Source organism: Zootoca vivipara, chromosome 9, assembly GCF_963506605.1.
Source record: "Zootoca vivipara chromosome 9, rZooViv1.1, whole genome shotgun sequence".
NCBI classification, from domain to species: Eukaryota; Metazoa; Chordata; class Lepidosauria; order Squamata; family Lacertidae; genus Zootoca; species Zootoca vivipara.
Genome location: NC_083284.1, coordinates 60184797 through 60256600, shown reverse-complemented (window position 1 = coordinate 60256600; position 71804 = coordinate 60184797). Strand labels below are relative to the sequence as shown.

The 71804-nt window shown below is 45.1% G+C and overlaps 1 protein-coding gene and 1 long non-coding RNA gene across 4 annotated transcripts; both read left to right on the top strand.

Annotated features, from left to right (window-relative positions):
- The first annotated feature begins 34446 nt into the window (after positions 1-34446).
- LOC132592684 (uncharacterized) lies at positions 34447-34982 on the top strand. Its single transcript, XR_009558218.1, has 3 exons — positions 34447-34470; positions 34559-34700; positions 34779-34982. It is a non-coding gene; the product is annotated as an uncharacterized LOC132592684 (long non-coding RNA).
- Positions 34983-38644: 3662 nt separating this feature from the next.
- Positions 38645-41832, top strand: LOC118081268 (general transcription factor II-I repeat domain-containing protein 2-like). Of its 3 annotated transcripts, none has more exons than XM_060278871.1 (3): positions 38645-38861; positions 39156-39259; positions 39571-41832. In XM_060278871.1, exon 3 carries the CDS (start codon positions 39577-39579, stop codon positions 41380-41382), a length of 1806 nt encoding a protein of 601 aa, XP_060134854.1. In that variant the 5' UTR covers positions 38645-38861; positions 39156-39259; positions 39571-39576; the 3' UTR covers positions 41383-41832. The 3 variants fall into 3 exon arrangements, with proteins under 3 accessions (XP_060134854.1, XP_060134855.1, XP_060134853.1); XM_060278872.1 differs by having other exon boundaries at positions 38645-38867; XM_060278870.1 differs by having other exon boundaries at positions 38645-39259.
- Positions 41833-71804: the final 29972 nt, after the last annotated feature.

Genomic DNA, 71804 nt, shown 5'->3' with positions numbered 1-71804 from the left:
AGACCTCCAAGAACGTGCCATGACTCTCGCTGTCACTGCAGCAGCAGGTGAGACATTCCCTAGAGGCCGGTAGATCCTGCCGTCCAAGACAGTCACTTCCCCTTGCCTCATGGGTAGGTCAGCTCTGATCATCCCATTGCTACAGGCAAGATGTGCATGGATCTAGTTCTCAGATAACAAAGTTTGGTTGACTCAAATCTATCTTTGAACACCTGTAGAAGCCACCATGTAAATGAAATAAACTACCTGGTGAGCAACACATCGGCTTGCCGAGAAAATTAAGGGCTTGCCAATAGCGTAGTCCAGGATTGTTTTGAAAGCACTGATTGGAGTGTGTTTGAACATCAAGATCTGCATAGATACACTGACGCTATACTTTCCTATATTCAAGTGTGCGCCGATAATGTAACATCGAAGAGATGCATTAGAGTCTATGGGAACTGTAAACCCTGCATGACTGCTGAGTTGAGAACACTCCTGAAAACCTGGGATTCTGCCTTTAAGACAGGGAATATAGACATATACAGAGAGGAGAGAACAAATCTCAAAAAAGGCATTAAGGCAGCAAAACAACAATATAAGCTTAAGGCGGAAAATTATTTAGCCGATAACATGGAACAAGTGCGGCAAGGACTGCAGCACCTAACCCACTACAAAGGCAATACGAGGAACATGGTTAAGGCTGATGATTCATTGGCAGAAGAGCTGAACACCTTCTTTGCTTGCTACGAGGTGAAAAGATTGAACACTTTAGCTCCTGCCTGCCAGACTTCCAACTCTTAGCCCCTCATTCTATATGATCATCAAGTGAAAGCTACATTGAAGGCAGTGAATCCCAGTAAAGCGGGCTGGGCCCAGATGGGGTGCTTGGGATAGTGGTCAAAAATTGTGCTGATCAACTAGCAGGGGTCCTGACAAAAACTTTTAGCATCTCCCTGCTCTTCATCCCCCCCCCAAGACCTAATTAGGGTGAGAAGAGGCTGTTTCATGTGTTCCTCTGTTATGTACTGAGCTGAATCATAGAACAATAGGATCCAGAATCAGCAGTCTGATTGGTCCGCAGGAGCCACCCAATCCAACTCCAGGTGGAAGTGAATCCGCAACCTGATTGGCCTGCAGGAGCAGCCAATCAGGCTGATGGCAGAAGCCAATCCACAAACTGATTGGCCCACAGCATGGGCGTACCCAGGATCAAAACTAGGGGGGGGCAAGGGGAGGGGCCAAGGCACGGAAGGGGAGGGGCCACAAAGTGGGCGGGAACGGCGGACTCGCGCTCCGGCGGGCTGTGCCCCTCCCTAGAAGCAGGGCTGGTGGGCGGAGGCGGAGCCCAGCCCAGCGGAGCGCGAGTTCAGCGTTCCCGCCCGCCGCGCTCTCTGGTTCCCCGCCGCGCTTGGCCTTGCCAGAGGGCGCGATGGGGAGCTGGAGGGAGGGCGCAGCGCGGCGGGCGGGAACGGCGAACTCGCGCTCCGCCGGGCTGTGCCCCTCCCTAGAAGCAGGGCTGGTGGGCGGAGGCGGAGCCCAGCCCAGCGGAGCACGAGTTCGGCGTTCCCGCCCACTGCACCGCGCTCCCTGGTTCCCCGCCGCGCTTGGCCTTGCCTGAGGGCGCGCCGGGGAGCTGGAGGGAGGGTGCGGCGCGGCTGGCGAACTCGCGCTCCGCCGGGCTGTGCTCCGCCTCTGCCCACCAGCCCTGCTTCTAGAGTAGGGCAGCTGCCCTAACTTGCCCCGTGGTGGGTACGCCCTTGGCCCACAGTTGTAGCCCTGAAGTAGCCAATCATGCAAAGCCCATTGTGTAAATAATGTATATAAGCAGATGGTTTTGGGGAAAAGGGCATTCTTCTTCTTTGATGACTACGAGCTGAATAAAGAGCATGAAATTCACTCTCGACTCAGAGTATATTTCATCCTCATAAATAGATAAGATTGCATCACCGTCATAAAAAGGTTTACAAGTTTGACGGACTATTCAGTACGTCAGATGCATTCCCACCCCTTTTTTTTCTCCGACTACTTTTAAAAAGAACAATTCGGTATCACTGGTTAACACGATGTGAATTATGGGTTCCAAAAATTCCATTTGTGGCTATCTGTAAATAATGAGAACCATTTGGATTGATTGATATGGAAACTGAAACTAATTGATCCTGCCATTGCAGCGCCTTTTATAAAATGAGACTAGACAAGATAGTATTAAGCATTCTAAAGTTAATCAAAACTTGTGTGTCAAATTAAATCAGTGGTAGTTTATTGAAATAACCTATGGGTTGGGACCTGCATACCTGAGGGACCGCCCCTCCCAATATTGATCTGCAGGGTATAAGGCAATCAAAGCCTTGATTTTTGAACATTTAGTCATTTAGTAGTAGCAGAGCATTTAAAAATGATTACTGTATTGTTGCATTGTTTTAGTGCGTTGTTTTGAACACTGGGAAAGCAGCTCATCAGTATTTTAAAATCAGAAACATTCTATAAGCAGCCTTCCCAAACCTCCAGATGTTTATTGGACTGTAAACACCCCCACCCCCACCAACCCAAGTCTGCATGGCCAAGGACAATGGGAGTTCATGGGGGGACGGGACCAGGTCGATCTTCTCAGCTTAAGGAGTTTCCTTGCAAAAATCAAATGGGTGTCGTCGTTTGCCTTGATCTCAAGATTATGGTACTGTATTTCAAAATGGGAAACAGCCCTAAGGCCAATGGAGGCTGTGGGAAGAGAATGACCTCTGCTTCTAGGTCTGTTTTGATTACTGTATTTTGTATTTTCTAAGATGCTGAGCCTGTGCTGGACAGCCTAAGACATTGCATGAATATTTTGATTGTATCTAGTTACAGGTAGGTAGCCGTGTTGGTCTGAGTCGAAGCAAAATAAAAAAATTCCTTCAGTAGCACCTTAAAGACCAACTAAGTTTATATTTTGGTATGAGCTTTAGAAGTGTCCATGCACACGAAAGCTCATACCAAAATATAAACTTAGTTGGTCTTTAAGGTGCTACTGAAGGAATTTTTTTATTTTGATTGTATCTGTTATGTATTAAGTTAACTGCAGTACTCATTCTGGCCACCGTGGCTGCAGTTCTCACTCAGGTCCACAACATGCAAATGAAGGATTGAGAGTGCTGTTCACGGATTGGGTAGCTAGGGGGAGTTTGTTACTGTTGCAAGTTACTGAGTACTATATAAGCCAGTCGGCTAACCTACTGTTCAGTCCAGGACTCAGAGCTGAAATAAAGAGCTGGTTGTTTTAAGAGCTGTGTCTTCACCCGTCTTTCTCACTATTCAACAGTATCTCTGATGCTTTATGTTTTGTTTTGTTTTTAAAGAGTGCTGGCAGTAAAAGTCTGAATAATATTTTTATGGTCTTGGAGAATGATTTATTCCAAAAGGAGCCAGTTATTATGCTTCCAGTCGCTTCAAACTGAGCAATATTAATATCTGCAATACTCTGGAAGTTCTTTGCTCATATCAATAAATCCTTGTCCTGTTGGCTAATTTGAGATGCTCGGATATGAAGAAAAAAACACACCACTTATTTTACCTGTAAATAATAGGGCTATGTGAGCCCTTCCACTCTGGGAGCCACCAGCACATCATATTTGCTTCAGATCACTTTGAGAGACCCTCACCTTGGATCCCCAATCTGAAGTGGTATATGGAAAATACACTTGGTCCACCCAATGATTTGCACTGGAAAACCAAAATGTTCATAATTTTTTTTTGGGGGGAGGGGGCGTCCATGCAGGTTCATGGAATCTGTAGCCACGGTAGCCCCCACCCCCTGGAGATTTATCCTGCAAAATTTCAGACAAGTAGATACAGTTTCTGTGCTAGCTACCCGGGCTTGCTTTGTTCAAACTGCTTTAAGAAGTAAAATGGCCATACCTTTTTGGTTTTTCTCACTACAACACCATGTAAATGTTTAGTACAACTTAAAAGTGCTGGTGAATTTCCAGCAGGGTCACAAACAGAAATATTTGTTTCTTTAAAGGTTCTACTTGGGCAGAGATCATTTAACTTTTATTGTAGCAGCTTAAAATGTTTATTGATTAAACTATCAACACTTGGCAAGAAAATCTTCCAAATTAATATTTACTGGACACTTTCCTCCATGGGCGTAGGCAAGGGGGGGCAGGAGGGGGCAGTTGCCCCCCCCTAGAAGCAAAAAATTAATGTATTTTACAGACCATAACCAGCACTTTTCCCCTCCAAAAACTGAAGTGGAAAGGGCTTTGCTTTAGCAAGAGCAGCTAAGTCTCCGCTTGCTGGGGGGGGGGACACACACAGCTGTAACAAAAACACATCAAATAAATAAAGCAAAGTGGCTACCAGTAGTTAAGCAGTTAAGACAATGGAGCATATATCCCCAGGCAAGATTCGATAGCTGACCATTTCACCCTATTGTTCTTAAGTGGGAGTTGTTAATGAGCATTCAGGAGCATTAAGAGTTCAATTGGCGATTTAATGAGGGTGCAGACTCAGAGGATTCAATTTGACTAAGGTGGCTCTGCAAGGCTAAAAGGAAGTGAATAAGAAAGGGGGGAGGCTGTAGCTTTGACAGACACAGTGATGTTTATAAAAAGCATTGGTGTTCCAGTCTGCCCCTCCTCCTGCATCTACTGTAAATCAGGGGTGGCCACCTCCCAAGAGACTCTGATCTACTCACAGAGTTTAAAACTGGGGGTGACCTACCCCCTTTTGGGGGGTTCAGGTCAAAGCTGTTGAGTTTTTTTAAGGAAGGGAAGCCCTTTTTTGGGGGGGTTTAGGTCAAACTTGTTGAGCTTCTTTTAGGAGGGAGGGAGGCCCATTTTTGTTTAGGGCTTCAGGTCATAGTTCAACTTTTTTTAGGGAGGAGGAAAATTTTGGGTGAGCTTTTTTTAGGGGTGCCAGTGACCTACCAGTGATCTACCACAGACATCCAGTGATCTACTGGTAGATCACAATCTACCTGTTGGACGTGCCTGCTGTAAATCAAGCAGAGAGAAAGCTGCTTACAAGGCTCCTGTACATGCAGAGTTCCAGCATCACAGTGTCACCCAGAGGCACCCACAAATATGAGTTATCCCTCTCTCTATTTCTTCCTTCCTTCCCTCCCTCTTCCATCCTTAATAAAATACGGGGGGGGGGCAGATAAGCCCCACATAGAAAGCCCATCAACATGGGGGAATGACTCTTTCAAATACGGTATTTACCAGTAATTGGGGGGGGGGGGAGAGGCACCTAGGCCTCTAGGAGTTGGCTGCTATGTCTAGGAGTAGGACAATTCAAGAAAGCAGAATGATGCATATGCTATGGTAATATATCAATAGAATCATAGAATTGTAGTTGGAAGGGACCACAAGGGTCATCTAGTCCAACCCCCTGCAATGCAGGAATTTTTTCCTAAGGTGGGGCTTGAACCATGGTTGAAATATTATGCTGATATGCAGCAACCCCTCGGAGCCGTTGTGGCTGCGGCCATGCCTTGCCTCGCCCTCGCCCGCCCTGCCACCCCCTCTTGCCTGCCCGACCCTCCCGTCCTCTCCAGCCAAGCAGGGTAGCCGCCAACGCTGCCAGCCCCAGAAGCACAAGGTGGCCGCTGCCGCCGCCGCCGCCGCCACAATGTCATCGGGCCCGTTGGCCCTGTAGCCCCGCCCACATTCCCACTTCGTGGCCCCTCCCCTCCCGTGCCTTGGCCCCGCCCCTGAACGACCATGGCTTGCCCCCCCCCCTAGTTTTGATCCTGGCTACGCCCCTGCTTTCCTCATAAAGATTATGTGGTCTTGACACAGTTCTACGGCGATATAAGCTTTGTTTGTTTGTTCAGCTTATGCAGAATTGCCACTTTCTGACCTGTATAACCATTTTTGCAAATCACAACCTGATGCAGGCAGAGTTCAACTGAGCATCTCTGAGCATGACACAACACTTTTTGCAGAAAACAGTCCAGCACTTCTGTAGCACTCAACTGATCAAGTTTGCAGAGCATGACTTAGGCCTTCCCGATTCAGAATTGTTTGATATGACTCAGCAGTGCACATAATAGGCAGGCCACTGAGCAACTCTCAATACTTTAGCACAGGCATGTCAAACATGCGTCCCTCCAGATGTTTTGGCCTACAACCCCCATGATCCCTAGCTAGCAGGACCAGTGGTTGGGGAAGATGGGAATTGTAGTCCAAAGAATCTGGAGGGCCGCGCCTGCTTTAGCATGAGTTAGCTCTCCCTGGGAACGGCAGCTTGTTACAGATTAACATTCTGTAAACTGCTTAGAAGTCTTCTACATGAATTTTGTCGTTTTGGCAACACTCAAACACCACCATTTGGCGCTAGCTAATCATTATCTGGCCCTTCTGTAAACCATGCTGCCGTACTTTCTGGACAAGACAAGGCTTTTCCATCACATTTCTAGAGAATGCCTTGGGAATTGCTGGTTCAGAACCTGACAAGAGTATAATATGCCGAGAAGGCTGAGAATGACTCAGCATTTTATGACAATGACTCAACATTTCCGTAGTAGGCCAAAGGGAATCATTATTACGCAACTATTCCCCTAGCTCAAAAGAGGTTGGAAGTTTCCCATTTTTGCATTGTGAGTGTATGACATAACTGAGAATAGGATGTAGTTTGAAGAAACACTGCAGTAGAACCACATTTTACCAAATAGCTGTGCATTATTTAAAGAACCGGGCAATACACAATGGTCTAATCCCAGCTGATCACCCAGTCCCATTTGGGTAGTGCCATCGGAATTTCGAAAATATGCTCCCAAATTATGGAAGACAAGCTGTGGCTTTCTGGAGCCTAAGTGAATTCCGGATAACACCAATATACAGAATACTCCTTTTTTTACTATATGCATGTAGCTGCCATGAATCAATTGAGGCCACAATCCTATTCATCCTTGCTGTGGCCATGAACACACTATGTGTACTAAGAATTCCGGACACTGTACTTCGTTCAGGGTTGGTGGGAACTATAAATCCCACTGAATTCAGTATTGAGTATTATTACGAAGTGGGAGCAAGCATCCCTGTTCCTGGGGTGACCCTGAAAGCCAATCACTGCCAGGGGCAAAAAAGCAGGAGAGTTTATTTCAAAGTTGCAGCAAAAAAGGCACAGAAGGTTAACATAAAATGTCTGCGTACCATTCAAAGGCACGAAGCTCATTTTTATGTTATTTCTCTACAAAGCATCACGTTAACCCAACATATTAGGAATATGCATTTGCTGTTCTAGGTGTGATTAGCTCACACAGGTACCTTTTCATTGGTTGCAAAAACATGTTCCTATCTGCATTAGGAGTATCATGGCAATGGGTAATTGCTAAGCAAAGTTGCACTTTAAATTTGGCCTACTGTCCCCTATCAGCTAGGTGTGACCTTCTGTTTTTAATTCACTACTGTCTAGAAGAGTTTGCCTTTTAAATGTTTCTTTTCTCTCCAGACTCCTGCTTCTGCAGGCTGCCAATTCTTGCCTGTTGCTTTGCCAGTTATTAGATGACCACTCCGAGCGGCCCTAGGAGGGAAGGCTGGGCAGGGAGAAGAGAAAATGCAGTTTATTCATTTAGAGGGAGGGGTGCAGAGCACGAAAGGGGGAAATGTTGTTTAGCAGAAGATAAGGAAGTTTATTCACGATGCCCCCTTATTATTACCTATTAAATTTGTGTACTACTCTTCATCCATAGATCTCAGGGCAGTTTACAACGTTACAGTACAAAAAACATAAAACACGTAATAAAATTAAGAACCCAAGCATGGAGAGTGCTGGTCCTTGAGGTATTGCAGTCCTGACATGAATAGCATCCTGCACACTCAGCAAAGTCTTGTTTTTCCTTCCAGTTGGTTTCCAGGGGAAGATACATTTGAAGAGCTTTCTCTCAGTTAAAAGATCACAGGTTGTCCACACAATGACCATTACCTTCTCCTCCTCGTCTTTTTTCTGAAGATACCTCTGCTCCCCATAGCAATGAAGGCTTTAAAAAAAAAAAAAGGTTGCCCATAGGCTTGCAAACGTTGTACAGGTATTTACATTAGCTCCAAGTTAATTAAGACTACCGTTTGTATTGCTCCTGATAATTTACCTTTGCACTGCCTGGCTAAGCTCAGTGCCAGTGGTGTTCTGAACTGCCGATTAAGAAATACAGACTTGTTAGGATCTTTCCAAAATGCAACATGCTATGATTAGATGGATTTCCTAGTTAATATATTGTTCCATTATATTTTGGGCCACAAATTATTGTGGTTGACCTGCTAACGCACTTAATGTATTAGCCTTGGAAAGGTTTCACAGAATCCACTGATTTGGTTTGATTTAATTAGAATACTTGATTGGCTTGGAGTAATTTCACTTTGCCTACCAACTGGACTTATTATCCAGTGAGCAGATGTTGCATTTGATTTGTAGCTTGCATGGGTGGGCCCACCCTGTTTCACCCCGAGGCAAAAATAGAAATTGCCACCTCCTGCCCACCCCCCTGCTGCCGTGCCCCAGCTCTCGCTGAACTTGGTGGGAGCTGGCTGGGATGCTCCTCAAAGCTTTTCCTCCTGGGGGCAGGAGGTTGGTGGTTTTTTAAGCACCTATAGGCAGCCGTGCACAATTGCAGCGGGTTGGACTAGATGACCCCCAGGGTCCCTTCCAACTATGACTCTTGTCAGCAAGGGCCTTGGGATTAAAAGGATCCCTCACCCTATGCTCTAGGTGTAACGCTTTTCATGCAGAGGAATGAAAAGCACTCCTTTAGAGGGGGCAAGGGAAAATGGCTTTCAACTCTCAGAAGTTTGGGAAGTGCTGACCTAACAAAAGCAGAGAGAGGCATTTTCACCTGGCTTTTCAAAGAGCGAAGCATTGGCGTTTCTGTCCCTCCTGAGCAATTGATGCTGTCAGGAGAGCACCACACCTTGATAAATTCCTCCATCCTCAATGATTACTCCCTTACAGTTCACAGACAGGAGGAAATTAATTCTTGGCTGCAGTGACAGAGTGATGCTGCCAGGCAGTTCCATTGCGTCCTCCCCCCACTGCTTTCATCTGAACAGCCCTTTGAAAAATCTTCCTCCCCTCCCCCTTACACGGAATATCACTAAGATTATAAACCATTGAGCTCCAGTCAAATAAGCTTTAATCGTTCCCCAGAATCTGGCTGCCAAGCCTATCGGGCTGGGAATTTGCAGCTCCAAAAAAACGGGAGGAAATTTCCATGGAGAAACCTCCTCTGTGCGTAACACAAATCTGCAAAGGCTGCCGATTTACAAAGCAGCACTATACCTATCAAGGGGGAAAACGCAACAGAATTTGCTTTCTGCCCGCCCCCTTTGCAGGCTTTCTGGATTGCAGCAAGCAGATGAAATGTATTGCTCCAAGTGTACATCTAAGCAGACTTTGCAGGATCAGAGTTGGAAGGGACCCCAGCAGTCATGAAGTCCAACCCTGTGATGCAGGACTCTCAGTTAAAAGCATCCATGACAGATGGCCATCCAATCTCTGCTTAAAAACCTCAAAGAAAGAAGCCAACCTAACATCTCACCTATGTATTATTATTATATTATTATTACGGGATATATGGGGTGTTAGGGGAGGGGTAGTACCTGGCGGGGGACACATCATGCTCCTTCTGCAAGGGGGTTTGTCCACCTTTGGTCCCTACCTGGCGCTAGGCTCTCACCTGTGGCTCCGAGAAGCTGTCAGCGTTTGACTGGCCTGCTAAACCAGGTGAGGGTAGCCAATGGGTCTGAAACCTTTGGCGCGTTAGGGGACTTCTCCTGCATGCAAAGACAGACTCTGACGGATGGAGCGGACGAGACCAAGAGTGGGTCCAACAGTCAAGAAGGTGGTTTCTGCACATGCAGTAGAGGGAAGCGAGGGGCAGATGGGCCTCGTCAAGCTGGGAAGGGAGCCCATCTAGGAGATGGAAAGCTGGGTGGTCCTAAACCTCCGCTGCCTTGCAGGATGTCTTCAGGAGAAGAAAAAGCTAAGGAGTAAACCCTACGCAAATCTGGATTGGAGTTCCTAAAATGGTTGGGTGATATTTTGTACACCTGCTTCCAGCGACTCCTGCAGCCCCAACAGGTGCCAAAGGTATAGCTCTGCCTTCCTTTCGACCACATCCATGAGGCTGGGCAGCCCAGGACCTCCAGACACACTATCCAGGCTTGCACTTCAGTGATGCTGATGCACCCCCAGAGGTGCACTCTATTGTCTCTTTGAGATAGACAGGTGCCAACATCAATTACAAGTAGCTCCTAGGTCAGGGGTCCCCAGACTTACCGTGCAGTGGGCCGGTGCCCACCGCGCTGACCGCGTGGCGGGCCGGAGGGCTGGGGAGTGCGCGCCCATGCGCATGCGCACACGCGCCCGTGCGGGGAAAAAATTGCCGAAAATCGCTTGTGTGCATGCGTATGGGCCTCCCCCGACCCGGAAGTGCATCGGAAATGACCTCTTCTGGGTCGGGAGAGGCCCATACGCATGCGCACAAAGGATTTTCGGCGATTTTTTGCTGATTTTTCAGTTCGTCGCCGCGCGCTGTAAGAGCGGGCGGCGGGGATCGTCGCGGGCCGGATTGGGAGGCCGATTGGGCCGCATCCGGCCCGGGGGCCGTAGTTTGGGGGCCCTGTCCTAGGTCTTGTGGGTGGCCCAAGGTCACTGGGTGAGCCTCATGAGATTTCAACTCTGGTATCCCTAGTCCAACACTATAACCACTATACGATCTTGGCTTTCAAAAGGCTGGCTGTCATTTCATATAAAAGCTTCTTCTTCTTTTTGCCACTATTACAGGTGGGACCTGCAACAAAATGTTGCAGCACCTGTTCAGCCATGCCTTTTTCTTAACTATACAGTGGTACCTCAGGTTACAGGATGCTTCAGGTTACAGACTCTACTAACCCAGAAATAGTACCTCGAGTTAAGAAATTGTGTGGCGGCAGCGGGAGGCCCCATTATCTAAAGTGGTGCCTCAGGTTAAGAACAGTTTCAGGTTAAGAACGGACCTCCAGACCGAATTAAGTTCTTAACCCGAGGTATCACTGTACTTCATTACACACACACACACACACACACACACACACACACACACACACACCAAGAGTGAGTTTTTTCAATCACTACCCCTAGCAGACACTCAGCATACTGCATCCCCAATCATATTCAGTCTTCAAAGGGCTTTTGAGGGGCATTTGTCCCATTTGGGGGTTCCCCCCCCCAGTGTCAAAAGATTTTCCCCATTTTCCATTTTGAATACATAGATCAGACATCCCCAAACTGTGGCCCTCCAGATGTTTTGGCCTACAACTCCCATGATCCCTAGCTAACAGGACCAGTGGTCAGGGAAGATGGGAATTATAGTCCAAAACATCTGGAGGGCCGAAGTTTGGGGATGCCTGACATAGATGAACCAGCATCAGACATCTCCGTTGGTTAGAGTGTAGTGCTGATAACGCTAAGGTTGCAGGTTCGATCCCCACATGGGACAGCTGCATATTCCTGCACTACAGGGGGTTGGACTAGATCAGGCACCCCCAAACTGCGGCCCTCCAGATGTTTTGACCTACAACTCCCATGATCCCTAGCTAACAGGACCAGTGGTCGGGAAAGATGGGAATTGTAGTCCAAAACATCTGGAGGGCCGAAGTTTGGGGATGCCTGGACTAGATGATCCTCAGGGTCCCCTCCAACTCTACAATTCTATGAACCTGAATTTGCAATTAGTGTATGATGATATTGTTGCATTTATTTATTATCCATGATTTGCTCCGACACTGTTGCTTGCTGCCTTTCTTTAAATGAAAGCTACAAGAAAGGCTTTTTCCCAACTCCCTTTCCCCCAGGTATAGACACAATACTGTACTTGGCATGGCTGGCAAGAGGAGAGGGAAAAAATAATTCTGGAATCCTTTGTACAAACAGGCTCCCCGACCCTCTTTCTCAGAGCGCTGGATGGATCTCGCCTGCCCTCCGCTGGCTGTAACAGAACTTTTGATTGTCAGAGGATAGAAGAGTTCATGCAGCAAAGGGAGGCGGGGGGGGGAATAGTGAGCAATATGTCATGTTATATAAGCTACTTTTTCTCCCTTTTTAAGCAGAGTTCCTGCTCCGTGCGACGCAGGAGGGATTCTCTCCCCCACCCACCCCCAACGATTCTGCAAGAAGCAAAACCGAGGAAAGAGATCAGGGCTGGTGGCGTGACAAACCTGAGATATCCAGATCTTTTCTTAAGAAACAAAACAAAGCTGTAGAAACAACAACAGCAGCACGTGATCAAGAAAAAGCCCTTTAAAAATGCATCCATCCCTGCCTAGGCTATTTTTATAGCACGCAGATACTTCCACCAGGGAAAAATAAAATGTGGAGGAAGAGAACGGCAGAGACAGAATCAGAAAGCATTAAAGGCAGGCAAATCGCTGTGATGTCAGAAACACTGCAAATGTATACATTTGGGCGACAGGGAAGCGCGAGCAGTCTCCCCAACTTCTACCTGCAGGTGTTTCTGATCACACTGCATTGGGGGAGCCGTGGAAAGACCCAGTTGTGACCCCGTAGCAAAAAGCAATCTCCTCCTCCACAGATTCAGCTGCCTCCCACTGACCAGGCAGCCTCCAATTCTTTGAAGCAAGCACGAAGGATCACAATGCAATAGACTCGGTACTTCGGAACTCACTTATTTACACGATTTACTCATATGGGGCGTTCGGTGTCGGTAGAGCTTTGCACAATAACACGGGAAGTTGTTTTATGACCTCTGGTGAAGCTACCTTAATACTGGCATCACTGACTCATGTTGGTAGAGCACTGATCTCAGGGTCGTGGATTCGAGCCCCACATTGGGCAAAAGATTACTGCGTTTGCAGGGGGTTGGACTAGATGACCCACAAGGTCCCTTCCAACTTTACAGTTCTATGATCTATGGTCGGCAGCAGCTCTGCAGAGTTTCATTCAGACGGGGGTCTCTCCCAGACCTGCTTGGAGATGTGGGGGATTGAACCTGGAACCCTTGGCATGCCAAGCGTGTGCTCTGCCCACGAACATCTGGAAGTCTACAGCTTCCTCTTGCCTGGCTCAGAACAGAACAGTATCTCTAAGTTATTTCAGATCCATTGCAAATAAAAGAAAGGAGGTCAGCATGGTTCAGAATCAAAGAATCATAGTTGGAAGAGACCACAAGGGCCATCCAGTCCAACCCCCTGCCAAGCAGGAAACACCATCAAAGCATTCCTGACAGATGGGTGTCAAGCCTCTGCTTAAAGACCTCCAAAGAAGGACACTCCACCACACTCCTTGGCAGCAAATTCCACTGTCGAACAGCTCTTACTGTCAGGATGTTCTTCCTAATGTTTAGGTGGAATCTTCTTTTTTGTAGTTTGAATCCATTGCTCCATGTCTGTTTCTCTGGAGCGGCAAAGGAATAATTTTTAGAAAGTTCCAAGTTGGTAACAATAGGACAAATTCCAGCAGCAATCCAGTCCCTCAAAAAATCCAGGACAAGGCCTCGCCCCGGTCCACCCCCCACCAGCTAGAATGACAAAGAGTCCCACACTAAAAATGTGTCCTAGAGCACTACATTACATTTTGTCTTCTTTACATATACAATTATATACAGGAAAATTCCAACAGACAGCTTTTCAAGCCTTCATTTGGGGTGGAGGTAAAATGAAAACCTTAAAAAAATTGTTTGTTTGTTTTTTTTAAAAAAATTCACCCTTCCTTTTTAAACTAATAAATAACAACAACAACAACAACAACAACCCCCCACAGAGACACAAGGCTCTTTCCACTGCCTCCTTCACCGATGCACTTTTGAAGACCCAGTAAGGTAAATAATAACCCTCCTGAACATTTAAGAAATCTGACTCTCAGTAGTCTCCATTGTTATGAGGAGAGAATATTTTGGGGGAAAATTTGGGTAGGGATTTTGGTCCACATCAGGGATGGGAGGTGGAGGCCAAGGGATGATGTCTTGCCCAGGGCCTTCTAATGTGTTCATAGCAAAGGTAAACTGGGGATTTACTGGTGGCTCAAATAGAAAATACAGAAATAGGATCTATAAACTTGCTAGATTTAGAGGTACTCACTCTCATCACCAGCTAAAAAGCAAAATTAAAATTGCTGGATGCAAGGAAGAAAAATGTGCTTGGAACATCCAGTTCCTTGTCTGCTTCCCACCAGCCAAGATGTCCCCATCTTCCTTGGAAATTAATTTCCTTTTATTAATCACAGCTAATGTTTTGCAAAGCGTTCCAAAGATGAAAACATCCAGAAGTGTGTATGCCTAATTTGGTATTACCTTGGTGACTTGAAGGCTGCTTGAGACCCAGTTTGCTTTCTAGAATCCCACCCAGTAGCCAAGATAGGGGGTTAACAGTGGCCAAAACCAGTTGTCCTCAAACAGCAGCCACATCAAGCAGAATTTATTGGCGTGAAGGGGAAAGTCTCAAGAAGGTATGGGCAAGGCAGAATATTGGCTGAAACTTTGGTTTTGGCAGGCAAGAGGGAAACAAATGAATACATTCAGAATGGGGCTCCCAGTACGTTTCCAAGCACAGTTCAAAGTGTTGGTGCTGACCTTTAAAGCCCTAAATGGCCTCGGTCCAGTATACCTGAAGGAGCGTCTCCACCCCCATCATTCTGCCCGGATACTAAGGTACAGTACCGAGGGCCTTCTGGCGGTTCCCTCGTTGCGAGAAGCCAAGTTGCAGGGAACCAGGCAGAGGGCCTTCTCGGTAGTGGCGCCCGCCCTGTGGAACGCCCTCCCATCAGATGTCAAAGAGAAAAACAGCTACCAGATTTTTAGAAGACATCTGAAGGCAGCCCTGTTTAGGGAGGCTTTTAATGTTTAATAGATTATTTTATTTCATTTTTCTGTTGGAAGCCGCCCAGAGTGGCTGGGGAAACTCAGCCAGATGGGTGGGGTATAAATAATAAATTAGAAGAAGCAGTGATAGTGCCTTTCCTCAACAGTGGTCATGGGAATCACGCTACCTTGCATTGCTTACGCTTGGTGAATAATTTATTTTTTCACATACAACAGGTAAAAGGAGCTAGGTTGCAGGTACTGAGCTACAACTGAGCAGTCCAGCTCCGCCCTACTGGTGTTAAGGATAATGGTTTAATTTCCTGGAATGGAAATGTTTGCTTATGTTGAATTGCTGTGTTTTTCCTTTGGCAGTAGCTCTCTCGTGTGATTGGCTGTGAGTCACAAGAGAGAGGCATTCCATTGTTTTATGACCATTACTCAAGCAACTGTCATTCTAAACTGTTTTCTGTGCCCCCCCCCTCTCTCTCTCGTGTGTGTGTGTGTGTGTGTGTGTGTGTGTGAGAGAGAGAGAGAGAGAGAGAGAGAGAGAGAGAGAGAGAGAAGCCCACTCACCCCTCTTGGTATGGCGTTGCGGAATGAAAGAGGCTTCACTAGGGCCCCAACGTAGGAACTAGAACTGCTGTGCCCTTCCTAATAGGTGGTGGGGGAAGAAGCATCCAGCATCCAGCGGCGATAGTGATTGTAGCATCCACGCTCAATCGTGCCAGCCGAGAGCCTTTGAGCTGCCCACTGGCCAGGAGCAGCAGTTTTTCCTCTCCTTTACAGGCTTTTTCGGAGTAGGGAGATTGGGGGAGGACTCCGCAGAGGCGCCCGGTTTCCGCGCCACCCACCTGGCGGCCAAGAACAGCACGGCTTCCTTCCTCCGGCAGGCGTTACGGCAAGAGGAGCAGGCGTGGGGGATTTGCCAGCTTTCCCCGTGTTTCCATATTTCCCACGGCTTTGTCATCGCAAGGGTGGTTGGAAACATGAGTTTTTTGCGTGGGTGAGTAGTTCCTTAATTACCAAGAGCCGAGGATTCTGGGAAACTTTGGCGAGTTTTCGTGGCCTTTGATGCTTACTGTGGGGGGGTGGAAAAAAAATTCTGGTCGCTAAAAAGCACAGGTTTTCTTGAGGCCGGTTTTGTTTGTTGCTTACATAACGTGGTTTTCAGTAATCGAAAAATTCAGGAATTGGATACTAGCACTATTGGGGCCTTCCTTGATTGTTGGTGCATTTTAAAATCAAAGCCATGTGGTGCCAGGGCGCAGACCCTGGTTGTAGTGTTCTTTTCCTTTGTTGTAAGAGCTGAGCCGCGCCATGTTGTCGTGGAATCTGGGCCTTCCAGGTGGGCGCGCAATAGAACTAGAGTGACCAGTGCTACCACTTTAAACAATAAAAGGTAATTAAAGGAATAAATAAGTAAGATCATTGTTGAGTTATAAATTAACAAAGAGGGCAATTCGGATTACGGCTTTTGTTTTAAGTTTAGCTCTGAGATTTGCTAGTGCATGTTGCTTTTAACTTTGGACTGTTTAGTTTACATTGGACGTACGCTTGGTGTGGGTGCAGTTGTTTGGGAGCCATATGTGAAATCTTGAACATATTTAATTTTGGGGAGTTCATTTAGCTTGCATTTATTTTCCTGTACTTTTGGTCGCGTGTTTTTCTTGATGCTTATTTTGGCGAGGTTCCTTTCTAGCATTGAGGGTGGTGTGCTTGGTTTTTGGGGAGTGTGGCTGGTGTATATGTGGGAATCTCACTTGCTGCCTTAGGTATTGTTTTAAGAAAAAGCCTGCTCCTTTTCCCTTGTGGGGTATCCAACAACCCGTATAGAGACCTTAAGTGGGTTCCCTATCGGTAGGAGAAAACAACAGAGGCCAACCTGAGAATATTGAGAAGCAAAGCAGCTAGCAAGCCTGATCTTTATTAAACTGTTGAAACAGGGTTCCTCACTCACCACACGCAGGTGGGAGGAGAACCCTGAACAATGGTGCGCAAGCCCTTATATAGACTTTTGAAATTTCCCACCCTGTAGCTCAAGACCACCCCCCAAAACATCATACATACATCACAGAAGGAGGCAGGTCTTCAGCAGAAATACATCACAGGAGAAGCTTTATGGTCACTGATTGCTTTACCTGGGCAACCTGACCACTCTTTTGTGATGGCCAATACTTTTAGTTCCTGAATCCAGGTCACAGGCTCACCCTATTCATGCACAAATGCACCCTTAAGACAGGTGCTGTAATGATGCTGGTTGTGAGGAGAGAAGGGGGATAAAGGTACAGTGGAGTTAAGAGCGGAACAAAACCATATCTCCAAGCGAAGGGGAAGCTAAAGACCGGAGAGGGAGAGATAATTGAGAGATTGTAAGAAAAGGCACGTTGGGAACCCGTGAGAGATAACGCAGAGGAGGGTGATGAGAAAATGGAGGACTCATTTTAAGCTGACTCAAGTAGAGACACTTGCTTCCGTAGTCTTCACGGAAGTGGGGATAAAGAGAACAATTAGTGGTGTAGCAGGTGGGTGATATCTAGTGGTAGATCTTTCAAGACCGGTGCTATGTGGTCTCGGCGACCGCTCCCAGTCACCAATCTAGCTGCCGCATTCTGGGTGGCTCTGATTTGATATCTAGTGGACAAACTAACAACATGAACCGAGACCAGGACTCTCTGCTTCGAGACAGACGCTATATTTTGCTTCTGATTCTTATCAGGTATTCGAATCTGTTTTGATGTCACGATAGACACATAACAAAGGGAACTCCCGGATTAAGGGGGAAAGGGCTTATTGTAAAAGTGAATTTCAGCATTCGTTTGGCGACTTGGACTTGAATTAATATATTTGGAACAAGATAGGAACCAGAAGAGCGCAATCCATAATAGCAAAAAGACAATTGATATCAAATGATAATGACACCCTGGCCAATATTAAAGAATTAATAACAGAAATGAATAAATCTTTGAATGATAAATTAGATTCGGTGGAGGCCAAATTGGAAAATAATTCGAAAACAATTTTGGAAATGACGGGACAGATAAAGGATTTATATGGCAAGAATAAGGAAATGGAGAAATCAATGAAGGATCTGAGCGCTAAAGTTAAGCAGACAGCTGAAAGTAAGGAATTAAAGAAAATACAAGAAAATGAAGAAAAGAAAAGACAAGATATAAAGAAAATGCAGGAAGAGTTAGCTGACCAACTTGCTCTGGTGGAGATGAGGCAAAAGGCATTGACGTTAAGATTGAGAGGTGTCACAGAAATGGCCAATGAGCGAATTGAGGAGAAAATAATTAAAGAGCTAGCGGAACGGCTGAGGGTCAATGAAGATGAGTTGATATTGGATGTGGATAAGAGCTACAGAATAAGCGGAGAAATGTAGCGAGTAGGCATAGGTCATAGTTACGAGAAGTGGGCCTATGCTTTCCTGGTATATAACTGCAGGGAATGAGCCATTTTGCCTTTTTGGTATAAGTCATTTTGTCTTTCTAAAAATCATATGTTCGTCTTTCTAAAAATCATATGTTCTGACTCCCTTTGCCTTACTAAGATGCTGTTTCTATGACCGTCAGCACTGCCTATGTTTACATAAAGCCACCTGGTTAGGGAATGTTCTTGTCTGGCTGGCAGAATTCCTGGAACATTAGATAAGGATGGATGTTTCAAGAAGTGGGCTATGGGTTATGGCTGACTGTCTTTCCATGCTGTATTGCTAATTGTTGTACTCGCATTGATGAAGTGTCTTTTATGTATTATATTGCTTTCTAATATTTACCAAAGTTTAATTGTAATTGTATCCATGATGGAAATGCACCTATGTTGGAAAGCACCTAGATTCTGTCTGTGTTATAGCTGGACGCTGGATGTGAGCACACACAGACAGGAACCTTGGAGACTTGGAAGGGGTTATACCTAAAATGTGGCAGGAAGCTTATGTAATTTTAATACCAAGAGGGAAAGAGGGAATCGAGGAAGTAGGAAATTTTAGACCAATTTCTCGCCTGAATATAGATTATAAAATATTTGCAGAAATTTTGGCCAATAGAATAAAAGGGGTATTAAATAGGGTCATTGGGCAAGAACAACAGGGTTTTTTTTACCAAAGATGTTTAACAATATGATAATCTTTTTGAATTTATTGGAATATATTGATTGGAACCCTAGTAAAAGGGCAGCATTCATCTTTCTAGATGTGGAGAAGGCGTTTGACAATCTAGCCTGGGGGGGTTATGAAGAAAGTTTTGGGGGAAATGGGGGTAATGGGCAGATTTTTGGAAGGAGTAAAGGCAATTTATAATAAGCAAATGGCTATATTGATTATAAATGGGGTAATCTCAGAAGAATTTGAGATATCTAAAGGCACTCGCCAAGGATGCCTACTGTCTCCATTATTGTTTATTCTGTCACTGGAATTTCTGATACAAGACATTAAAAAGGATGAGGATCTCAAGGGAATCTCAGTGGGGAGGAGTAATTATAAAATAAGGGCCTTTGCAGATGATATCATAATAATGATGGAGGAACCAGTAGAAACAATAAATAATCTGAAAAAGAAATTATTAAAGTATGGAGAAGAAGCAGGATTTAAAGTTAATGGAAATAAAACTAAAATAATTGTTAAAAATATGAGAAAAGAGGAAGTAAGCAAATTAAAAGCAGCTATAGAGTAGGAGATAGTGAATAAAGTGAAATATTTAGGAATAATAGTAAACTCAAATAATGTTAATTTATATAACAATTATGCCAAAATACAGAAAAACATTAAGGATTTAGAGATGGAAAGGGTTAAATTTGACATTTTCGGGAAGAATAGCGGTTTAAGTAAATTTATTTGGCACGGAAAAGGGCTAGAATACAGTTTAGATTATTAACAGATATAAAAGAAAGGGGAGGCTGGGAGGTTCCAAATTTGAAATTATACCACGCAGTGGCATATTTGTGCTGGATGAAAGATTGGTTTCTGCTCAAAGACCGAGAATTATTAGAACTGGAAGGCTTCAGAAACGTAGGCGGCTGGCATGCATATCTATTAAAGAAAAGGAAATTATACAGTGTTTCCCCCCTTTTTAATATATAGTCATAAAGTAAGCCATGGCAGGGTTTTTCTAAAAGTAAGAGAAGTAAGACATACCCCGAACGTGAGCCACCATTGTTCCTGTCGCCTCCTCAGCCCCTCCTGCATGCTCAGGGAGCCAGGGGGAAAAAATGCGCCTCTCAGCTGATTTCCCCACAGCCTGCTCAGCTTGCAGAGAGAGGGGGGGGGGGGGAGACGGCCTCTTCCTGTCCCACCTGTTGCTGACGCACTGGGAGCCAGCAAACCAGCAAGAGAGCAGGGGGGGAGGGGGAAGGGCGCCTCTCAGCTGAGTTCTCCACACCAGCTCAGCACGCAGGGAGAGAGGTGGGGTCGGGAAGCCTCTTCCTGCCCCCCTGGGAGCCAGCAAACCAGAGAGGCACGGGGAAAACCGTGTCTCTGAGTGCAAGAGACGCCGACTCAGCAGAGACTGAGGGACCAAGAAGCAAGGGGGTACTGGTACCAGTAAAGACCAGTAAGAAAGAACCCCTTTATTACTCCCCCCTTTTAAATAATTTTTATTCCCAAAAGTAAAAAAAAAAAAACCTCTTTGGGGACCCACATTTTGGGGTGGGGGGTGGGGGACTGAAGCCACTGTTCTCACCAGAGAAATTGCTCTGTAAATGGAAGTGGGTTGCTGAAAGAACAAAAGAGCCCTGAAAAGCCACTTTGATGCAGCAAGTTGGGGTGTTGATAAAGACCAGTAAGAAAGAACCCCGTTATTACTCCCCCTTTTTAAAATATTTTTTTTATTCCCAAAAGTTAAAAAAACCCCTCTTTGGGGGCCCACATTTAATTGAATAAATGTTGATTGCTGTATGCTCCAGCAGAAGATGACTTAATTTTAATTGAAGAAATGTAGATTGCTGTACTGTACCGTACCATACTGACGCAATAAAATTAAGACATCCCACCGAAAATAAGCAACCCTGTGTTTTTTTAAGGAAAAAAAGTTACAAGATGGTGTCTTAAAAAGGGGGAAACACGGTAAATCGTTTTCAGATCATATGATTAAAAAATCATTATATAATATTTGGGAAGAATAAAAGAATTCACTCAAACCAAAGGTACCATGGTGGGCTTCACCGCTGGAGATGACAGAGATGAATAGCAAACCTAAAGGGGGGAAATGGTTAACTTACAAAGACCTATTAGTGAAAGAAAGTGATCAATTTGTGTTAAAACTATACCAACAGATTGAAAAATATTGCATGAGCTGGTTACATTATTATCAAATACAAAGCGTATTTAATAAACATAAATTAGTGGGATTTTCTGAAAATAGATCCAAATAACAAGAATTGTTGATTGAGAATTCTATCAAACCATTGGCAAAAATATACAAATTCTTATTAGAATGATATATGAAGGATGAGGAAGTCAAAAATGTGATGATAAGATGGGCACAAGATCTTGGTAGAACAATTTATAGGAGTCAATGGGATAAATTGTGGAGGGTGGACATGAAATTCACGGCCTGTATGGGGATTAGGGAAAACATGATGAAATAGATGGCATCTGACGCCGGAAAAATTAGCAAAAAAAAAAAATAGGAACAATTCGGATAAATGTTGCGAAATGTAAAGAAAAAATAGGTAATTACATTCACTGTTGGTGGAATTGCAGTAAGGTCTTTAAATTTTGGTCAGATATCTATGAAAAATGAAAGATAATGCTAAAGAGGACGTTCGAGAAAAAGCCAGAGATTTTTCCATTAAGGTATTAAGCATAATACCTGATAGCATCCCGAGTGACAGGAAAAATATTCTCTTGTATGCATGTGCAGCAGCCAGAATGTTGTTGGCTCAAAATTGGAAGGGGGATAAAATACCATCAATCCCGGAGTGGCATATTAAGTTGGTAGAATTCATGAATTTAGCAAGATTGACGGAGGTAATCAGGGAGGGATGTCCCAAAACAAAAATTGAAAGAGGAATGGAGATATGTGGAAGAATATTTGTGCAAAGAGGGTTTAAGTACGAAATTGGTGATTTGCTTAGGCTAAGATTCACAAGAAAATACAAGGATATAAAATGTAAGAAAAATATGATTATGTTTTATTTTATTTTTCAAAACTCAATGAAGAAGAAGCATGGTAATTGAACATAGGAAGAAAGGGAAATGATATTAAAATGATTGGAAGTTGATTTTTATTCCTTATTTCTCTGGTTTTTCTTTTTCCTTTTCTCGTTTTCCTTTACTTCTTTTTTCTTTCTATATCTGGATGGATGTTATGATTTGATACGATTTGTTATAATTTGTTTTTTGTATGGGTGTGTTTGTTTGTTATGATTTGTTGATGTTTTAATAAGAAATAAAGCTTATTTAAAAAATTAAAGAAAAGAAACATGAAACACACAGGGGGGAAATGACATACACAGGTTAAATTGCCATGTTGGCACTTTGCAATCAATAAGTGTGTTTTGGGTTGTGCAGTTTGGAAACTTGGGTCTCTAAAAGGTTCTCATTAGGGGCCAAGTGCTGCCAAGATCATGCCACATTCCAATGCACGGTTGGGCATTGCGGCAATCCTTTGTTTTGGATGGAGGGGAGACTGTAGTCTCCGCCTGCCCCTCCAAACGCTGGGGTATCCCATTAAAGGGATCTGGGAGGAGCGGCCATGTCCAGGGCCGAAGGCACTCCCTCGAACAGCGATCCCTGTGGGGGCCACGCTATTTGATGTCTTAGGAACCCTGCCTGGTCTGACCACACATATTTAGATTTCCCCATGCCCAAGCCGAGCCTCTTTCATCTGTATTCAATCAAGTTGTGGCCTCTTTTGACCCCAAACCAGTCTTATTGGTCTCTTTATTTATATGGGTTGGGATATGGGGACCCCAACACCTGGTCCCGCAGTGCCCTGCCAAGAGGTTTCTCTGGCTGATGCTGAGCGTGTTGCACATTAGTGTGAATAATCATGACAAAATGGCTATAAAGAAATGAGGACAAAATAAACAGGAAGGAAGGAACACAAATTAGTTCAGAGCTGCAGGGCTCTGCCCTCTCCCCACCCACCCCACGCTGAAAAGTCTGCATTAGGTAAGGGAAGGCATAGGGAAAGTGCAAGCTCCTGCAAAAAGACACATGATTGGTGGCTAGATGCAGGCAGATGTTTCTGAATGGAAAGTCAGGCCGGGAATGTTGTCCGATCTGGGTCAGTGGACATAATGAAGGCCAGTTGGCCTCCTTGCTTGCAAGCAACCACCTTGTGTTCTCCATAATTTCTCTTTCACTGAATCCATCCCCTGAAGAGCTGGGATGTCCCAGGTTGGGCATTTGCTCAGTCATACATGGCTTCCGGCTTCAACCTGGAAACGAGAAATAAACCAAACAGCTGATCCCTACATGGACTTGGGGAATAAATACACTGCCACCAACAGCAGAACTATTGCTATGCTCCTTTGACCGCTGCTCATTTGCTGCTCAGAGACATGTCGTTATCATCATGTGCTCCCTCCATCTGTTAGTGTTTTCATCTCTCTCTCTTTTTTTGGGGGGGGGGGAGAAAGATAGCAAATAGCATTTCATACTGGTGACGCACTTACGGGTCTCAAACCATATAGGTACAAAGGGGAAAATGATTCCCAGTTATTTCAGTGGCACACAGTAATGCAATACTACCCACGATTGTATAAACTTTTGTTTTTAAAGAATGGTGCCCTGTTAAGAATAATATCAAGTTTTAAGAATCTTTTGAGCTTGTCCTTCAGGAGCTTGCAGAAGCAATAGCTGTAAATAGCACACAAATGGAGGGCATACTTTGTGATGACTTCTTTTTGTACTTTTTATGTAAACATGAGATAAAAGGCACAGCAAACAAGCACCAGCTGTCCAACAGAAAACGTACAATGCATTCCTATGCGTGTCTATCCAGAAGCAAGACCTAGCATGTCTGCAAAGAAATTGGGGTTCCCAAATCTTGGGAACCAGGCGCTTGTTGGCTTAGCAGCAGGGTTGCTACCCATGGTGGCCCTTGGCCACCATGGAGGCTCGTAGGTTCCCACAAATGAGCCAATCCATGGAGATTGGGGGGCGTGGCCTGGTGAGTGGGCCTGAGGGTTGCAGGCTTCACTAAGGTCCACCTGCCAGCTATTTATCCCAGCCAACCCTGCACAGCCGTTCAGTCAGCTGGGAGCATCAAGGAGGATGGACAAAGAAAGAAGATCCAAAGATCCAAAGGCAGCAAGGGACTTGGAGCACTGACCGTCCATCCAAAGACCACTGTGCTTTCTCACCCGGCCATAGGAGCTGCGCTGCAGCGTACTGTGCAATAAAGGAGGCGCTGCTATGATGGACAAGAGTCGGCCGACTGCAGGCTTCGTTGGGTGACGAACGCAGACATCATCAGGAGGATTGCCAGGATCATGGGTGAGCCCCACAAAAAGAGCTGAAGGCGCTGGGCTTGTTAGCTGCCCAGGTGCCAGGCACATTTCTTAGCTCAGGTGCCTTAGGGCAGGGGTGGCCAACTTCCAGAAGACTGCGATCTACTCGCAGAGTTATAAACTGGAGGTGACCTACCCCCGTTTTAGTGGGGTTCAGATCGAAGTTGTTGAGCTTTTTTTAGAGAGGGGAAATGACCCGTTTCATAACCCATTTCCCTCTCTAACCCTTTCTGAAGTTCTGAAGCCATGGCTCGAAGCAACATGGGCCTGCCGCAGAAACTAGCGGCACCCGCCTTCCCCACCTACTTACAGCTGCTACAGTGCCACATGGTTGGCACCATTTTGCCTACACGTGGTCTGTGCTTCACTGACCCTGTGGGAGGCAGGTAGGGGAGGGGGTCACATGGGGAGGCAGGCACCCAAGAAAAAGGGGATTTCCATGAGGTTTTACATGACGTTTTCTGCACGTTGGGGGTAGGGCATGAAGCTTTGGTGCTGCACCTATTAGGTCTTCCCAAGGTGTCCGTAGCTGCACAGTTAAGAACAGAACTGGGCCTCCCCTCCCCTCCATTGTAGCGAGAGCTCGTATTAGGATCATTAGTTTTTATAATAAATTAGTAGATGCTATTTTCTATTAGCCAAGCAGGCTTTTTTAACCTGCTCTCGCAGTTTCACATGGTCCAAGGGCATGGAGACCACCCTCACACGTTACTCTCTTCTGGAATTTGCCGCGCTGTCATCTTGGGATCAAGACAAAATCTGGGACTGGATCCTAGCTAAAGACGAAGCTATGGACCTGGCACAGTCCAAGACAGCTCGCCTTTCCATGTGGTTCCCTAGAGTGAAGGTCGTAAGATCTCTAAAAAGTGCAAGGTATTTTATGGGGAGTCCCATAAGAGGGAAACATCAATCTGAAGATTGGGGAGGGGGAGGCTTTAGTAGCGCCCCCCTCCCCCAACATTGTAGGAAATCTCCGGTGGTTTGTGAGTTTTATTAATGCAATGCTGCTAACAAGTTGTATTTTCTCACACATGGCTTATTTTTAAATGAACTGCTAAAGCGTAACTGGCATATTATTTAGATTCCTACCTAGCTGCCTTCCCTGGACCAAATTGCCTGCTAGTCAGTCAGTCTCTGCCTTCAGAAATTCCTTTAATCAGCTCATTAGTGTAGTCTAAGGCTACCTTGTCCTGCTTGGATGATTTAGCAGTAAGACTCGGCTGCCTCTTTTATAAGTCGACTCAATCTACAAATCCTGGCTACAGTCATGAAAATGCAAAAGCTCATGTCCAAAATCTTCAGCTAAGTGAAGCAGGTGGCACTAAGGGTCCCTTCACAACCTGCTGTCTAATTTTGGAAGCCTCACTCAGGATTCATAGATACTGTAGGCAGTAGGCATGTTTCTCCTCAGAAATGTGTAGTTGAACTTGGGAGGTCATGAGCCCAGAGGAAGTTTCATTTGTACAACAAACAGGATCTTCTCTGATCTGATGCGCCACACGAGCTACTCAAAACTTATTTTCACCATGCATGTCAGGATGTAACTAGAGAGATGTAGCTGAGACATCATGACACACCTGAAGGCAGGCCACAATTTTAAGATTCAACATGGATGTCCCCGAGTTCTGATGCTATGGGAGAGAGGAAAAAAGCTTTTCTCTATGCATATTCTCCACACTACACGTAATTCAACACAACTCTATTGTGTCCCTTTCCTTTCATATTCAGCCACTCCTTACTGTACACAAATAACGGCTGCTAATTTTGCTAAGATAAAAGGCTACCAAACTGAAAGGCAACTTCATCTACTCACCAGAGATCTAACAGCCACCCCATTTTTATATCCCTTCTGCATAGGCTACAAGCCAGGTAAGAAGTTGGCTGGCTTGAGGTGTGTGTTGCAAGGCATTGATTGCACAAACATCCTCCAAGCTCTCAGACTCAAATCTTTCCTTTTGACTTAGGGTGAGGTTGGCCTGCATTGCCTTGCAAATCATGCTGTGGGCTTGATTGTTTCAGCTCTATTTGAGGGGATAAATATAAAGGAAAACTGTTCTCAACAAAAGGACTCTCATGTTCATGACTCAGTGAGAGCAGGTATCCATTGCAAAGAGACAAAACACGTTAAAGGATTCCAAAGGACACAAATGCAGTTGTGTTCATGAGCACACATACAGGCAGGCAGGCATGTGTGTAGCACAGTAGTTTTCTTCAATTAAAGTTATAACAAGAATGCTGAGCTGTCTGAGCACCTGAAATACATTTCCATTTTGATGTCAGTCAACATTTTTCTCCATGGATTTCCTCATTTATTTATGAGGATGTTGGCCAGTATCTAGCTAAATCAAAATCACACGCAAAATTAGGATCACTTACCTCCCCATAAATTTGTGCTGTCTGGGTTTTCATAAGCCTAGCAATTGTAATCATATGTTGTCTAGTCTATTGGAAAGTCTTACAAATTATGGTAAACTAAGACACACTCTGTCTCATTGGAGTACAGTAATTGAAATGGGCATAAGTAACTTGAGTTCGTTGGCTTCAATGGATCTACAAGGTGTGTGTTGTAAAGATGTGTGTAGTAATATTGGATATTGCTCATTACTTCTGTCAACTCCAGGAGCATAAACCTCCTCAGTTATGAGCCACTTCTGCTGTGAATTCTTAACATCCCTCCATACTTGGATCTTAAAACATAATTGGTTTTTACTGCAGAAGAATATCCTGCTGCTGTGTCATTTATTGGTATAATCTCAAGTACATGGTTGGTGTGTTCTGAACATGCCAACTGGAGGCTAAAGATTTCTAATGGCATGAACTCATGTGAATAAAAACACAATTATTCTATCTTGGGCTTCTCTTTCCTTTCCAGAGCTGAGTAGTCAGCAGCCAGGGCATTTTTAGGTAATTTAAATGACCTGTTACTTTGTGTGATCGGGGACCACTTAAAAACAAGCTTTGTGCAAGTTATCTTAAAATCTGATGGTTGGAGATACGGATACTGTAATTCAAAAAAAAAAATCATCCCAGAACTTCCTACTTTTTTGGGCTTGGATCTCTAAAGCTGCATTTAATGTTCTCTCATTGAGGTTGTACAAACCATATTGTTAGGAAGTCATTGTTTGTCGTATGGGACAAATATAGAAGACTGCTTGAACCTAAAATTCCCCGATGGATTATTCCAATAGAGGCCTGCACAGTCAAGAGGAAAAACACCCAAGGAATGTGGCCTTCATATAAAGCGGGCTCTCCATTCATGGAGAGCACGGGTTGTGGAAGGGTTAACAAGACGGGTTAGACTAGATGGCCACAGGGTGATTGAGCATTTTTGTTGCTGGGGGGGGGGGAAGTATGTTGCAAGTTAATGATGGCAGACTTCTAGCTCACCTTGGGTATCGGCACTATTATGGGCCTTTGTGCTGCAGTGTTTGCGTTTTAACAGTGTTTTCGGCTCACTTTATTACCAGAGCATCTCTGGAACCTTGGCAATAATAGTTTGGCTGGGAGTAGCAGAATCTATTTCCCCTTCTACTCATAGGTCCTATATAAAAGCTTTGACAGATTTCCTAATTTCCCCCATCAGTCCTTAGCTGCTGAGGTAGGGTTGCGTCCTTCTATTTCACAGGTGCTGCAGTATCTTGTGCACCTTTTCAATTGGGGTGCGCTGCTAAAACCCTTAGAACCAGTCGTCCACCATTTAATTTTTCCGCAAATATAAGATCCCTGAGCTAGGTTTGTCGTACACAAGGCTTTGGAGGGTTGGGGTAGGCTCTGTCCCATTCGAACTCCACTTAGGAGGCCCGTAATGGTTGATTAGTTGACCATTATGTGCTTAAAATTACAAGTCTTCTGTTGGTCTAAGTTTGAGTCTAGGTTCTTTCGGCAGCCTTTTCCATTGCATTTTTGGTGCCCTAAGAGTAGGTGAGGTACTCCTGGAAATTTTAAAGGGGGTTCCAGGAGTTTATTGCTACAGGATGAAAGCTTGTCCCGGTCAGAATTGACCCTTACCATTAGGAGTTCTAAAACCGATCAGCGGAGTAGAGGCATTGTGTTTCACTTGCTTGCTACAGGCCAGACGGGCCCATGTCCCGTCAAGGATGTGTCTAGATATTTGGCCCTTAGACCTCCCGGAGATGGCCCATTGCTAAAGCATTAAAATGGGCTCCCATTGGCAAGACGTGAGTTTTCCAGGGTGATGCGTAAGGTAATAGCAGCCTGTGACTTTTCGGCCACTGATTACGCTCCTCACTCTTTTCATATAGGGGCTGCCACGACAGCCGCCCGCTGGGGTTTGTCAATAGGATTAAGAATTTGGGCCGATGGAACTCTGATGCTTAAAAAAGCTACGTGAGGATGCGGTGTTAATTCTGGTTTTTGTTTGCTTGTTTGATTCTTCAGGTTTAGCGGTGGTTCGCATCTGCATTGTGGGGCACAGCATTGTCCAATGGGCTGGCAACAGAGTGAGGGAGTCTGGACTCGGCTTTGTTCTCAGCCTTCCTCAACATGTGAAGGGACACTCCATGGCGGTGGTGCAGCTAGGGGGAAATGATTTGCCACCCTCACTTTACATTCCACAATCCAGAAAGATTTAGGTGAGTTAAGTGTCCTTGTCATAGCTGCCAAGTCTCCCGATTTTGCCGGGAAAACCCCGTTTTAAAATCCGTTTCCTGCCCCTGTCCCGTACAGCAAAATATCCCGTAATTCTCCCGTATTTAAGGCAGCAGCTCCTGCTTCTGCTGGCCGGCCGCCCAGGAGGCTCCTCAGCTGCGTTGCAATGCTCTGTGAGGACTCGGAGTATCAGATGCTAAAGGGTTAATAGGAGTCTGACTCAGAACGACTGGGGTGGGGGCAGAGCTTGCATGCCTTTGTGCCTTGCCTGGGGACCCGCCTGTCCTTTCCTTAAGCGTTTCGCTGCACTGTGGGAGCTTGAGGGAGGCTTTTCTTGTTGGCTGGGCTTTGCCTTTCTGCCTTTCGGAATCGGAAGGGCTCGAAAAGAAACTACCAGGCTGTGTGCTTGAAGAATCGATCGGATGGAGGATACTACTAAGTCCGATGGCCCCTTGCAAGGGAAAAGGTATGTCTGGGCCTGGCCCTTTTCAGCCTTCCCACCCTTCGGCAGCGGTGTGGGGGAAGTGTGGATCCCCTTAAAAAAAAAAAGCGAGCATGGGCTCGCAGCTAGCTTGCGGCCCTGGTGAGGAGCGGACAACGGCGGGAGGCCTTTTTCGGCCTTCCCGCCCTCCAGCAGCAGCGTGGGGGGGGGGAGTGGATCCCTTCCCCTTTTTAAAAAAAAGGCTGGGCGGCGGCGAGAGGGGGAGGCCTCACCGTGTCTCGCAGCTTGGGGCCTTTGAGGTTTTATTGCCCTACTGAGTGTTTTATGGCTCAGCAGGGCATCTTCCAGCCCGGCACACTCCCAGAAGCTGCGCGCTCTCGGCTGTAAAATGCAGAGTTCCATCGTCTCCTTTCTTGCAGCACTGTGGGGGCAAGGAGCAAGCGGTGCAGCTGCGAGACCAGTGTTTTGAGAAAGTTGCTGATAGCATCGAGAGTTCTGCTGCCTTAGCAACGGTCAGAAACAAAGGACTAGACAGTTTTACTTTCATTGTCGACTCAGGCGCTTCGCACCACATGATGCCGCCAAGTGGACAGATCCGAGATTGCAGGCCACTTGAAGAGGAGAAAAGCCTTAGTTTGGCTGAAGGTTCTTGATCTTGATGTTTATGTTTTACCAGGCATGAAAAACTGTCTTTTAAGTGTGTCTTCTTTAGTGTGTGATGGTTTTGAAGTGGGTTTTGCTAATGACGTGTGTACCATTTCCAGAGATGGGGTTAAGCTGGTCAGTGTTACTGTTGGGTCAGATGGTCTGTTTGTCCTGGATGGGAGGGGGCAAGCAGGTGGAAGTAACACTGGTGAAGCCCAAGCTAAGTGCGCCACAGTTGCCAGAAGGTAAGAAAGCAGTGAGCAGTCGGTGGGTCTACAGGTTGAAACCCACAGCGACTGGTGAACCTCAGTACAAGGCCAGGTTAGTGGCAAGAGGTTTCACGCAGTGGAAAGGACTTCACTTCTCAGAAGTGTTTAGCCCCACTGCTAGATTGGAATAGTTTAGGATGCTTCTAGCGACAGCAGTGCAGAGAGGTCTAGTGGTCAACCACTTCGACGTGGACACCGCCTATTTGAACTCTGACCTTGAGGAGGAACTGTACATGTTGCCTCCACCAGGGTTTGAGGGCGACGTGCCAGGTCAGGTGTGGAAGCTGCACAAGTCGATCTACGGTTTGAAGCAATCTGCGAGAAACTGGAATTCATGTCTTGATTCTGTTTTGGAGAGCCTAGGTTTCAGGAAGAGTCTAGCTGACAGTTGTCTGTATCTCAGAGGTGAAGGAGAACAGCAAGAACTGTTGCTGGTCTATGTAGATGACTTGATTGGGGAGAAAGTTGATGGAGAAATCTGCTGCCCCCCTTCCTTCTCTTGTAATAAAGTCCTGGAACCTGGGGTCACCCAATGAAGAAGAATGTGGGAAGTTTCAGGGCAAGCAAAAAGGTAAAGACTTTTGCAAAAAGCCAGTAGTTCATTTTACATTTATTTACTTGTTTATTTACTTGCTGCATTTATATGCCACCATCATTTTTCTCCAAGGAGTTCAAGGTGGCCTGCATGGCTCTTTCGCCACCTCATTTAATCCCCACAACAACCCTTTGAGGTAGGGCAGGAACTGCTACAGGAGAGCAATTTCTTTTCAAACTGCATGTTTGGCCAGGGGCGTAGCCAGGATGAAAATTAGCGGGGGCAAGGGGCGGGACCAAGGGGCCACAGCGGGGCAAGGAAAGCTCCCTTCTCCCTTGCCAGCTTTCCCTACACCCGCCCCGGCGATCGCGGAGGGGGAGGAGGGGATTGGAGCAGCACGATTTCCTAGCTAAGGGCCAGATGCAAGTGCAGAAGTTTGCAAAAGAGCTAGGTAAGCGGTTCAAGCTCAAGAACCTAGGTGCAGTGAAAGTTTATCTAGGTGTGAAGATATATAGGTCTGAGGATGGAAGTTTTTTGCTTAGTCAGAAAGGCAAGATTGAACAGTTGCTTGAGAAGTTCAGAATGTCTGACTGTAAAGGAGTCAGAACACCCATGGAGACAAGCTTTGTGAAAGACTCACAGGTAAAGGACAGAGTAGCGTTTGAGAGTCCTGAAGTGTTTCAGTCTGCTCTAGGAAGTCTGTTGTATTTGTCACAGTGGAGTAGACCAGATATTGCTTTTGCAGTAAATTTGCTTAGCAGAGAGGCTTCAAAGCCTAGTGTGCATGCCTGGAATGGCATTAAGAGAGTGCTGAGGTATTTGCAGGAGACCAAAGAGTTCTGTTTGGAGATGTCGGCACAAGGAGAGCCACAACTCACTTGTTTTGCAGATGCGGATTGGGCCAATCAAGAGGACAGGAAGTCAGTGACTGGTTTGGTAGTGAGGTTTGGAAATTCTCTGATTGGTTGGCGTTCACGCAAGCAAAGCCTAATAGCTATGTCATCGACGGAAGCTGAATTCTGTGCGTTGTCTGCGACATGCACTGAGTTGGAGTACTACAGATGTTTGGTCCAGGAGATATAGTGATTGTAGCCAGCCCATCACTGTTTGGGGCGACAATCAGCCATCTTTGAAACTGGCACAGTCTGGACAGTTCAAGGCCAGAACCAAACACCTGGACATTCGCTTCCGGAACGTATGTCAAAGCGTACAGGCAGGCTTGGTAAAGCTGAAGTACTGTCCAAGCCATGAGAACCTAGCAGATGGGTTCACAAAGCCCTTGAGTTTCCAACGTCATGGGGAATTCTGTGAAGGGTTGTTTTTGGGGTGAGTCTAGATACCCACTGTTCCCCAGTGTCCAGGTGAGAGGGGGTGTGGAGTTTTTCAGGCTGGCAAGGGTTAAAAGCCTGAAGCTGTGAGAAGGAGGGAGGAGTTTACCCTACATACGGGAAAGTTCCTTTTGTTCTCTGTATGCTGTTTTTAGTTTCGTTTCTGGTTGCGATGAAGACACAACCATGCCAGATTTGTCACCAGGTTTGTTATTTTCACTGTAAATAAAGTTCAGTAGCATTAGCAGAAGCTGGACTTCGTGGTTTTATTCATGAGCTACTTCTGAAAGCTCCACAAGCTTCCGTTTGTGCAAGAAAGGAGACGACGGAACTCTGCATTTTACAGCCGAGAGCGCACAGCTTCTGGGAGTGTGCCGGGCTGGGAGATGCCCTGCTGAGCAATAAAACACTCAGTAGGGCAATAAAACCTCAAAGGGCCTTCCCCAGGGCCAGGCGGGCCTGCCTGGCGAGGAGCGGGCGACGGTGGGAGGCCTTTTCGGCCTTTGAGCATGTGCAGAGTATTAACATGTTGCAGTCGTGTGATTTGATATGCACTTGGAATGGGAGGGGATGCCCTCTTGGAGTGAGGGATGTTGCTGGCTGGAAAAGGTTGAGAAAATGGGGGCACCACAAATGATCCAGGGACTGGAGCAACTCCCCTGTGAGGAAAATTCACAACTTCTGAGGCTTTTTAGGGCAGAGAAAAGGTGACTCGGGGCGGGGAAGGGGGAAGAGACATCAGATTGGGATATAAAATCATAGAATCATACAAGTTGGAAGGGATCCTGAGGGTCATCTAGCCCAACCCCTTGAGCTGCAGGAATATGCAGCTTTGTGAACCTGCAGCCTTGGTCTTATCAGCACAAAGCTCTAACCAACAGAGCTGGGGAGAAAGTTGATGGAGAAATCTGCTGCCCCCCTTCCTTCTCTTGTAATAAAGTCCTGGAACCTGGGGTCACCCAACGAAGAAGAATGTGGGAAGTTTCAGGGCAAGCAAAAAGGTAAAGACTTTTGCGTAGCCAGGATGAAAATTAGCGGGGGCAAGGGGCGGGACCAAGGGGCCACAGCGGGGCAAGGAAAGCTCCCTTCTCCCTTGCCAGCTTTCCCTACACCCGCCCCGGCGATCGCGGAGGGGGAGGAGGGGATTGGAGCAGCACGATTTCGGGCTGCTCCGACCCCCTCCTCCCCCTCCTCGAACGGCAGGGGCGAGGGGGCGCCAGGATCAGCCCGAAATCGGGCTGCTCCGATCCCCTCCTACCCCTCTGCGATCGCCGGGGCGGGCGGAGGGAAAGCCCCAGAGCCGCGCAAAGCGTTTGGCTGGCTTTCCCTCCGCCCGCCCCACAGCCAGCCGGCTAGAAGGGACGTCTCCCTTCTCCCTTGCTGTCTGTGGGGCGGGCGGAGGCAAAGCCAGCCAAACACTTTGTGTGGCTCTGGGGCTTTCCCTCCGCCCGCCCCACAGCCAGCCAGGGAGACGGCACCGGGCAGGCAGCGGGGCAGGCTGGCCAGCGGCCCTGCTTCTGGGGGGGAATTGCCCCCTCCTGCCCCCTGCCTACGCCCATGTGTGTGGCTACTCTGAATGTGTTGCTTTTCTTCTTTTTCAAACAAGGAAAGAGATGGATGGAGGTGGAGAAGACATTCCTTCGAAAAAAGCAAAGAATGGCGCAGAAACATGCCCCGACAATGTCCACATTTGTGACTAGGAATACCAAAGAGGCTGACCAGGACATAAATGCAGAGGTTAAAATGGCCATGCTGTGTGCCAAAAACGTTTCTTTCACCTTCTGCGACGACTACAACAAGTGTGTAGCTGACATGTTCTCGGACTCTGCCATTGCACAAAAATATTCTGCGGCGAGAACCAAAACTGCGCAAATAATAAAAGGTAAGTTGATACAGGTGCCATAGCAGCAGAGCTAGATGACGAATTGGCCAAAGCATGCCGATCTCAGCCCTTTTCATTGAAGTGTGACGAATCGAACAACAGAAAAGCAGACAAAGAATTTGTGATCATGAGGCCACTCTGCAGGTTGCTACCAGATTTTTAGAGATGCCCATATGCAACATTGGGAATGCAGAAAATCTTTATGAAAAGCTGAGTGAAGCATTCAGGTAGGGAAGCCGCACTGTGTTGACGTTTGCAGTAGTTTGCTCTTAACTATAACCTTACATTTTGTCTGATGTTTTGTTGCATTTTTTTTTCCTATAGAAAAAGAGGCATTCCATGGGAGAACCTGATAGCCTTCAACTCTGATAATGCGAGTGTCATGAAAGGCAAACATAACTGTTATCAGCAGACTAAAGACCAGACAGCCCCACATTCAGGATCTTGGCTGCATCTGCCACCTAGTACAGCTGGCCACTGGCTATGCCATCAGAGCAGCACAGGAATCTGTTGAAGACATCCTGGTCAGAAAATACAACCACTTTGATAAAAGGTGAATTCATGTACATTATTATTAGATGGGCTTTGCAAACATACACATACGTATCCAGCCACTAACAAAATTATTTTCTATGTTACAGTGCAAAAAGATGTGAAATCTACAAGGATTTTGTAGATTTTACTGATTCAGAGCACCGGAAGCTGCTCAGGTACTGCAGCAACAGATGGCTGAGTCTGTTAACCTGCATCCAGAGAGTGTTGAACCAATGGGCCGCACTAACGGTAAGGATGGTAAGTGCAGTAGATATATACATGCTTTACTATGCTTTGTTTTCATTTTAATTATGTTCTAATCTGCAGGCCTACTTTAACAGCCTTGAGGAAGTGGAGAAGAATGCTAAACTACATGATCTAGTGGCCATCCGGCTGATCCGGTCGTGAAGATCTACTTCTTGTTCTGGCTGCTGCCCTGAAGCCTTTTTCTGAATTTAATATTGCGTTCCAGGTGTGTATGGGTACCGATGACATTGTATGTATGTGTGAATAATAGTTGTAAATAAATAGGAATGTCACATTCCTAATTCTCTTTTTTTAATATTTTCTGCAGTCAGGGGCGTACCCACCACGGGGCAGAGGGGGGCAGCTGCCCCCCAGAAGCTAAAAAGAAAGAAAAAATGGCAATGCCTATTTAAAAAAGCGGGGCGCGCACTGTTTTTCCCACACTGTAAAAAGAAAAAAGAGCAGAGGCCGGTGGGGAGGAGTTGCGTGACCGCCGCCTCCCCTTGTGGGGGTGTGGGGGTGGACATTGACCACACCCCCTGGGGATCCCGGTCACGTCATCACCAGCCAGCCAATCGGGTGGCTGGGGGCATGGCCGGGGGCCCGGCTCGTTTAAACCAGTGCGCGAGCTGAGAGGCACTTTCTCAGCCGGCACTGTTGCTCATTCAAGCAACTCCGAGAAGGAAAAATTGACAGATTCTGGGGCCTGCTAGGGAAGGATGTGAGGTTCAGGGAGCTGCCAAGACTAATGAAGGTGTTACTCTGCATTCCCCACAGCAATGCCAGTTCAGAAAGGGTGTTTAGTATGGCAAGAAAGATAGTCATAGAGAATAGGATGGCATTGGACAATAGCACTGTTTCTGCTTTGCTTGCCTGTAAAACGAACCACTCTGGCCCAGCCCACAAATACACTCCTTCCAAAAGAGTGTTAGAGGCTGCAAAGCCTGCAACACATTTGTATAATCAGTCATTAGTGGATGCCAGAGAAGAGCCCCCATGAAGAATTGAACATTTTTGTATTGTATTGAAGATTTTCTTGATTTACAGAGGTGTGCACAATGTCTCTCATATTTTGAGAGAGCTCGGGTTGTGGAAGGTTAAGACATCCCTAGGTTTGTTGGGCGGGATAGCCACAGGTGTGATGATTGGGGGTTTGCTGTTGTTGGGGAAATTGGTATGTTGTAAGTTATTTGATTGACAGCCATAGCCTTTTATATTCATAGCAAGCAGCTTGAAGTTTCACTTTTGCTGCTTGCAATGGATCTCCTGCCCGTCCTCCCTATTTTCAGGGGTTGCTCTTGACATTGCTATGCCTGTCATGGGGTCGACTGTTTTGGATCAGGGGCCTGGTAGGAATTTTGTCCATTTGGCTGATGCCATGTGGTTTTTGCCTAATGCATAGCAAATCAACACAACTTGTAAGGTTGCGGTTAGGCATTGGTTCAAATTGGATGGTGGAGGGGTAAGGATCTGGGCCTGCCCCTCAAAATTGCTGCTGCCAGGTATTCCGTTAAAGGAATCCTGGGGCTCCACATGTTTGTCCGTACCCCCAGTAGGGGCTCAGACCACGCATGAGCCTCGGGGAGCATCCAAGGGAGAGGTGAAGAGTTTGGCTCCCAGCTCCGTCCTCTCTTGAGTGTGCACTGCTCACCTATACTGGCTTCCCTAGTACGCTAGCGGGAGTCAGTTCTGTCTTGGGCGGGGGACAGATGGCTGGAACCAATGCCTAAACAATCACTCACATTTGTTGTATTTAAATAAAGTTGTGGCCAAATTAATGCCAAAAACCTTAAAGTCTGTGTGAAGTGTGAGTTATTGGGGGGGGGAATGTCTGGGTACCTCGACACACTCCCTGAGAATCGTAGACTGTTCCCGGGACAGGTGAGGGTGCTGATCCCTTATTTTGAAATCCGAAACTTGGCAGCTATGGTCCTTGTTGCCTGAAGTAAAGATTTTCTGGTCCCAATTATTGCAAAGGTGTGTGTGGCGTGGCAGTCTCTGCCCGACTGCCACGGGAAAGGCCAGAAAGCGCACTAACAGTGCGGCAGCTAAGAAAGTATTAGCGTTGGGTGGGTCCTTAATTCAGCACCGAGATTACTTTTAAAAGCGACTGCCCTTTACCGGGATGATGGGGTGTGTTGTGTATTGAGTCAAAGGATTTTATATCTGTATTATTATTGTCTGTATTTGCATTAGGATAAAGCAGGGGTCCCCAGACTACGGCCCGCGGGCCGGATGCGGCCCAATTGGCCTTCCAATCCGGCCCGCGAAAGGTCTGGGGATCAGCATAGCCATCCCGCACTTAAAAATTTTTTTTTCAAGCCGAGAGCCAAGCCGAGAGCAATTTTTCCCCTTCGTCGCCATTTCCCCCCTCTCCTTCATCGTGGTTGGCCAGCAGCAGCCAATCAAAAAGTCGGAGTGCTTCAGCCAATGGGTGGGCAGCAGCTGCACGTGCACAGGAGGAAAGGGGCTGTGCAAAGCTGGCCGATCGCCATTTTCAGCAGCCGCTTCTTGCCAGAGCAGAGCCAGCCCTTTCTTTGCTGCCGCTCCACCCGCCGCCGCAAGCAGCCCCTGCTTCAAGACACGGGTACGTGTTTCGTGTGTGTGTGTGTGTGTGTGTGTGTGTGTGTTTTAAATACTTTTATTTTGGGTTGTCTTGCCTTGTGCCGCTCTCGCCTCCGCCTCCGCTGCCTCAGAGGCGCAGGCATCCCAGTGGCGTCCCTCCTCCTGCCTGCCTGTATTGTCCGATGAGCCCAGGCAGCTGCCAACTGCTGCCGGCTCCAGCCCCAGTCCCGGCCGGGCTGCCGTTAGCCGCAGCCCCGGCCCCATCGCTGCAGCCAATTCCTTCCTTAGGGACGCGGAGCCAGGCTGCCCGCCGCCGCGCTCCTCTTGCGACTCCCTGCGCGGCTGCTTAGCCGCGCTGCCGCTCCCGCCGCCGGAGCCGGGCTGGCCCGACCCAACACTTGAGGAGGGCCGCCTGCCCGCTGCAGCCACTGCCGCGGCCGCCCTAATGGCCTCCTCCTCCTCCTCCACCGCCGCTCTCTTTCTGGGCTGCCTGCCCGCTGCAACCACCGCCGCGGCCGCCCTAATGGCCGCCGCCGCCGCCTCCCCCTCCAACGCCGCTCTCTTTCTGGGCCGCATGCCCGCTGCAGCCACCGCCGCGGCCGCCCTAATGGCCGCCGCCGCCTCCTCCTCCTCCACCGCCGCTCTCTTTCTGGGCTGCCTGCCCGCTGCAACCACCGCCGCGGCTGCCCTAATGGCCGCCGCCCTAATGGCCGCCGCCGCCTCCGCCGACGCTCTCTTTCTGGGCCGCATGCCCGCTGCAGCCACCGCCGCCGCCGCCCTAATGGCCGCCGCCGCCTCCCCCTCCAACGCCGCTCTCTTTCTTGCGGCTCTCGGCCCGAGAGCTGCAAATATGGCGGGCGGAGGTGAGCGGAAAAGCGGCTAGGGGTGCTGGGGTCTGGTGGGGCTCTCCCTTCGGCCCCCTGGGAAGGAGGGACGGGACTTTTCCCGCGCTTTAGGCGGGCGCCTTCTCGAGGGGGGGGGACTCGGGGGCCGCCGGACGGCTGCTTGAGCTGCCTGCCCTGGTGGAGCGCAGCCTGTGTGAGGGGGTCGTGACTAGCTGCCGTCCGTCTTCCAATGGCCGTGTGCGGAGCTGCCCGGCTGGTCTCTACCCACAGTCCCGCGGCCAGGAGCGGAGGTGGAGGGCGCTTGGGCCAAGCCCTTCCTTGGTCTGCGGGGCTCCCAAGGAGGGCCAAGGCCAGGATGGAGGGGGTCTGGCTGGCACTGGAGGGGCTGGGCGGGTGAGCGACGGCGGGCCAGGCGGGGGAGGGAGGGATAGACTCGGAGGCTCCGTAGTTGCGCCCTGGCCATGGTGGGTGGGGAAAGAGGGAGGGAGGGATGCTGAGAGACAAAAAGGGAAGGCAAGGTTGGGAAGTTATGGGGGGGGAGTGTGTGCGAGAAACTTGAAATGTGTTCCATTAACAAGAAAACCACCCACCCCTTTTTATTGTCCTTTTTTTCTTTCCACCTTGCTTTTTTTGTACTGCTCATCTCTAACCAGTTTTCTCCCATTGCCTGTTTCCAGGCTTCCTTTGGGAGTTCCAGCCCAGGTTTGGAACAGGAGTTCCTTCTTCTGAGATTCCGGCAGTGCGAAGCTTTTGGGTACGGGTAGGCGCATCTGCCAAAAGATGCTTTGTGTATTTTCTCGGTTTCTTCATGTTAAAAGTCACTTGTTTGGTTCTAGAAGGGCCAAGCCCTGTAGAGCTGTTCTCTCTTGTACAAACCACTTTCTGCTTTGCTAAATGTATATTTTTTCATAAGTATGTCCCCCTGAATTGAGAAGAAATTTCTTATTGAGAAATGAACTTAAAGTTGCAGCCTTGAAATCTGAGATCTTCAGAATTGACTAATGTTCCCCTTTCTTTCCTGCTTAGCTGTTTTCTCTCTTTCCCACAGGCCTCGCCCCCAGCTTCTTCGTCCCATCAGTCCTTCCACCTTTTAAAAAGAGGAGACTCTCTCTCTCTCTGCTGCCCACCCAGAGAGAAACGCCAAGGCACCAGGTAGGCAAGCACAGTGGAATGGCCCTTGGCCATATCCAGTGCACATTTTTATGCACATTTTCATGCACAGGGATTAACTCAGTACAGAGTGGAAATAATGTGTTAGTTTAGCAATGCATAGTTAGTTTTCAGAGACGGGCCTAGAATACACATATATTTTATTTTATTCGCTGCTTTGCTTTCTCTTAAGACAGCCCTGAATGGTTATAAAATAGTTAGGGCAATGGCAAATAATCAGTTGTTGCCATTATCATTTTTCTTGCTCTTCTAAGTTTATTGGTATTTTACTGACACCAATTTTCCATCCATAGGAAATCATGTCACGTAAAAGAAAAGTGGACTCCGAGTGCAGAGTTTTCAACGAACAGTGGACATACGACTACTTTTTCACCCAATACAAAGAAAGAGGCGTTTGTCTTATTTGCCACGACACGGTGTCTGTCTTCAAGCAATTCAATATCCAACGACACTACAATACTCACCACAAGGATAGATATTCTTCTTTGACAGGACAATTAAGAAAAGATGAAATAGCAAGACTGAAAACTGCCTTGACAGCTCAACAAAATGTGTTTGTGAAGCGGAAGCAGGAGAACATTTCGTCTTTGCGAGCAAGTTTTCAGATTTCCAGGCTTATAGCCCGCAATGGAAAACCCTTTGTAGAGGGAGAATTTGTTAAAGAATGTATTCTTACAGCCTCCAAAGAGATGTGTCCGGAGAAGACTGAATTGTTTTCCACATTGAGTCTTTCTGGAAGCACAGTGACTCGTAGGATTGAAGAAATGGGGGGAAATTTGCATGAACTTTTGCAAAATTCCTCAGAAAAGCTTCGTTACTTCTCGCTGGCACTGGACGAAAGCACAGATATCCGTGATTCTGCGCAACTCCTAATTTTCATCCGTGGAACAAATGAAAAGTTTGAATTCACAGAAGAGCTTGCTGCACTGCAAAGCATCAAGGGAACAACGACTGGAGAGGATATCTTTGCAAAAGTTCAGCAAACTATCCATGATTTGAAGTTGGACTGGGCTAAACTTGCCAGTATCACAACAGATGGTGCTCCTAGCATGGTGGGGCGTACAAGAGGAGTGGTTGCACGCATCAACCAAGAGATGGACAGACACAATCAGCCACATCCAATAGCAATACACTGCCTTATCCACCAACAAGTGCTGTGTTGCAAAAGATCGCTGAAGTTGGACGCAGTCATGAAAACTGTGGTGTCCTGTGTGAACTTCATTAGAGCTCATGCACTTAACCACAGGCAGTTTCAAGAATTTCTGTCAGAGTTAAATGTTGAGCATGAAGATCTACCATACCACACAGAGGTCCGTTGGCTGAGTCGAGGAAGAGTTTTAAAACGTTTCTACGAATTACTTCCTCAAGTTTATGATTTTATGCTGATGAAAGACAGAGAAGTGCCAGAGCTCCAAGATGACGAATGGAAATGGCTGCTTGCCTTTCTGACTGACATAACCGAGCTACTGAACAGTTTCAATATTCAATTGCAAGGAAAGGGGAAGCTCATTGGTGAAATGTTTGCACATGTGAAAGCGTTCCAAGGGAAATTAGACTTAATTGTTAGACATGTGAAGGAGAAAAACTTTTTTCATCTCCCCACAACTCAAAACCGGTCATTGGGAAATCCAACAGTTCCATTCCCAAAAGAAGCATGTGTGGATTTAGTGGAGAGTCTGCAAAAGGAGTTCCAAACAAGATTTAAGGAGCTTCACATCCATGAAAAGGACATACATCTTTTCCGAAACCCTTTTTGTGTGGACATTGACACTGCAGATCCCATTCACCAAATGGAATTGATTGAACTGCAAACTTGTGATGCTTTGAAAGACGCATTCAAGACAAGCAGCCTTGCAGATTTCTACGCATCTCTCCCCTCAGAGACATATCCAAACATCAGAAACCATGCACTCAGATTTGCAACGGTCTTTGGCAGCACATATGTCTGCGAGCAAACTTTCTCTAGGATGAAACATCTGAAATCTCCCACGAGATCAAGACTGACAGATGAACACTTACATCACTTGCTAAGACTAGCAGTGACCAATATGGAACCAGATATAGACCATCTCATCAGCCAAAAGCAGGCCCATTTTTCCCATTGAAGTTTTTGTTGATTACAATCATTCTTTAATTTAAATATTGTATGGTGTTGTTTTATTTAAAATATTATTTTGTGTTGATTAAAATCATTATTTTAAATTTAAATATTGTATTGTTTTCCTGTTTTTTTGTGCACCAAATGCAATATGTTCAATGTGCATAGGATTTCGGCTCCCCCCCACCCCCCAAAAATATAGTCCGGCCCAGCGAAGGGTCTGAGGGCGGTGGACCGGCCCCCGGCTGAAAAAGTTTGGGGACCCCTGGGATAAAGTAACTGCCTTTTGGTTCCAGAGGGTACAGCTACTATTGGTTCATTTAAGCTGCTGTATTTGGATCCTCTGTCTTATTGGTTTCCTCCAAAAGGCAGCACTGTGATTGCTTGATATTGTTCCCTCCAAAATGTATCCCTTCCTAGCTAGTCCCCTGTCCCTATAAATGTAGCTTTCCTCTCCTCAGTCTTCAGTCTTGTTCACTTTAATAAAGAGCTGTTACTAGAGAACTGTCTCCAGCATGTTTTGTCAAAAAAGCTGAAATCACAAACCCCACGTCACAACAACTGGCGACGAAGGTGGGATCCGGAATGCTGAGGAGCGGTTAAACACAACCCTGCCTCAGAGTCCGGATTGCAGCTGAGAACAAGACTCACTGGCCAGCTGAGTAGACGACCCTGCCCGCTAGGACAATGGAGAGTCCAAGGGTATTGGAGCCCTTCCAGCCATCAGAGCCCCACACCTGGGAAGACTACGTCGAACGCTTCGAGTTCTTTGCAGTGGCTCAAGGGATCACCGATGCCAGCAAAAGAAGGGCCACATTCCTGAGCTACTGTGGGCTCGAGACCTTCAAGCTGGCCAAGGCATTACTTGCTCCAGCGAAGCTGAGTGAGACATCTCTCAAAGATATTCTTGCCTGCCTAACAAGCCACTTGGCGCCTACTGAGACCAAGATGGCCCGGCGGATGGAGTTCCATAAGAGGCAGCAGCATGCTGGGGAGTCTGTATCCACATTTCTGGCTGAACTCCGGAAGCTCGCTCAGCACTGCGGCTTCCAAAATCTGGAAGAGACTCTCCTGGATCGGTTTATTGGTGGTCTGAGCAGCAAGAAAGCCAGAAGACGCATCGTGGCTAAAGAAGAGGTTACCCTTGCTTCAGCCTTGAAAGAGGCCACCGCCACGGAGAATTATGAAAGAGAGGAGCTTGATGCCAGTCGCAAGGCCACTAAGCCACAGATAGAAGTTGCGCATGCCATGGACGAGCTAGAGGCTACTCCGAGCCAGAGCCCAGTCCGTGGGGTCGAGTCGGTGCGTCAGGCCTGCACAGTGCACAGAGATCGCCGAGGCAGTTGCCCAGGTTGTGGCGGAAACCATGAAAGGAAGAGTTGTCGTTTCAGGGATGCTATCTGCCAGACGTGCGGAAAGACGGGTCACATCGCCAGGGTCTGTAGATCGGCGGCGTCGGGAGCGACAGGAGCACCTAGACTGGAGCATCGCAGACCGCCCACAGCAACTCGTTTTCTAAAGGACTGCCACTACGTAACGGAGATCAACGGGAGGGCCGTGCAGTTTCCAGCGCAAGGCAAGGCACACGTCAAGGTGAAGATTGAGGGTCAGCAGTGCGACATGGAGGTGGACTCCGGATCCGCATTCACCATCGTGTCGGACCAGACTGCGAAGACATTCTTCCCCAGGGGTAAGTTGCCCCCTCTGGAGCCCTTTCCGGCAACCTTGCAGTCGTACTCAGCAGGCCGCATCCATGTTATGGGAATGTGTGCCGTGAGAGTACAGTTCCGGGACAAACAGGCTGTACTCAAACTGGTGATTGCGAAGGGCAGTCGCCCCAGTCTCCTGGGCACTGACTGGTTCCCTGCCCTGGGACTGAGTATCTCAGGGCTTAATTCAATCCAAACCTGCCCTGAGATGAGTGAGGTATTATGCAAGGAATTTGCTGGTCTCTTTAATGGAAAACTGGGTTGTTATAAAGGGCCCCCAGTTGACTTCGAGTTGGACCCCGGGGTGGCTCCAATCCGACTCAAACCAAGGCGAGTGCCATTTGCACTGCAACCCAAGATCGAGGCAGAGCTGGATAAATTGGTCAAGCAGGGAGTTCTCTCACCCGTGGACTCTGCTAAGTGGGAGACTCCAATCGTCACACCCCTTAAAGCAAATGGGGAAGTCAGGATATGTGCAGATTACAAATGTACTATCAATAAGGCACTCAGGGGAAACTCATACCCCATTCCAGTCGTATCACATCTGTTGGCTAAACTGGCTGGGGGCAAGGTGTTCGCCAAAATTGACCTGGCACAAGCTTACCAACAGCTGCCAGTAACCCCACAATCAGCGGAAGCACAGACTATTGTCACACATAAAGGGGCGTTCAGAGTTAACAGATTACAGTTCGGAGTTTGTGTGGCCCCAGGGATTTTTCAAGGGCTCATGGAACGCCTGTTAAGAGGTCTGCCGGGGGTCTTGCCATTTTTTGATGATGTTTTGATTGCTGGAAAAGACCCACAGGAACTGGTTGCGCGTGTCCGTGCAGTGTTGCTCAAGTTCAAGGAGGTGGGGTTGCAACTGAAAAAAGAAAAATGCAGTTTTGGGGTGCCAACTGTGGATTTCTTGGGGTTTAAAATTGATGCATCAGGCATCCACCCCACAGATGCTAAGATTAAGGCCATCATCGAGGCACCACGACCACAGAACAAGACGGAGTTGCAGTCATTCCTGGGACTTATTAACTTTTATCATTCGTTCTTACCCCAGAAAGCTTCGGTAGCTGAACCATTACATAGACTATTGCAGAAAAAGAATGTGTGGCGATGGGGGCGGGAGCAGCAGAAGGCTTTTGACTCCTTGCGAGGAATGCTGAGTAGCAGGAGCGTCCTTGCTCATTATGATGAGTCAAAGCCGCTGGTCCTGGCATGTGATGCCTCTCAATACGGTCTGGGGGCTGTGCTGAGTCATAGGGAACCGGATGGGTCGGAAAAGCCCATCTCTTTCTATTCCCGTACGTTGTCGCCCACAGAGCGCAACTATGCTCAAATTGATAAAGAGGCACTGGCTATTGTGTCCGGAATCAAAAGGTTCTATGATTATTTGTACGGTCGCCATTTCTCCATTGAAACGGACCACAAACCACTGTTAGGGTTGTTCAACCCAAACAAACAAACGCCACAAATTCTCTCCCCCAGAATGTTGCGTTGGTCAATATTCCTGAATGGGTTCCAGTACACCTTGACCCATGTGCCGGGGAAACAGTTGTGCCATGCTGATGCGCTGAGTCGATTGCCCCTTCCTGGCGGGAGCAATGAGGATCCTGCTCCGGCGGAGCACATTATGATGCTAGAAACACTTCCGGGGGCTCCTGTAACAGCTACGGATATAGCTGAGAAAACTAGGAAAGATGCTGTTCTCTCCCGTGTGCTCACTTGGGTGGGGAGGGGGTGGCCAGGTGGTCCGCATGAAGAAAAATTCAGGCCTTATGCGACAAGGCAGCACGAATTGTCCATGCATAAGGGTTGTCTCCTATGGGGAGATAGGGTGATAATCCCAGCACCACTGAGAAACAGGGTTCTTGAGACGCTTCACATGGGACACCCGGGAATGGTCAGGATGAAGTCGCTAGCCCGATGTTATGTGTGGTGGCCTGGAATGGACCAGAACATAGAACAATGGGTACGAACATGCAAGGCATGCCAAGAGGTGCGGCCAGAAGTGGCCAGAGCACCAGTCCACTGGTGGGAGCAGTCCAGGACTCCCTGGAGCCGGCTGCACATAGATTTTGCTGGGCCATTCCAAGGGAAGGTCTTTTTGGTTATCGTTGATGCATATTCCAAATGGTTAGAAGTGGCGATGGTCCCTAGCATGGCATCAGCTGCCGTAATCAAGGTGTTGAGGCAGCTGTTTGCTACCCACGGGTTACCTGAGACCATTGTATCAGATAATGGGGCAGCTTTTGTATCCCAAGAATTCAGGGCATTCTTGGCTGATAACTTTATAAGAGGGGTCACATCCGCGCCCTTTCACCCATCCTCCAATGGGCAGGCTGAGCGCATGGTAAGAACAGCCAAAGAATCCATTGCGCGCTTAATGGAGGGTAACTGGTCGGCTCGCATTGCGCGAATGTTATTTTTGCAGCATGCGACGCCATGTACTGCGACGGGCAAGTCGCCAGCCGAGCTGCTCTTAGGTAGAAGACTGGTAACGGTGCTGGATTATGTCCACCCAGATAAAATGCCAAACCGTAATTCAAGAGCAACCCCCCAGGCTGAGACTGACACAACAAGGTATCTCGCCCCTGAAGATCTGGTCTGGGTGAGGAACTATTCACGAGGTCCGCGGTGGGTGGCCGGTGTGATCACCCGGGCTAGTGGACCTGTGTCCTATTATGTGACCTTGGAAAATGGGCAAGTTTGGAAGAGACATATAGATCAGCTGAGGCGCCGGGCGCTCAGCAGGGAGGAGTCAGATAATTCATCCCTGGCTAATGACGCACAGCTGCAAGACCAGAGTGAAAATGGTCCAGAGGTACAGTCACCAGGGGCTTCAGCAAATGAACCAGGGTCTGCTAGTCCTCATGATGACGAGGTACAGGTCGGGGACCCTGAGATGTCTGGGACTCCATCTGTTCCTGATGAAACCCCTATAGCAGCCCCTCCACCACAGGTAACACCCAATCCAGAACCTGCAACACCTGTTGTCAGGAGATCAGGTAGAAGTTGTAGGACCCCACAGTACCTGAGGGATTACGTCTGCTGTGCTCACTAGGGGGGGAGGGGTGTTGTGTATTGAGTCAAAGGATTTTATATCTGTATTATTATTGTCTGTATTTGCATTAGGATAAAGTAACTGCCTTTTGGTTCCAGAGGGTACAGCTACTATTGGTTCATTTAAGCTGCTGTATTTGGATCCTCTGTCTTATTGGTTTCCTCCAAAAGGCAGCACTGTGATTGCTTGATATTGTTCCCTCCAAAATGTATCCCTTCTTAGCTAGTCCCCTGTCCCTATAAATGTAGCTTTCCTCTCCTCAGTCTTCAGTCTTGTTCACTTTAATAAAGAGCTGTTACTAGAGAACTGTCTCCAGCATGTTTTGTCAAAAAAGCTGAAATCACAAACCCCACGTCACAACAGGGTGCATCTGTCATCGCTAGGGAGTGACACATGGTTGAAGGCCATTGCTTTGGGTTTAAAGGAATGGCTGGGATGGTGAGTGGTTGGTGGCGAGCTAAGGAGCTCAATTGGCGGTTAGGCATTGGTTAAAATTGGTTGGTGGAGGAGTAAGGAAAGGCTCTGCCTACCCCTGAAAATTGCTGCTGCTTATAGAGGTATTCCGTTAAATGAATCCTAAGGCTCGACATGCTTTTGTCCGTACCCCTGCAAGGGGCTAGGGCCTCGGGGAACATTTGGGGAGAGGTGAAGGGCCTGGCACCCAGCTCCATCCTCTCTCAGGGGGTGTTTACCTACTGACTTCCCTATATGGCTAGGGATGTCAGATCTGTCCCAGGGCGGGGGACAGATGGATGGAACCAATGCCTAAGCTACCACTCACAATTGGATGTATTTTAAATAAAGTTGTGGCCAAATTAATATCAAAAACTTTAAACTTAAATTGTTGTGTGATGTGAGGAAATAAGGGAGTATGTAATGGACTGGTTTCAATACCACCAATTATACGAAACATTTAAATCAGACATACAAAACGGTTTTGCCACAGAGACTTCTAGACTTGAATCTGATCTAGTAAATTGAAACAATGACAAAATGGGCAATAGACTTAGGGAAACCAATACAATCAAGGCAATGGGAGAAGTTATGGAAAGATTCTTGGAAATTCACGGCTGCGGAGGGGCTAAGAGAAAATATGATTAGAATGTTCAATGTATAAAACAAAAGATAACCTTTGTTGGAGATGCCGGAAAGAGGTGGGGACTTTCATGCATATATGGTGGCAGTGTGGTGAAACTAGAATTTTTTGGAATCAAGTCTTTGAGGAAATTTTTAAAATTCTGAAATAAAACAAAGAAAAATCCGGAATCCTATTTATTGGGGATAACAGACGGAATAAGTAAACAAGATAGTTGTTTCTCTATGCAGTAGTCATGGCCAGGATACTAATTGCTACACGTTGGAAGCAGCAAGAGGTTCCAAAAATCAAGGAGTCACAAGAGAAATTATAAAGTTATATAGATCTGGCCAAATTAACAGATTCAATTCAGGGGTGTCGCAATGGGGGGCGGGGGCAGGCCCCTTCCAGGGTAGTTTTTTGTTTTGTTTTGCGGGGAGCGGACTCCTGAACCCCCAGCAAAGTGATTGCTAATAGACAAATCCAAGGCGTTTCACCCTCGTCACCTCCCCAAAGTCAGCTGGGGACAAACCCTTCCCATCCTTCATTCCCTATCTGGGAAAAGGGAGCGAGATGTTTTGTAGATTGTTCCACTGGTCACAAAGCCTTTGATAAATGTGTCCTGTGGACCATTCAGTCTAGTTTTGTCTTACGCCGAGGGGTGGGGGGGAAAGGGAAACTCCAATTTCAGTCTTCGAGGGCCTTTTATCCAAACAAAGATCCTTGATCAGGGACCATGCAACACGTCTCACTCCAAATACAACATCTCCATCCAACACCAGTCACAGGATCTTTAGAATATACGGCTTACTCAGAATTATCAGAATCATACGTAAGCATTGGCACATACTATGGAATGTGCCTGGTTGTGATGAATTCCCCTTAATTGGCCTGAGGAGGACCAAGTCTATTAAGGACATGACATGACTCTCACTTGATCTATCAACACCATTGGCCCCACTGGCCATTACAAGTGTAGCAGATGTTCATCCTGCCCGTTTTCACTACAGATCAGAGAGATTTATGATGATAAGTCTAATTTTAGATTTGTCCTACGACAATTCAGCACATGTCAAACTAAAAATGTGCTTTATCTTATCCGATGTCCATGTAATTTATTATATATAGGTTCCACCAAACAAGCAGTCGGGATTTGCATTGGGGAGCATCGTTCCCGTATACGAAATGCCATTAAGGAGGCACCTTTGGTTGAACATTTCTTAGCCCACAAATATTTGGACACAGATTTATTACTTACAGTATTATGGGTAAATCAAAATAAATTTGGTATTAGGCAAGATTTTGAATGGCGTTTACGTCAAAAAGAAACATGTTTCATTTTTCTGTTTAAATCTATTTATGGGGCGGGGGGCTAAATTCTGAACTTGATTTTAATTGCTTTGTTTAAATATTGCTGTATGCATTGTTATATATTTGTCCTGTGTAACTGCTTCTTATGGATCTACTTTGTATTCATATGCTGTATTTACTATATATACTGTCTTTAAGCATATCGTCATTAGAAACACCTGTGGCTTACTTGATATATCCTATACAATTTAGTTGCAAGTATCAACAGCTACACTACTAGTAAACACTGATCCGTAGCATGAATCTTACTTACATTTTTTTTTAAAAAAAATATACTGGGTACGTACCTTTATACACTTTCTTTTGTATATTCTGTTTTATTATACAATGTGTATACGGGTAGCTCAATTCTGTTATCGTTCATTGGTTGTATGCTTTGTATTGTATTTTCAGCTGATGAAGACTATCACAAAACAGTAGTGTCATTCCGGAAACACTGTCCTTGATATTTTTGGGGTGTCTCCCGTTGAAACTTTTGAAAAACTATTGAGAAAACTTTACTTTTTAGACTTTTGAGACGTCTTCTGTTGAAACCTTTGAATAACCATTGTGAGACTGACCTTTGACGCCTATCTTGAACACATGGCTTGACGTTCTGCGCCACTAGTCTGTTACATTGTATATATGAACTCTAATCGAACTATTTCTACCTTTTGAATATCATTATTCTATTGTACATGCTTTAACATTTAGCCTACATGTCGTGTCTATATTTCTGTGATTGGTTCTCATTGCAATACAGGGATTTGTTTTTGGAGCACTAAACACGGCTGCACACCGTGTGCGTGTTCAGTGTGAGATGGTGCCGGTTCTGGGATCCATCTTGGGCAGGCTGGCTGGGAGAGAAGCCTTGAACTCCTTGGCTGCATTGCTGTGGGGGACAAGCCCCTCTTGAAATGACCATGCTGTAAGATCTGGACTCCCTCCATGCAGACTGAATGTGTACAGGTGAATAAACCGTATTTCCTCTGCTGTTTCAATTCTCTGCGAAGACTCCGAGTGCTTGGGACGCAATCCCCCGGGAGTCTTGCAGAGTGTGGGGGGTGGTACTTGACCTTTGAAACAGTATTTAGGCACCCCCTCTATAGAACAAATATATTCTCCTGGCTGTAAGCTGTTATTTTAATATTGTATTTATTGTACCTAGTCATTATGGTAAAGGATGGGCAATGAATCTGAGCACTAACAAGAACGAGAACAGATTCTCGCAGGACCCAATGCAACATTAGGAATTAGTAGTATGTACTTCAGTGAGGTAAAATGAGGGAAAGAGAGTTTTCCCTATCTAGATTGGACCAGAAATGAGAATTTTACATTGGATTTAAACTGAAGACCATGCAATACCTGCAGTTGTCCTTAAGCTATTTCCAGAAGTACTATTGCTGTCTAGGGTGAAGTAAACAAGTGAAAGACGCTGCTCCCCTCCTTGCATTTAATCTATCCACAACTTTTTTCTAGGTTGAATCACAGACACTAAAGTCAGACACTTCAATTTACTGTGGGTCACCATGGTTACAATTCAGCAAGTTATTTCTTTTTTGTACCCAGAATAGTTAGTGGGTTGTGGGTGGGTTTTTTTAATCCTCTTCAACTGAGATACTCTCAGCCTAACTTGTGAGACATAAAAAAAAAATCTGGCACGAATTTAAGAAATGAAAACCACATGGAATAAAAGATGAGTGTAGATGTAGGTGTTATGTAGAGAAATGAGTTCACACTGTGGGAGTCACTGAGCATAGGAAATATCTTTCGGGATTTTGAGAGAACATTTTGTGACCTGCCTATCCATCTGTGCAGAAAGCCTGCTTGCTTTCCCAGGGAATTTCCCTTTTTTTAAAAAGCCTTTTGAGTAGTTTCCTCCTGCTTGCAATCTGGAGCCTGGCTTATTTCAGAACTACTGTTCAAATGCATGAAGAAGAAAAAAGCCAGAGTTTGTGCTGGAGGTCATCCCAGTCAGCATGGGCGCAAATCTAGGCTTGCCATACATCAGAACAATTCCTGACATGTCCTGGTTTGGGGGTGTAAAAATGGCATGGGTAGGTTTCTAAAAAGCAGGAAAAGCTCAAAGGGTGTCAGGAATTTTATAGGCAACCCTATAAATCTAAATTAGCAATTCACTGTAGCCAAGAAGGCAATTGCCTTCATCCATAGCTGCCAAAGCTTATTTTTAAATATACTTTTGTAATTTGGCACCCTAAACCATGGTTCTTGGGGGGGGGATTATGATGCATATACCTACAAACATTACATGTATTTAGAAAACTCTTTTAAAATCCCTGTGTATGTTATTCTAGAAGACACTTTTTTAAGTATGTAGGAATTGCAGGAAATTCAACATTCTCCAAGTTTCTCATTGGGTCACTTAATCTGTTAATCCTGCCCCTTTCAGTGACAATTCCCCATTTATAAGATATCCTCCCCGAAGAGGCCAGTCTATACCCTTTTTGTTTTCCCAGAAGGCTTGACTGATGCTACCTGGAGAGGGCAGGAACAAGGAATGGCGACCAAACACCGAAGCTTCTGCCCCCAATGGTGGTCACCCATGTGTGCCTTCTCCTGCCCAGCAGCACCCACCACCACTGGAATTGGGGGAGCAACACAACCACACCCTGCTAACCAGCTACCCAGAAACATCGATTCACCACTGTGCACCCCATATGCAGCAGGCAGATTGGGGCACATATTTAGTATACAACTAAGGCCCACATTCCCACACTGTCAGTGGACGTTAAATCCCCCCCGTTACAGACACTGATTTGAACATTTTACCATCTCTTCTGGAAACCTGAATATTTATCTACCTGAAGTGTACCAACTGATGTTTAGTAACTGAAGTTTAAGAAGAGTTGTGCCTATAATATTGTGTTTAAGCCTGAGACACCTTATAGCTTAAGTAACTAAATTGAATTCTACCTGAAGGAACGTTTCCCAACCCACTTTTTGTCATAAACTTCCTTAGTTAATACAACCTTTCCTGTTTGTTTGATCAACTCCTGCCTGAGACTCTCACTTCTGGATAGCCGCGTAATGGCGAACAGAGGGCAAGCCTGATCGCTCAGACGGACTTGAGCTCTGCAGAAGGAAGGGGCAAGTGCTGAGGCAAGGCACCCCCCCCTCAAAAAAAAAACACTAGGAGTGCTCTGAGGTGTCTAGAGGTCCTGCAACCTACAGAAATGGCTTTCTGGCTGCTGCATCTGCCTTTGCTGTCGTGCCTTCAGCACATATAAAGAGATTATAGATTTTCTCTGCTACATGTTTGGAGTTTCTGCCTGTTGTGATTGCATCATTGGTAAGCTCTTGCCTGCAGTTAACATGTAGTAACGTAATGATGTTTGGATTGTTGTTTGTCAGGTATACTTATTGTATGTATTTCTATTGCCTTCTAGTTTTACCTCATCCTTGTTCCTTCAATAAAGTCAAGATTTCTAAATAGTCTGCTTAATGGAGAACAGGGAGGTTTATCTGCATGTCGAGCTGCGCATAGGACACAAGGCGAAGGGAGGACGAAACGTAGGGCGTGTTGAATTTTTCATCTTTTAAAATCCTGATTTGAGGGGTGTTACACAAATATCAACACGACAGCAATTAAAAATATTAAAATTCATTGCATACTATCCCAACAAAACCTTCATCCCACAAAACAGGAAGAAAAGGAAAAAAGACAGCGTGTTAAACAGACGATGGAAGGGGTCTTTACTTTTTCATCCAGAAATCTTCCCCTGGCTTTCATGGCCTTCATCACAAAGACCACTAACCACGTGGGTAATCCGTGGGTTAGCATCAACTAACAAAGATTCTATTCTATCTTCAGGATTGATTAGAGTTGGGTGTAATTTGCAGCATCGCATCTCTAAAGCCTGAGTAAATGGGACAATAGAGGAGGTAATGTATAAGATCCTCTTTAATTTTCAATGAAGCAAGGGTGTGGCGGATTTGAAACTGTTATGTTATGTTATTGTTTCGCAACCGACCTATTGAAGGGTTAACCCAGACTCCTGGTTAACTGACAGCAACATTCCATGGGAGGCGTGGCCTGCATGAGGTTTAAATGGAAAGGGGAACAGTTATGTCAGTTGGCGGTTGGGGGTTTTTTGTGTGGGAGCTTGGGTGGTTGTGGAGAAGGTAGAATTTAGAGTAGATGAAGTAGTGGATAGGTATTCTGTTATTTGATTACCAAGAACATTACCTGTGAAGTTAAGTTTGTACCAATGTTACCAGAAAGCAACCATTAAGATTCAAGCCAATAAATATCCATCTTTAAAGTGTCACATTAGTAATCGTCTATTTCATTTTCCAGCTAAGGTACCCAGGAACCCAGGTGGTGGGGAACTCTTTTAAACTGTCAAAACTGCCTTTTAGAGGAGGAAGGTTAGTTTGTGGCTGAGAGTGCACCAAGAAAGGGGGGGGGCTAAGGGAGGAGACAGGTTCTGAGTGATAATAAAGTTACCTCAGGAAGGAGGCTAGCTTTACAGTAAGGGAGGTTCTAGTGAAGGGAAACCCTTATCTGAGCGCACATAGGAACAGTCTTATTTATAGCCCCAAGTATATATAGGTACCTGGTCACGTTTAGGCTGGAAGAGGACTCTCTTTTATTTTTGAAAACCCACAAGTGCTAGAGGGTTTAAAGAAAGGCTAGAGGGATAAGTGGGAGGTTTGATTTACCTCAGAAATCCCTGCTAGTGCTTTTAATAATTGAGAGGTCAGAGTTATAAGACTGAAAGTGAGAGGGACTTTCGTCAAGATCCTCTTTAATTTTCAATGAAGCAAGGGCATAAACGGAGCTCTACTGGGATTTTTGTGAATCTGCCGGTCAGGTATGCAGCTGGCAATGCTTGAAACCGGGCCATAGTGAAAGCTTTCCAAAGGGTGGACAAGATATTGTAGTTCTCTTATATATGTATTGTACTCATCTGTACTATTAATATTAATATTATACAACGGTATGTGATATATTTTTTGCTTTCTACAACCAGTGATAACTGCTTCACTATGACTACAAAGAGAACAAGACAGGGAACATTCACACATATGAGCAATCTTATTGGAAGTGGAAGAGACATGTTGCCTTCTGAATTACCAACTTTGCGAGACGTGTTAAAATATGGACTGTTGCTAAATATTGGATCTGGATGGGGTCTGTGTTTTGCCTGTGATGCTGCATGGCATGCTTTGCAAATTCTATTTCCATGTGCTTTGTATTGTATCTGTTGGATGGGGTCTGTGTTTTGCCTGTGAGCTTCCATGGCAAAAAGTCATTTTAATTGTACTAATAGCCATTTTCAATCCCTAGGAAATGATGTCCAAAAAAAGAAAAGTTGACGCTGAGTGCAGGGTCTTCAATGAACAATGGACTTATTACAAAAAACACAAAAAATACATAGAAAAAACAGAAAATACAAACAAAAAAAGAAAGGAATAAATGTTTCTTTAACAATTATCCAACATATAAATTTCTTACTCTGTCGACTTCCTCCTTCCCCCCTTCCATGTTTCTAATTAAATCTATAATAGCACTCTCTACTTCTTAACCCATTTCTTCTTCTAATATACTTATCTATAAATATTTTTCTTGATCCTTTTTGACCACACATTCCCAATATCATTTGGATCTAGAAATCTTAATAACTATACTCCATTTAAACTTATTCCCTTCTTACAACATCTAAGTGCTTCATCAGCCTCTTTGTACATCCGTTTCCCTTATTATCTATTCTTAATCTTATAATTCTTTTCCAAATAAATTTTAAATTTCTTCCAATCTTCTTCCACCATCTCGCTTCCCTGTTCTCGGATTCTCCCAGTCAGTTCAGACAGTTCCATGTATTCTATCAGCTTCATCTGCCAGTCATCCACGGTCGGTAGATCTTCGGATTTCCAGTTTCTTGCTAATACAATCCTAGCCATGGGCGTAGGCAGGGGGGCAGCTCCCCCCCCCGAAGCAAAAAAATATTGTATTTTACAGACCATAACCAGCACTTTTCCCCTCCAAAAACTGAAGTGGAAAGGGCTTTGCTTTTGTGAGAGCAGCTCTCCACTTGCTGGGGGGGGCGGGAACACAGCTGTAACAAAAACACATCAAATAAATAAAGCAAAGTGGCTACCGGTACTTAAGCAGTTAAGACAATGGAGCAGAAAATCCCTTCAGGCAAGGTTTGATAGCTGACCAATTCACCCTATTGTTCTTCAGTGGTAGTTGTTAATGAGCATTCAGGGATCGCATTAAGAGTTCTATTGGCGATTTAATGAGGGTGCATTGACTAAGGTGGCTCTGCAAGGCTAAAAGGAAATGAATAAGAAAGGGGGGGGCTGTAGCTTTTGATAGACACAGTGATGTTTATAAAAAGCAGAGGTGTTCCAGTCTGCCCCTCCTCCTGCATCTGTATACTGTAAATCAGGGGTGTCCACCTCCCAAGAGACTCTGATCTACTCACAGAGTTAAAAACTGGGAGTGATCTACCCCCTTTTGGGGGGTTCAGGTCAAAGCTGTTGGGTTTTTTTAAGGAAGGAAAGTCCTGTTTTTTTTGAGTTTAGGTCAAACTTGTTGAGCTTCTTTTAGGAGGAAGGGAGGCCCATTTTTGTTTAGGGCTTCAGGTCATAGTTCAGCTTTTTTAGGGAGGAGGAAAATTTTGGGTGAGCTTTTTTTAGGAGTGCCAGTGATCTAGCAGTGATCTAACACAGACATCCAGTGATCTGGATGTACCAGTATCTTCCTCTTGCTGCAGAGTTCCAGCATCACAGCGTCACGTCACCCAGAGGCACCCACAAATGTGAGTTATCCCTCTATTTCTTCCTTCCTTCCCTCCCTCTTCCGTCCTTAATACTGGGGGGGGCAGATAAGCCCCACATAGAAAGCCCATCAACATGGGGGGGATGACTCTTTTAAATACAGTATTTATCAGTAATTGGGGGGGGGGAGGCGGCACCTAGGCCTCTAGGAGTTGGCTGCTATGCCTAGGACAATTCAAGAAAGCAGATTGATGCATATGCTATGGTAATATATCAATAGAATCATGGAATTGTAGTCGGAAGGGACCACAAGGGTCATCTAGTCCAATCCCCTGCAATGCAGGATCTTTTTCCCAAGGTGGGGCTTGAACCCACAACATGGTTGAAATATTATGCTGATATGCAGCAATGCCTCGGAGCTGTCGTGACTGCGGCCGTGCCTTCCCTCGCCCTCGTCCGCCCTGCCACCCCCTCTCGCCTGCCCGACCCTCCCGTCCTCTTACTGCAGAGTTCCAGCATCACAGCATCACCCAGAGGCACCCACAAATATGAGTTATCCCTCTCTCTATTTCTTCCTTCCTTCCCTCTTCCATCCTTAATAAAATACGGGGGGGGGCAGAAAAGCCCCACATAGAAAGCCCATCAACATGGGGGGGTGACTCTTTAAAATACAGTACAGTCGTACCTCGGGTTGCGAACACCTCGGGTTACGAACTTCGCAAACCCGTAAGTATTTTTGCCCCGCGCGCGTGCGCAGAAGCGTCACATGCCTTTGCGCATGCGCAAAACGCAAAAATAGCGAAAACCTTTTCGGGTTACGAACTTTTCGGGTTACGAACTGCGACCCGAAATGGATCGCGTTCGTAACCCGAGGTACCACTGTATTTACCAGTAATTGGGGGGGGGAGATGCACCTAGGCCTCTAGGAGTTGGCTGCTATGCCTAGGAGTAGGACAATTCAAGAAAGCAGAATGATGCATATGCTATGGCTATATATCAATAGAATCATAGAATTGTAGTTGGAAGGGACCACAAGGGTCATCTAGTCCAACCCCCTGCAATGCAGGAATTTTTTCCTAAGGTGGGGCTTGAACCCACAACATGGTTGAAATATTATGCTGATATGCAGCAACGCCTTGGAGCCATCGTGTCTGCGGCCGTGCCTTGCCTCGCCCTCGCCCGCCCTGTCACCCCCTCTCGCCTGCCCGACCCTCCCGTCCTCTCCAGCCAAGCAGGGTAGCCGCCAATGCTGCCAGCCCCAGAAGCACAAGGTGGCCGCCGCCGCCACGATGTCATCAGGCCAGCTGGCCCTGTAGCCCCGCCCACGTTCCCACTTTGGGCCCCCGCCCCTGAACGACCATGGCTTGCCCCCCCCCAGTTTTGATCCTGGCTACGCCCCTGATCCTAGCTGCTGCTGTGGCATACAGATTTATGGGAGAGGAGCTTAAACGGGAGACCGCCGGGAAATGGTAAGGAAAAACAGGGGTTTCCTGGGGAATACGGGGTACTTGGCAGCTATGGACATACATCTTTTCCGGAACCCATTTTCTGTGGACATTGAAACTGCTGATCCAATTTTCCAATTGGCTGAACCACAGACTTGTGACTCTGAGAGAAGCATTCGGATCAAGCAGCCTCACAAATTTCTATGCATCTCTCCAAGACATATCTGAATCTCAGGAACCACGCACTCAGATTTGCAACCATCTTTGGCAGCACATATATCTGTGAGCAGAATTTTTCAAGAATGAAACACCTGAAATCTCCAACTAGATCCAGACTAACAGATGAATACTTGCATCACTTGCTACGAATAGCACTGACTAATATGGAACCAGATATCGACCATCTCGTCAGCCAAATGCAGCCCCAAACTTCCCATTGAAATACTTTTAAGAGCCATACAAAGCAATGCTGGTGTGGCGGATTAGTGCTTGCTGAGGATTCCGGTGCATTGAGGGTTAAACTATCCCTCCAATGATAGGCAGTTCTCCAGGAGGTGGAACTAGACTGTGTTTAAAAACAAAATCTCCGAGTGAAATCCATGTTCTCAAGTTAATAAATAAAGTTAAAAATGTGCCTAAAAGCTAATTGACTCCAGCAGTGTGTCAGTTCCCTCCAGTTGTGTGACTAAGAAGAGAACCAAGCTTCCCTGGGGTCAGGAAAGGAAGCTAGTTCAAAGTACTTCTGACATACTAAGGGCTGGTCAGTGAAGCCAAGAAAGCCATGAAGTTGCCCGAGCGAAAGGCTAACCAGAGCAGTAGGGATCCATGAGAGGGGAAACCCCACTGGTGGCAAGGTGGTGAGGGGCTTTAGATAAAGTGCCCTGAGGTAACCTAAAGCCAAGCCCTATCTTTTGATGAAACTGGAGGTTTTCATCCCACTTTTGCTGAAAGAACAGTGGGAACTACTGTCTGGGTGTTAAGAGACTCGTCCCTTCACAACTGGTAGCATGAGGTTTTATGCAAAGGAAAGGTGAAGGTTTTGATGAAACTTTTTCTCCTACTGCAAGGAGTGAAAGTGTACGTTTATTGCTAGCTACTGTAGCACAATGTGGGTTTGAAGTAAATCATTTTGATGTGTAAACAGCTTACCTCAATGCAGATCTCCATGAAGAAATTTTTATGAATCAAGCACCAGGTTTTGAATCAGGTGAACAAAACTCAGTATACAGGTTACATAAAGCAATCTATGGACTCAAACCAATCAGCTAGAAATTGGAAAGAGTATCTTAACAATGTTCTCAAAAATATTGGTTTTAAAAGAAGCTTAGCTGATAATTGCTTGTACATCAAAGGAAAGAATGATAAACTAGAGTTTTGTCTATCTTATGTTGATGATTTGCTTCATGCTACAAAAAGTGATAAACAAGTGAAAAATTTTGCAGAACTAAGAAAAGAATTTAAATTAAGAGATTTGGGTACAGTTAAAAATTACCTTGGTCTGGAAATTCAAAAGACAAATGATGGAAGTTTTTTGTTGAGTCAAAAAGATAAAATAATAGATTTATTTTCTAAAAAAGGAACTAAGCCTTGCTCTTTAGTTATTGTCTTCGATGTTGTAGCTGTCGCTAGGTTGAGTCTCTCTCGAGGCCATTTATAGGGGGGTAGGGGATTCGGAATGCGCGAGGGCCTCCAGGTTTACTCAATCAGTTCTTAGTCTGTTTTCTAGCCCCGTTTTCCGCGCCGCTTTCCTCCCTTCGTACCCCGAAAGTTTCCTTCGAGGGTTCCGACCCTCCGTTGCCCTCAGAGAGTCTATAAGCCCCCTACAAAAGGGCCAAATCAGCGAGATTATGCTCCCACCTTTTCGACCCACGTCTTGACTAGACCGCGACCAACCCGGAAGACTTACCTTAGCCTGTGCTTCTATCGGGGAACGCTTGAGAATAGCGACGGGAACAAAGAAAAGGGCTTGCCTGAGCTCCCGGAGGTTGCAACATTGTAGCGAGAAACGCGGGGAGTGAGACAAAGAAACTTAGGAACAAAAAAGGAATCCAAGGAACAGAGAAATAAGGGACGACCCCCCCCCAACGCCTGGTCTGGAGGTACCCATAAAATGTTTTGGGGAAAGGACGAGGCGGAGCGACTGGAGACTAGCGACTAACGATCAGCCAAGGAAGCAACAAGGAAACACCGGAGAGCGAGCTGGAAAAAGTAAGTCGTAAGTCGTGTAAGGGAGAAAGGAGTGGGGGTGTTCCCGGTCCCGAGGGAAGGAAGGAAAAGTATCTTTTCCCTTTTTTTTTTTTTAAAAAAAGTGACTCTCATTGACGGAAAGTGGATTGGCGGTGAAGAAGGGTAGAACACAAAACCCGGAGGAGAAACCCCAGAACGCAATTGTACCAACTTATTAAACTAACTTGAGAGCTGGGAGAGATCAAGGGGAGGAGGAGACTAGACAGAGAGGTAGACCACTAGAAAAGAAAATCGGCAAAAGGGGGGAAAGGTCTGGCAATTACAGAAGCCCAAAATGGCGACAGCAATGCGCTGAATCACGGCCAACCGGAAACAACTGAGTACTAAGAACGGGAAGAAGAGTGAAGGGCTAAGGAGTGAGAGAGAAGCCCCATAAGCAAAGACATTAACAAAGGCACAGCGACACCTGGTGGCGATCAATATAAAGACTAAGAAAGTGCAACTAAAGGGCGTAAAATAGAACAGACAATAGACCCTAATACCCCTCTCAACGTGGCAACTCTTATAATAAGACTTTCCCCCTTTGCACAGCCTCTATTCATTATGCAAGCTTAAAAATAGATGCCCAACCCCCAACCCCCAAAAGAGACAATTAGCTCCACCTCAGAAGTGGGAAAATTGGAAGGTCTAATCCAATTTAATTGGGCACAATACTCCCAAAATATAAAAATCAACATGAAGAAAAGGCTTGAAAATCAGGCAACGCCGGCTGTAGCAGGTCAACAAAGGCGTCAATCAAACGCAGATACCGAACCAATGGATATAAGGGAATTAATTCTAGGAATGAAAGCAGAGATTAATGAGAAAATGGACTCTATGAACGAGAAGTTAGATAATATGGGAAACAAAATTGAACAAAACTTGAAAAGAATTGAGGAAAATTCGAAAGCAATAATTGACCTGAACAAACAATATGAGGAGCTGCAAGAGAAAAATAAAGGGATAGAAGAAGTCACCCAGAGCCTGTCAACCAAAATGAGCAAACAAGAGGAAACAGCTAAAAAACATGCAGAGGAGCAGAGAGAACTGAAAAGGGCCCAAGAAAGAATAAGAGAAGAAATGCAGAAATTAAAGGATATGCAAGAGGCCACCTGGGATACAATTGCGATGCATGAACTTAAACAAAATGATTTGACATTGAGGTTTAGAGGTCTGAAAGAGAACCCAGAGGAAAATGTGGAAGACACCATAATTAAGGAAGTTGCAAAGTGGATGGAGTTACAAGAAGAGGATGTGTCTATATGTGTAGACAGAGCTTTCAGACTAAGAACGAAACAGGCAAAAGCTGGCAACTGGCCAAATGACTGTCTAGTCTTTTTGAACTCTAGAATATTAAGAGACAAAATAATGCAGCACAAAAAAACACAAAAGCTGAGGATAGAGGACAGAGACATTGTCATTATGAGGGAAATTCCACCAAGACTTTTGAGGAAAAGGTCGAAATACAAATTATTAGCAGATGCTCTGCAGAGGAATAACATTTACTATAAATGGGAGTTTCCTGAAGGGATAACCTTCACATACAAGCAGGTTAAGAGGAAATATACGACAGAATCACAGGTGGAAAAGTTCTGGAGAAAATATGCTAGTGCGTTGGGGGGGGGGGAGGTTGTGGAGAAAAAGAAGAAGAAAGGAAAATCGGAAAGTGAAGAAGAAGATTAGATTAAGAATAAATAAATAATTACGATAGGGAAGGAAGAGGATAGATGTTCTACACTTGATCTATAACCCAAAGCTAGTCAGGAGAGTGAGCAAAATGATATGAGAAAGGAAGATTTTAGATAATGAGTGGTTGGTTATGGTAATTTTGGTAATTTCGTGTTGTTTTATTTAGATTATTTCTTTTTTGTATGTTTCTTTTCTTGTGAATATTATCTTTTTTCTGATGATGTGTTTACTGAGAAAGTAATTTTATTGTAGATTTTGTTGTATGTAGAGAAAGAATAAAGGTAATTGGTATAAAGTATATTTGGTGTCAGGGAGATTAAGATTGGAAAGTGCGGAAAATGGATTTAAGACTTACCTCTTGGAACGTGAACGGATTAAATAGCAAATTAAAGAGAAATAGATTGGAGCGCCTGCTGATAAAAATGAAATCAGATATAATATGCCTGCAGGAGACGCATATAGCAAAGAAACACCGCAGATTATTGGTGAATAAGAAATTAGGATTGGAATTTATATCCTCAGACGCAAATAAGAAAAGGGGTGTAGTATTTTACATTAACCCCAAATTAAACCCAGAACAACTATATAAAGATAATGAAGGAAGAATTATGATCCTAAAAATCAAAAATAAATTAGAGAAAATAATTTTAGTAGGGATTTATGCGCCTAATCAGAATAAGTCAAAATTTTACCAGAGATTGGAGAATGTGATGTTAGAATATAGTGACCAAAAAATTATTCTTATGGGGGATTTAAATGGGGTAATATCCACCGAACTGGATAAGGTGAACAAAGAGAGGAAAAACAAAAAAGAGGGGCGTCTCCCAGAATCCTTTTTTCAATTAATAGACAATCTGGATTTGCAAGATGTATGGAGGCGTAAACACCCCACCCAAAGAGAATTTACATTTTACTCGTATCCCCAAGATTCAGAAAGTAGAATAGACATGATCTGGGCGACTAAGGATTTGATGTTAAGATGTAAAAAAGTAGAAATTTCGCCCAAAACAATATCGGACCACAACCCAATAGAGATGGAAATAATTGGCGCAGAGAAATGCATTAAAAGGTGGAAGCTAAGTGAATTTTTATTGGAAGATGAAAGGATAGTTAAGAAAGCAGAGGAGACAATAAGAGAATTTTTTCAGATAAATTTGAATCAAGAAAATAATTTAAACACAGTTTGGGATGCTGGGAAGGCTGTCTTCAGAGGGTTCTTCATTAGTCAAAATAGTTGGAAAAAGAAAGAGAGAGAGAAGAAATTAGAAAATCTTTTGAAAGAAATTAGGAAGAATGAGAGAGAATTAGAGAATACGAGGAGTAAAGACAAAGAGGATATGAAAAGGAACATTAAAGTATTACAAAGTCAAGTCTCTATGATTTTAGATGATGAAATAGAAAGGAAAATAAGATATTTGAAACAAAAGAGTTTTGAGCATTCCAACAAGGCAGGAAAATACCTAGCCTGGCAATTAAAGAAAAAACAAAAAGAAAGGACGATAGATAAAATAATAAAGAAAGGGAAAATAATAGAAGACCCAAAAGAAATTGCAAAATACTTTGTACAATTTTACGCCAATTTATACAAGGAAGGAAAGCCAGATCAAACTAAAATTGATGAATATATTAAAAACACAGATATATTAAAAGTTGATGAGAGGGGAGTGAAATTATTAAATGAACAAATAACAAAGGAGGAGATACAAGGAACAATTAAAAGAATGAAATCCGGCAAATCCCCAGGGACAGATGGAATCTCGGCAATATTCTACAAAACATTTATAGCAGTATTGACTGACCCCCTGCATAAATTATTAAATGAAATTTTAGAAAAAGGAACAATCCCGAAGACATGGGAAGAAGCATACATAGCTCTCATCCCAAAGCAGAACTCGGACAAAAATCAAATACAAAACTTCCGGCCCATTTCATTATTAAATAATGATTATAAGATCTTTGCAGACCTGATAGCCAATAGAATGAAAAAAGTATTGAAGAATATGATAAATAAAGACCAAACAGGATTTCTCCCAGAAAGATTTATGCATAATAACATCAGGAATATCATCAACATCTTAGAACATTTAGGCTTGAGGTTTAATAAAAAGGTTGCCTTTCTGATGTTGGATGCGGAGAAAGCCTTTGATAAAATTTCATGGACATTTATGAAGAGGTGTATTATAAGGTTGGGATTTGGAGAGAAAATTATAAAAGGAATCGAGGCAATTTATAAATCACAAAGTGCCAAGCTAATAATAAATAGTGAAATATCTGAGGGAATTCATATACGGAGGGGGACGAGGCAGGGCTGCCCATTATCCCCGCTATTATTCATTTTATGTCTGGAGTTTTTGTTGAAAAATCTAAGGGAAGAAACTAGGATAAAAGGCATAAAAATTGGCAAAGATATACACAAGGTTAAGGCGTTCGCGGATGACGTCATAGTCACTGTGGAAGATCCATTAGAGAGCATCCCAAAAACTATAGAAAAAATTAGAAAATTTGGTGAATTAGCAGGATTGGATATAAATATGAAAAAGACAAATTTGCTAACCAAGAATATGACAAAAGAGGAAGATAGGCAATTACAAGAAATAACAGGATTGGAGGTAGTAAAGAAGACTAAATATCTGGGAATATGGATAACAAATAATACAAACAATTTGGTTAAAGATAATTATATTAAAGTTTGGAAAGAAGTCAAGAGGGATTTGGAAAATTGGAACAAATTAAATTTGACGTTATTAGGTAAAGTGGCTGTAGTTAAAATGAACGTCTTGCCGCGAATGCTTTTCTTGTTTCAAATGTTACCGATATTGGGTACGGGGAATAACATATTTAAACAATGGAAATCGGATTTGACGAAATTTATTTGGAGCAATAAAACAGCTAGGATAAAACATAAATTATTAACGGATTCTAAAGAAAGAGGGGGGCTAGCCTTGCCAAATCTTAAATTGTATCACGATGCGGCAAGTTTTTTATGGTTAAAAGATTGGATAACCTTAAAAGACCATGAATTATTAGACTTGGAAGGAATTGACAATAAATTCGGCTGGCACGCTTATTTAATAGATGGGAAGGTAAGAGTTCATAAAGGGTTCAACAGCCATTTAATCAAAAAATCCCTTTTAAAGACCTGGGAATGTTATAGAAGGCTGCTGGAACCCAAAACGCCGAATTGGGCATCACCAATTGAAATAATTACAATCAAGAAGGTAAATTCAAACGGGAAATGGGGGAGATATACAGATTTACTGCAAGAACAGGAAGGTAAACTCAGATTGAAAAAATATGAAGAAGTAAAACAACATTTAACAGGGTGGCTGCAGTATTGTCAGATAAATAGCAGATTTAAAGAGGACTATTTCAAAAACGGCTTCCAGAATGAACCATCATTATTAGAAGTTAACTTGTTGCAAGGGGATCGGAAAGTTATAAACAGGATGTACAAAGTATTATTGGAGTGGGATTTAAAGGATGAATCCGTAAAGGAAACAATGATTAACTGGGCGATAGATCTGGGGAAACCAATCCTAATGGAGAGTTGGGAAAAACTTTGGAAATATTCGTGGAGATTCACGGCGTCAGAAACGATCAGGGAAAACATGGTTAAGATGTTTTATAAGTGGTATCTCACACCGGTTAAAATTAAAAAAATGTATAAAACCCATGATAATCTCTGTTGGAGATGCAAAAGAGAGGTAGGGACATTTGTGCATATATGGTGGCACTGTGATAAGATTAAAATATTTTGGAATGCAATTTTGGAGGAATTGAAAAAGATATGTAAATATAACATTAAAAAAACCCGGATTTTTTTCTACTAGGGATGTTGGGAGAGGAAATTAAAAAACAGGATGAGAAAATATGTTCATACGCAACGGCAGCTGCAAGAATTCTATTGGCGAAGTATTGGAAAAAGGAAGAAACTCCCAACATTAAAGAATGGCAGGAAAAATTATTAGGGTATATAGAATTGGATAGACTAACAAATGTAATAAGGGGAGGGAGCTGGGAAAAATCGGTGAAAAATTGGAGGAAATTTGGAGAATATCTTAAAAAACAGTGCCCCATGATAAAAACTTGGATTTGCTTTTAACACCTCGCAAAGAGTGAATTCAAAAAAAAAACAAAAGAAACAATGCAATAAATATTAAGCTATTAACCCGGGAAGAGGACAAGCGGAAGTCGGTTAGTAGGTGAAGGGGGATTATGTATGAATATTGTGTGTACATAGGAATTTATGGAATATAAGTATTATAAGCATTACAAGAAGATACAGGTATTGATATATGGGCTAATTTACATTCAAATTACACATCAGAATATAGATTTTGATTCTATTTTAGATTTAAGTTTTGATATTAATTTCGTGTTATGTTTTACGTTACGTTATAATTTTTGTTATGATATGATTTAATTCTAATTTGTATTTGAATTACGATTTATTGTTATTTAGACATCGTTAGGCTCTTTTTTTGTATTTATATATGTATTTGTTTGTGTTTTTGTTTTTTTGTTTTTTTTGTTTTTTTTCTATTTTCTTTGTATTTTTAATGTGTGTTTTTCATTTGGTATCTTTTCTGTGTGCTTGTGTATTTTAATCTCAATAAAGTTTATTAAAAATAATAATAATAATAATAGATTTATTAGAAAGAAACAGTATGTTAAATTGTAAGGGAGTAAAAACCCCAGTGGAGGTAAGGTTTTTCAAGAATGAAGAAGAATGCACAGAACCAGTAAATCCTATAGTTGGAAGTTTAATATACATTTCATTGTGGAGCAGACCAGATTTGAGTTATGCAATTGGAATGCTTAGTAGATTAGTAAGATGTCCTACTGAAAATGCATGGAAGGGTTTAAAACGTGTTTTCAGGTATTTAAAACAAGCACTTGATTATTGTTTAAGAATATCTTCTTCAAAATCTACAAAATTTCAATGTTATCTCATCAAGACCTCACCCTAAGCTTTTAACAATTATGGCTGTAGGAGATACTGCAGCCTGTTATTTTTCCCCTGTTGGAAACTGTTTTGATCCGCTTTTTAGTGTTAAATATATAATTAGAAAATTTGTGTGCTTGTTTGTTTGCACCTTTTCTGTGTTGCATTGTGGACCAACTCGCAGGGAACCCCAACTCTGGAGCATCAAGACCTCACCCTAAGCTTTTAACAAATGCAGCGCAATGAACTATTATTCATACCGATTAATGATTTGAGAGAATGAAGACAATCACATTTTGAAATGCAGTCAGTTGTTTCACCAATACATCGTAGATATGTATGCAAAAATTGAAACAGAACGTTTGATATTCAGCTTTGCTCTGAAGAATATGTTCATTTGAGAGACGCAGTTGTAAATGACGGTAACACAAGTAACGTTGGAAGACTAATGTGACAAATTGAAGCACTTTTAAAATGTTTATTTCTGCCCGGCTGGCAAAGAGTTAACCCACCTCCAGCCTGACTGACTTAGAACTCTGATGGGGGCGGGACTGTGCCCGGTTTAAAAAAGGAGGGAGAGTCGGTTTGGTCAGTGAGGAGGGAGAGGGAGGAAGGTGTGGTGTGGTGTTATGAGGTGGCTTGTTTGAAGACAGTGAAGAGGCTAGGAAAACTTAAAGTTAAATGTTTGACTGAGTTTATTTTGTACAACTGGAACAAAGCTAATTAATAAATGACACGTTAAAGAAACACTTATGTTTTTAACACAATAAAACTTCATCTCTGTTTTTGCCAAAAAAAGGTCCGTCTTTATTTTTCCAGCGAGGTACCAGGACTCACAGCCGGGGTGACTCAAGAGAGGGCAAAACTCACCTCAGGCAGGGAGGTGGCAGTTTGTGTCCTGGAGTTACACGGAGGAGGCTTAGAAGGGTAACCTGAGGTGCCAAGAAGTTGCCAGAGTGCATAGGGCAAACTTCTACAGTGGGGAATCCAACTGAGGGAGACCCTTTACTGGAGGCAAGAGGTTATTCCGTGGGACAGCCTAGAGTTTCTTAAGGTACCAGGTCACGCAAGCTGGAAGGTTCTCCTTACTAAGAAACCCATTAGTAAAAGGGGTTTATTTTTGAGGCGTCAGGAGAAGAGGGTGGGTGTTTTCCCCTCTGGATTCCTGTGTCGCAGTGATAGTAAGGTAGAGTGGGACACGGGTCGTCACATTTTTGGTGGCAGCGGTGGGATCGACATTCAAAGCTCACGCGCCTAGTTTGGTTTGAGTCTGTCAGGATTTCCTGTGAGGAAAATGACTCACGTAAGAAAACCCAGAGAGGCAAAAGGAGATGAAAGAACGGAAGGGGCTGAGGGAAGCCCAGATTCTCAGGTAGAACTTATGAAACTACGAATTGAGATGGCCAGAATTGAAAGTGAAAGGGAGAGGGAAAAAGCTAGAATTGAAAGTGAGAGAGAAAAAGCTAGAATTGAAGCTGAAAATGAGAGGGAAAAAGCTAGAATTGAAGCGGAGAGGGAAAAGATGGCATCTGAGGAGAGAATGCAGTCCGAGAGGTTAAGGGTACAATTAGAACAGGACAGAATGAAGCTTGAAGAGATTCGTTTGCGATCAGAATTAACTCAGAGTCCAGTTAATAATGATAGTACCGCAATTAATTTAAAAAGATTCCCCAAATTTGGAAAGGACGATAATGTCGAATCGTTTCTATTTACCTTCGAACGCGTTTGTGTGGAATTTCAAATACCTGAGGAGAACTGGATGCTTTATTTAAGACCTCAAATTTGTGGGATACTAAGTGAAATTTATGCTGACCTGAGGGAAGAAGAGCTGTCATGTTACCAAGTATTTAAGCAAAGGGTCAGGGTTCGATGTGGACTCACGGCTGAACAAAGCAGAAAGGCTTTTCGTGAGGCAAAAAAGGAACATAAAGAGACTTATGCCCAACTAGCTAGCCGCTTAGATAAATTACTTGACAGATGGATTCAAGGGAGTGGAGTGAAGAACTTTGATGAGTTAAAACAATTAATTTGTTTAGAACAATTTTTTAAAGCAAATCCCTAGCAATTTACGTTGGTTCTTGAGGGATAAAAAACTGAAAACTGTGGCAGAGGTTGCAGAGGTCTTAGATGAACTACAAGGAGATTTCAGTGAAATAGCATTCCCAAAACACTCACAGAAGGGTAATCCATGGAGAAACAGAGAAAATAAAGACAGGCAAGAAAATTTTCCTGTCAGGGAATCAGTTTCTGACAAGACAGGGTCTAAGAAAATCACTTGTTTTTTCTGTAATCGTGAGGGCCATGTACGTGCCAGGTGCCCCCTGCTGGTTAAGTCGCAAACTACACCTACTGCAGCTAAACAAGTAAAACTGGTAATGCAGTCACAGGAAAATAGCTCGCCTCAGACAGAAGGCTCAGAGAAAGCAGACAGTCCAGCTGAGACTACTTCTAAGGTCTTACAGGTCTGGAGGGCTGAGCAGGAGTGCAACCAAGATTACATGGAGCCAATTGAATTAAATGGTCAGTCTTGTTTAGGTTTGAGGGACACAGGAGCAGAAGTCTCACTTGTCAAATCACAATTTGTTCCAAAGGAGCAGTACCTCGAGGGTCAGTCCTATAGTTTAAAAGGCATATGGGGCCCACATTTTGAAGTACCATTAGCTGAAGTTGAGATTACTTACAAAGGATTTTGTGGCAAATGGAGAGTAGGAATCCTAAATGAATTGGAGGTGCCCTTTTTAATAGGGAATGACCTAGCTAGTCAGAAGCACCGTATTCAAGTGATAACTAGGTCACAGTCTCAAGTCACTGAGAGTAATCCTCCTGCAGTTATAGAGACACCCATAGAGCCTGGTGAGGATGAAGGGCTGATTAGCGTGCCAGTGGTCCAGGAGCACGGTGCCCAATTCTTGAGTGATCAAAAAGAGGATGAAACTATAAAAGAGCTGTGGAGTAAAGCACAAAGTCCTACTGCAGAAGTAACTGTGGAGAACCCCTGCTTATTTACCACCATTGAGGGAAGACTGTATAGAATTTCTAGGAGGAGGAAAACTGCTGCTGTTTGGGAAAGGAAGAAACAGTTAGTGTTGCCAAGAGCTTACCGGTTGCAAGTGCTACAAATGGCACACGACGCACCCTCAGCAGCGCATCTAGGCATTAGGAAGACTAGTGATAGAATCCAAGCAAGATTTTACTGGCCTGGGATGGGCAAAGACATCAAAGAGTATTGCAAGTCCTGTGTGATCTGCCAAAAAGCAGGCAAAAGAGCGGACAAAACGCGAGGCTTGTTACAGTCTATTCCTGTAATTACGGAGCCCTTTTCCAGAATAGGAGTGGACATCCTCGGGCCTATCTCCAGAGTTCCAAAAAGGGGGAATAAATTTATTTTATGCCTCGTGGATTATGCTACGCGCTATCCAGAAGCAATACCTCTAAAGGACATTGATTCCAAGACTGTAGCAAAAGCCCTCATGTCGGTGTTCTTAAGGCTGGGATTCCCCAAAGAAATTATAACAGATTTAGGGACATCCTTCACGTCCAAGACCATGGAAGAGCTTTTAACTCTTTGTGGGATTAAGCATGTTAAAACTACGGCTTATCATCCACAGTCGAATGGCTTGACGGAGAAATTTAATTCGACCCTGAGCCGGATGCTAAAAACCTATTCCATCAATCATCCTAACGACTGGGATGAGAGGCTGCAACACTTCCTGTTTGGTTATCGCGAAGTGCCGCAGGAGAGCACAGGGTTCAGTCCTTTTGAACTCCTATTTGGACGACAGCCACGAGGACCCCTAGACTTGATGAAAGCAGCGTGGTCAGGGGAGGAACAGATCGACAGCCCTGATGTTGTGACGTATCTACAGGAGCTGCAGAGCGACCTTCAAGAGTTACGGGAGCAAGCTGCTCACAACTTGCAGCAGGCAGAGCGTCGACAGAAGCAGTGGTATGATGCACACGCAAGAGACAGATCTTTCCAGCCTGGTGACAGTGTGCTCGTGTTAAGAACAAGACGTCGAAAGAAGTTGGAGATGTCGTGGGACGGTCCCTTCAAAGTGGTCGAGAGGATTTCTGCGGTGAACTATTTGGTAGAGTTAGATGGGGAAGGGAACCGATGTAAAAACTTTCATGTAAATTTACTTAAGCCTTATTTTGACAGAAATAAGTTGGTGTTACAAGTAAAGGGGAAGATGTCACAAGGAATCCATTTAACTGGGTGGGGAGAGCTGAGTAAGGGCACAACTCTAGCAGAGGTGTCATTCGATGAAGGTCTGACCCCAGAGCAAAAGGAGCAGTTAAAAATAGTCCTTGCTCAGTTTGCTCAGATCTTCTTAAACATCCCAGGGAGGACCAGCCTAGCAACTCATATAATAGACACAGGGTAAGCACATAAGTGGGAAGGAAAACATCATAGCGGACGCTTTATCCAGGTATTTTTGAGAGGTATAGAATGGTGCAAATTATTATATGAAATGGTGGGAACCCTAGCAGAACATTTGTGCTTAGGCGTTATACTCTGACACATGCCAAACAGGGTTTATCTGTGTACAAGTTTATGAGATGTGAATTTAGTTGACTTTGTAATATGAATGTTATAGAATGCATTGAAGTATTTTTAACCCCAAGCCCATTGCTTTGGCATTGCTCTAGTTAGTTAAGAGCAAGCCGACGCAATGTCTTTGTGGTGGGGGGAGATATGTGACAAATTGAAGCACTTTTAAAATGTTTATTTCTGCCCGGCTGGCAAAGAGTTAACCCACCTCCAGCCTGACTGACTTAGAACTCTGATGGGGGCGGGACTGTGCCCGGTTTAAAAAAGGAGGGAGAGTCGGTTTGGTCAGTGAGGAGGGAGAGGGAGGAAGGTGTGGTGTGGTGTTATGAGGTGGCTTGTTTGAAGACAGTGAAGAGGCTAGGAAAACTTAAAGTTAAATGTTTGACTGAGTTTATTTTGTACAACTGGAACAAAGCTAATTAATAAATGACACGTTAAAGAAACACTTATGTTTTTAACACAATAAAACTTCATCTCTGTTTTTGCCAAAAAAAGGTCCGTCTTTATTTTTCCAGCGAGGTACCAGGACTCACAGCCGGGGTGACTCAAGAGAGGGCAAAACTCACCTCAGGCAGGGAGGTGGCAGTTTGTGTCCTGGAGTTACACGGAGGAGGCTTAGAAGGGTAACCTGAGGTGCCAAGAAGTTGCCAGAGTGCATAGGGCAAACTTCTACAGTGGGGAATCCAACTGAGGGAGACCCTTTACTGGAGGCAAGAGGTTATTCCGTGGGACAGCCTAGAGTTTCTTAAGGTACCAGGTCACGCAAGCTGGAAGGTTCTCCTTACTAAGAAACCCATTAGTAAAAGGGGTTTATTTTTGAGGCGTCAGGAGAAGAGGGTGGGTGTTTTCCCCTCTGGATTCCTGTGTCGCAGTGATAGTAAGGTAGAGTGGGACACGGGTCGTCACAACTAACAATTTTGCCATCTTCATATACAGGCAGTCCACGCCATATGCATGAGTACACTCAAGATGCAATTGCATATGTCCGTCACTACGGTCCCCCAGACCTATTCATTTCAGCAGAAGTTGGCGGTAAATTAGCAACCATACAAATGCAAAACGGTGACATCAAAGTAGATAACCGGTGGATTGTTACATATTCGCCTTTGCTATCAAAAACATACAAAGGCATGCGAGTGACAGACCTCGCCAGGGAGTACGGGAAGAATCCATCCACCATTGGGACCATCCTGAAGGGAGTCACCACATCATGCCGAACCGGCCAGCTGTTCTTGAGGAGGTCGAGAAGTTGCTGCTCGTCTGGATGCAAGAGAAGCAGCGTGCAGGGGACACAGTGACCGAGGCTGTCATTTGCGAGAAGGCCAAGGCCTTGCACGCAGACCTCGTCCAGCAACAGCCAGGATCCTCAGATGCTACACCAGAAGTCTTCAAGGCGAGCAGAGGCTGGTTTGAAACATTCAAAACCAGATCCGGAGTTCCCAGCGTGGTCAGGCATGGAGAGGCGGCCAGTTCTGATGTTCCTGCGGCTGAGGAGTTTGCCTCAGAGTTCCTTCAGGTCGTGGCTGAGCAGGGCTACCTTCCACAGCAGGTCTTCAACTGCGACGAGTCCGGGCTGTTTTGAAAGAGGATGCCCCAAAGAACCTTCCTCACTGAAGAGGAGGCCAAGCTGCCTGGT

Excerpts from the sequence above, each read along its gene's own strand:
- LOC118081268 (XM_060278871.1), top strand. The coding sequence starts at position 39,577 with ATGTCACGTAAAAGAAAAGTGGACTCCGAGTGCAGAGTTTTCAACGAA.